The sequence below is a fragment of the Megalops cyprinoides genome, chromosome 1 (assembly GCF_013368585.1).
Source record: "Megalops cyprinoides isolate fMegCyp1 chromosome 1, fMegCyp1.pri, whole genome shotgun sequence".
NCBI lineage: Eukaryota > Metazoa > Chordata > Actinopteri > Elopiformes > Megalopidae > Megalops > Megalops cyprinoides.
Window position 1 is genome coordinate 9,910,361 of NC_050583.1, and position 72,089 is coordinate 9,982,449.

A 72,089-nucleotide genomic window follows, 5' to 3' on the forward strand; every position below is an offset into this window, starting at 1 on the left:
CACGAATCAGCAGCGAGGGATTGCAGAGACGCTTGACGGCTAAAAACCATGCGTCAGTGTGCTTAACCATAAAGAGCTTTACATTTAAACTCTTCATTATTCATGAGACATTGCGTTGCATTTTATATTAGCTGTGTCGTAGAGGTTCATTCTTGGACATGAAACACGGTGTGCAAGTTTGATTCACAGATATGTTTATATCTTTGAGCTTAATCTGAAATTTTACAAGACAAGAGCAATAATGGATGTCGTTAAAAAATTAAGATGCGATCAAATAAGTAACTACTTATAAAACGTTTTCCCCCCTGGGGGTACTATATGTGCACACTGTAACTATATGGATTCATACATTTAAAATAGTGTTTTTTCAGGCACCCACAGCTTCATACATTTGATACTGCAAAACAGCAGTAAGCATTTCATAGTAAACTGTTAGGTGTCATTGTGTTTGCGTTTGTCCTCGGAAATTCTAACCTGAAGCCCGGCATCTTTTTTTCCTCTTGCCGCGAGGAACTCCTAGGGTGAGGGCAGTTACCAAGGGCAACTGCCTCTGTGGCAACTGAGTTATTTAGGACAACTTTGAAGGCCCGCCTTTCCGCGCTCAGATTGGCTCAAATTCTTCTCGTTGCTTCAGCCTGCTTCCGTATTACAGTGCGGGAGTGGCTAGTGCACTTGTCCGTCAATAATATATTCGCAGATACCTTTCCTAGATTCCTGAAGCGCGGTGAAGGTGAGCGCAAAAGTCGGGTCGGAGGTGAACTTGTTGGGGTCGTTCTAGTACATCGAATGACGGTGGCAGGATTATAACCCGTTCTTTCACGTAAGTGCTGTCTTTTACAAACGCATTTTATCTCGGCAGGACAGAATAGAAGACACAGAGAATAACAAGGCTTAGTGCTTCAGGCATGTGATACTTTGCGTTGTTAAATGCAATATGAATTATGAGGAAGTTTGTCTTAACATAAACTACATCATTTATTCCCGAGTTATAATAAAATGCACTCTACAAGTGCTATGCAGATGTGAAACTCAATGTTTATTGACTTACTTTTTCATTGCACTAGTCATGCCTTTATTGATTCTTTTCAAAGTATTTATTTTACTGCAAAATAGTGTCAGTGTTTAATTTTACAGCTTAGCAAAAGTAGAAATTTCCATTCCTTTGAAATACTGACATTTTATATTACGTAATATCTTAAAGCATTTAACACCTTTATTGCGCTGGCAAAAGTTACAATTCAGCAAAAGCCTAGGGCCAAAATTCAGACCATAATTTTCCGTGTTTTCTTCCCTTACTAACAAAAAACATATTTGGAATTTCATATTATTTCAACATGTGGAACAGTTCTTCCATGTTCGTTGAAATTTTGGACAATAAGCAATTCCAAATCATTCTGTATGCCTTTTAAGGTAAGAGGCAATTCTTTTTAGAACTTTGGAAGCATACATTATTGTTGTGATGCGGTGTTCTGTAATAAAGGGTTGATTTCCCAGGTGCATTGCTTGCCCATAGGAATGAGATCTGCTCTGCTGTCTGTCGTGCAAACGCTGCGTGCAATTGCACAAACCCCCCACGCGCTCACTTTCTCTCGCACACACTGTTTGGCTGGCAAATGAAAAAAGCAATGGAACATGTCTTTCGCCTCTTTCGACTATAATGAGCACAGGCTCATTGGGACCAGATGACATATGTCCAAGCCAGGCTCCCTCTGAGTCCCCTCCCTCTCCAGCTTTTCAGGACGCTGGTAGGATTCTGGGAGCTGGGCGCCATGGAGCTGATTGGGTCCACCCTCACGGCGACGTACGCCCGGCCCAAAACCAGCAGCTTCCTGCCCGCCATCTCCACCATGGCCTCTAGCTACAAGAGCCACACCCCTCACTTCGCCCTGAACACGAGTGCCAGCCAGCCCTGGAGGACCGGCGGCTACTACAAGACGGCCAGCGTCGTGCCCACCCTGGTGTCCCTCCAGAGGGCCTCCCCGGACCTGGTGCGGGCCAAGACCATGTTCTACCCCTCCAACAGGACGGCCCTGTCCACCCGCTACACCCCGGACGACTGGCACAAGTCCAACCAGAGCAACTACCGGGAGTCAGAGTCGACGCGGAACAGCGCCGAGCGGCTGAGGAGGGACACGGTCCGGCTGATCCAGGACAAGGAGCAGCTGACCCGCCGGACGCAGGAGAGCACCAGCAAGAACATCGGGGAGCGCATCAACGACATCAGCTTCTGGAGGTCGGAGCTCAACCACGAGATCGAGAACATGGTGGGGGAGATCAACGCGTTGTCGGAGGTGAAGAGGAGGCTGGAGCGCGCCCTGGCCGAGACCGAGGGTCCCCTGCAGGTACAGGAGAGGGCGTGCGCGCGTGTGTGTGTGTGTGTGTGTGGGCACACACAAGCATGTCTGTGTGTGTTAAACAGACACACCCCTTGAGATAGCATTACAAACTCACAAACAGCACTTTTTTCCAGAAAACGTCCAATTAAATTTTGTGATAAACATTGCATGTTCAGGAATTTCACCAATGCAGTGATGCAGTGCTAGATATATGCTGCAGTTGATCTGTGGTATGAGACACTAACAGAACATGGGGATGGATGAATGCACTTTAATAATGAACAAAACTCAATTGCTCCAAAGTGACACAAGGCTCTCAATTAACTCCCTGTTCTCATATCTGTTTACAAGACGCTTTTATGCGTGGTTTTAGACGTGGTTTCTTGATGATCAGATCTCAATAATTGCTTGTAAACTTTATGAATGCCAGCTTCCATACAAAGTGCCCTTCAAGACACAATTCGTTTTCAGTAACCAAGGTGATACGGTCTTGATCATGTGGTCCGGACAGCTCATAGCTGATGACATGATGGAGGGGACAGCGTCCCCCGAAGGTCTTATTTAGGTCACACGTATCCTGTGATGGTAACCTGGTAACCACTGTCACACAGAGTGAGGGTGGTCATTTGTCTTACCCAGAGTGCCTTGGGGCATGCAGTGTCACGTTGATCTACAGTAATTGAAGAGCTAGTGACGTGGGGGGTCTAATGAGATGGCATCAGGTGACAGAATGTTCTCTTATGGACAGCCAGGAAAGTGACACCTTTGATTTATAGTCGTAATAATTATTAGGACTACAAGACAGTGTGAACTGTTACCAATATTGTCTCATCCACTGAGTTATAAATCCTCCTGCCCCCCCCACCAAAATAATTTTTTTTTATTGGATGATCTCCACAAAAGCTATTCCAGTGAAGCTGGGCATGGGACCTTGCTGAGAAAGGTGAATTGTGCATATCTGTAGTGTGAATAGTTAGTTACATTACATTACATTATTGTCATTTAGCAGATGCTCTTATCCAGGGCAACTTATATCGGTGACAGTTACAGACATGTTATCCTTTTATGCAGCTGGATATTTACAGAGGCAATTCTGGGTTAAGTACCTTGCGCAAGGGTACAATGGCAGTGCCCCAGTTGGAAATCAAACCAGCAACCTTTCGTTTTTAAGCCTTTCTCCTTACTGCACTACCTCATCACTCGTGTAGTAATGCTGCACTACCACAATAGTTCTCTGCAGTTCATTAGCTGTACTCTGTGAACGGATTATTTTACCTGTCAACTTCCTCTTTCATTGGTAGGTTTCTCAAGAATGCTTGTATCACAGAGAGAAGAGGATGTCCATTGACCTGGTGCACGACGACGTGGAAAAAGACCTCATAAAGGTAAGCCGCATGGAGCTCGCGTGCAGATGAGGGTTGTGGTATTTGTGCCTCGGGTCCACGTGCAAGAGCTGCCACTGTCACTGTGGTTTCCACAGGAAGTTGAAGTCATCAAGTCCTGTCAGGCACGGATGAGGCGACACTTGGACAGAGCCATCGCCCAGCTTGCGTGAGTGGGAACTGGTATAGAAGAGAAGAGAAGAGAATTCGAGAATTAGAATTAGAAGAGAAGAGCACAATCCCTAAAGAATAGTGGTGTAATGGGCTGAAAACAGTGGAGTGTTCTAGAAAATGATTTCAGAGTGTAATGTCATTCCAGGCCCAACAGTACCATAAGACCAGTTTGTGTGCTACCCTTTGGGATCTACCAGGCCCAACAGTATTGTAACACCAGTTTGTCTGCTGTCCTTTGGGATCTACCAGGCCCAACAGTACTTTAAGACCAGTCTGTGTGCTGTTCTTTGGGCTACAGGAGGCCCACAGTACTTTAAGACCAGTATGTGTGCTGCTCTTTTGGCTTTGCCAGGTCCAACAGAGCAGCCCAGCACGAGCTGGAGAAAGACATCAACGACAAGGTGAGCGCCCACCGCATCGACGACAGGTGTCACCAGCTCCGGAACACGTCTGACGGAATCAGTTACTACCGAGGGATCGAACGCCTGGACCCTTCGTGAGTCCTAGACCTGGACACATGTGTGGCCTACTGTATTGAACTGAGCATAGTCCATTAAATTCAAAAGGAAAAAAAATGCCATTTAGGAGGTTAAATATTGTGTTGCATATCACTTCAGTCACATTAGAGCTGAGTGACAGTCTGGTTAGCTAAGCCTGTCTGAAATGAAAATATGGCAGTGAGTACATATGTGGAATTACTTTGCCTCTTATATGGGTATTGGTAGTCTTCACACCAAACAAATGTTGATATTACATCATTTGGTTCTTTAAAACAGATTCAGGAGCTGGATTCATATGTAAATCAAAGAGTACTCCAGAGATAGGCTCTGTATCTTAGGCCTGTGTTTCTTCATATGGGTGCTATGGAAGTGTGAAAGGTTTTGTCTATTTCAAAATATTTTGATTGAACGCCTCCCCAGAGGCAGTGTTTTTCTGCCAGATATGTTTAATTTGCCTAATTTGTCGCATACATTAACAGAACTTAACTGTGGAAATTTGTTTTGGGGAAATAAATGTTATTGATTGAAACAATCCTTCTTACACAGTACAAATCTGGAAATTGTTTTGTATTGCAATATGACTTCTCTTAGCTTTAAACCACCATTTCCTGATTAAAAAAAAAACAGAACCATGAAATATTGTGACTATGGCCTTTACAATGTATGCTGAAGATAGCTAGTAACAAATGTTTTTTTTGTCTGCAATGACGCCTCTTGCGTTATTGTGTGTTGTGTCCTCCTGTGTGTAGGGTCTCTCTTCCCGAGTCGTGGTCCAGATTCACGGACAGCAACATCCTGCACTCCCAGAGCGAGCGCGCAGCGTCCCAGAAGCTCCGCGAGGAGATCGAGATCCTCCTCAACGCCACCTCCAACGAGATGTGGAACCAGTTCAACGCCGTCAACGTGGCCTTCACCAACCGCATGTCTGAGACCGCCGACGCCAAGAACAACCTGCAGACCCACCTGGCCAAGGTGAGACATGTGTTAGGTCACTGAATGACTCGCAGCGGGGGATGCGGTAAGTAGTCCAAGGGTCAAATTGTGAAAACTAGTTGTCACTCAGAGAAAAAAAAATGAAAAAAAAATGAACACCATTCAAATACAGAATACATTCAAATACAGAACACAGAAATACAGCAACAGCAGCAAAAAAGATGTAATGCACCACCAATCATTCTCACTCAGGAAGAAGTGAAGTGCTGTTGTCTACGTTGGAGTAGTTGGTTATAAATGACCTGTGCATTGATTGGCTATTTAAACATCATGACAGCAGGGGTGGATAGGAAGGGAGGTTCAAAACAGCACTGCGCAAATCTGTGAGATTAAGCTGGGTTTAACAATCTTGGCGTCAGGATTCAATCAATACTCTAATCTTCAACTAATCATTCCTTATGAAGCGGGTGAAGCAAACATGTCTACACAAAACCTAAACCGCTAATGGTATTGGGTTTGTAATGTATTATTAATGGCTGTGTCAACACTGAGATTGACTGCAGCCTCGAGCCCACTCTGAAGGGAAATGGATATTGTTCCTCCCTAAGAATGTAACAGCAGACAGCGCACAGCGTTGAACACCCTACAGGGCAATGCACTGTGGGATACAGCTAATTTGCTGTCTGTTTCTTTTATTTTAACCGGCGATATGAAAACACACCAAGAGAGATCGCAACTGCAGCAATTTTCTTGAGTGGCTGTAATGTGAAATGTAAGTCTGGTCTGGAGCAGCTCTTATGAAGGATATCGCATACTGAAGCTTTAATGGGAAAGAGAAGGACCCTCGTTCTCCTCTCATCCGGGAATACGACTAACGAGGTTTTGGGTTTAATGAGAGGGGCCGGGGCGTTAAAGAGCATGTGAGCGTGGAGCCGTCTCACCCACCCCGGGCGTGGCCGCGGCCTCTCGCGCCGTCCTCAACGCAAAGGGTAAACGCGAGTCCTCCTTTCGATTTACGCCGTAATTGCGTAAATCGAAAGGCACGCAAACTCGCAAACCGAATTTGCAGGCAAATGGCCCGAGAATTGGCCCCGCCGGCAAGAAAGGTGGCCAGAAATAGAGCAGGCCTTTCATTCCTGAGGGGCTGGCATTCCCCCCCTCCCCTCACATTCACACGCAGGGAAGACTGGACCCTTGTCCTTGCGTAATTGGAGGCCGCGGCGTGTGCCGCCGAGGCCAGCTGTTCCGATATCGCTGGGCTGGATCGCTTATGCGCCGCGCCCCATTTCCAATAAACGGCCACTGTGCGGATGTGTGAGAAATTATCATTCTGGGGAACGTGATTATATCACGTGCGCTTTCGGGGGGAAGGCAGAGTTAAACTGGTTTATGTGTTCCATTACTCTGTTTGTTTGTAGTTTAGGAGAAGGTCGCATTTCTCGGCTGGCTGGCAGTTCTGCACCATACACATTGGTTCTCACGTTAATGAAGCTTTAACAGTGTTGCCAAAGTAAGTATTTGTCCCACACAGCGTTGCAGAGCCTGTACCATTTTTTCATATGGTGCTAGCTGTGATTCACCAGAAGTATGTCAGCCCTAATGTTAGATGACTGTAAAACATCTCAGCTTACGTCACTGGGAAAAATGTCCTCCAGGGTAAGAATTATACAGTCTTTATAAACTTAATGTCACATGGAATAGTGAGAAAATTGAATTAATTTCGCACATAGGCTCTCATGAGGAGGTAGAAAATTCTACACACACATACATAATCTACGGATGGTAAGACAGTGTAGTGCACTGCGAATGAAAGCTGATTAACAAAGAAGATATGCTGCGAACCTTGTGATAATTTACATAGGACAAAAAAAACCAAGAACATTTATTTGCGAGTAGATGGATTGCAAAACAACCAGAAAGGGCTAAGAGCTATGAGCTGTGGGTCCACATCTTGTTTCCGTTTGTTTGTTGAATTATTGGCTGTGAAATGAACAGCACTGCAATGGGTTTTTCTTTGGTTGTTGCTTTTTTTGCTTTCTTTTCATTTGCGGTCAATTTCGTTATCATTTGCTGGAAATTTAAAAACAGAGAAAAAAAAACTATTGTAGTCACCAGTGAGTTGCTCTTAAGGTTCCTTTTTTTTTTGCTTAAAATAGCCGTGACGTAATAAAAGTATTTAAAATAAACTGCAGCACCGCAGCCAGTTAGACAGAATTACACTGAATTACACTGTGGCTAAAAATACTTCCTGTGACCTTGCAGCGACTGTCAAAACACCCCAGCTTCTTCTCGTCCCTCTGAACCTTGTTCTCCATGCTGTCCTCGATCTTCAGACCCTGCAGGAGATCTTCCAAACCGAGATGCTTATCGAATCCCTAAAGAAGGCTATCCGGGACAAGGAGAACCCGCTGAAGGTGGCCCAGACCCGGCTGGAGGAAAGAACTCGCAGGCCCAATGTGGAGCTGTGCCGTGACAACCCCCACCACAGGTAGGACCCATCAAGGACCCCCCCCACGTGGTGCCACGAGAGAGCCTGAATGATATCTCCTGCTAATACTCCACTGAGTGTACATACATTGTACCTCACAGACTTGTTTCTGCCAGACTAACATCAGTCTGGACGAATGAAAGTTTGGCGTTTATTCTCCCAATAGTGCTATTGAAATCTACCACAAATCCATCCGTCCTCAAGCATCTTTTGTGGGCCCTGGAGTCTTAATTAGAGTTTTCCCTGAACCGAGATGACACATGCAGTTATGTTCTCACAGAGTTGTGAACATTGTGGCGTGACTGCTGGAATGCTGCAACCACATTTAGAGAACCCTGCCATATGGAACACAGCGTGACCTTCACATCAGGCTTTCAGTGCTCGACTTAATCATTCGGGTCACTTGCTAAAGTTCTGAATGTGATAAAAAAAAAAAAAACATTTAGTTCAGGGATTCAAACGGCAGTAGAAAGTCCTAGCCTGGAGGTGACCAGCCTCACCACTGTCCTCCCGTTGGTGCAGTCATTCTGTGTGTGCCCCCCCCCCTCCCCCTCCCTCTCCCTCTCCCTCTCCCTGCAGGCTCATCAGCGAGGTCAGGGAGATCGAGGACACCATCCAGAAGCTGAGGGAGAGGCTGCTGGAGGCGGAGAGCGCCCTGCAGACTCTGGTCAAGACCAAGGTGACCCTGGAGCACGACCTGTCCGTCAAGGCCAACTCCCTGTTCCTGGATCAGGAGAAATGCATGGGCATGAGGAGGAGTTTCCCCAGTGCCCCCCGCCTGGTGGGGTACACGTAGACGAGGGGTACACGTGTGGGGGCTGCTACAGGGTGGGGTACACTTTGAGGGGTAGTAACACATGGGGGCTACTACCGGGGTGGTGTACAAATAGAGGTGAAGTTAACAAATGGGGGCGATTGCTACTGGGTGGGCTATTTGTAGAACTGCGCTAATTCATGATGCCCTAATACAAGGTGGTATGCATAGAGGAAGAGTAATGCTTGAAGAGCTACTACAGGTTGGGGTACACGTATAGCTGGAGTAACCCAGTGAGGCCTAATGCAGGATGGGGGCATGATTAGCAGGAGTAACATGAGGAGCTAACATAAGGGTAGAGGGTACAGAAAGAGCTGGAGTAACACACAATGATCTTATGCAGGGTGAGAGATACATAAAGCTTGAGTAACTCACAATGGCTCAATGTTGCGGGTTGGAAATGTAAAGGAGACACACATAGAAGCCATAGGTGCACATAAAGTTGGTGTAACTCATGGGTGGAAATACAAGGCAGGGTATGAGCAGAGCAGGGTAAAACACAGAAGCCTAATGCAGGTTGGGAGACATGTACAGGTGGAGTAACACAGGAGAGCTAGTATAAGGCAGGGTCATATGGAACTGTCTGCTTACTGTTTGATACTCCTAGACTTCTTCTTCAGCCAAACAATAGACAAGACAACGTTTCCTGATGGACAACAGTTAGGATATTGGCTTGTCTGTCCTTCAAGAGAATTGTGCACTTGGGAGCATTAGACAGTGTGAAGGCATTCCAGCATGTTGAGTTCATTCTTTGCCTGGCACCTTAGGTTGTGAATGGATGTACAGTTGCATTTGAACTCAGACCTGGGGAAGACATTTCCTGGCCCCCCTACCCCAAACCCTCCCCTTCCCCTTCAAATAGTAATGTAGAAGTAAGAAGTACTTAATTACAGTTATAATAAGAATAATAAGAATTTCTTATTACGGTTGTGTGTCTGAACTACTTCTAAGACTAGAATCTAGAAATAGCAGATGGAACTTTGCTTTTGTTCTAACAACATAAAATCTAGCCGCATGTAATTTTTCATATAAAGGGTTTTGCAGGTTTGTGAACAGCTCTGAAAAAGATTTAGCCGGCTGAGCATTGGTGGGAGTTCACACAGAAGGTCCATGCCTCGCCTGCTCACCTCGAAGAACAAAAGGGGTCTCTAACCTTTGACCTCAGGTTGTAATCCACAGAAGTAAAAACTGTCCATCCCATTGATTCATTCAAAGAATTTAATTGAAATGATTCCGTCTGCATTGATGTCTGTTAACTATTGTAAAACAATAATAATAATAAAATGCATTTATGAGTCATCTGCTTCAAAAGAAAACAAAAAACACATTTGTCATCATAGATGGCAACGGTAACCCGATTACGTTTGCTAAACAGGCCGTGATTTGTGGAGGCACAAAAGTTGTGCCAGAAAGTGATTTCTCAACACTGAGTGTTGAGTTGCATTCCATTTTCTCTTGGGTGGGATTGCATTGGTGAAAAAGGAACATTCAGCCGGGGTCAAAGACTACATAGGCAAGCACTGCATACATAGCATAAAAGAGAAAAACAAGTAGAATATATAAGTATGAAGAATAATCATAAATCATAAGTATAATAATACTTATAACGTAACCTATAATATATTAGGGCTTCAATATATACAAGTGTATATAACTTATGTATAATACTTATATACTTATTAATATGTTTGATTAATTAATACTATAATAGTAAGTATATAAGCATGAGATACAATAAGTATATGTATAAAGTATACATAATGCTTATTACACAGATTTTAATTTGGGTTTAGTGTACTTTTTTGGTGATGCTTTCCAGTGTGAGGCCAGCTCACTCATTTCCCCCCATTTCTAACAGTTACATGCTGATGTCGTTAACACCGGTGTGACATTTGTTTGGCTTGTGGCTACAATGGGTCAAACATCTGAACCATCAGTTTGTGTTTGCCTCTGGTAGGACCAGCCTTTCGCAGCTCTCTGAGACGCAAACATTAGCGGGGAGCAGATGTGTCCCCAAGGGCAAGGATCAGCTGGTCCTCATAGAAGATGAGAATGCTGACTGCTCCTTAAGCTCAGAAACATCCTGGCAAATGCTTCATATTACTACTGACAGTTTATTGAGTATCTGATCAGAGATTGAAATGATCTGCATGCATGCAGTGGAAAAAGTGACTCAGCATTTTTGTTTTTTTAAAGAGAAGTAAATCTCAATCAGAATGTTTCATTGTACGTACCCCGCACGCACACACAAAGTAACCAGCCCTTCTGCACTCAGCTGGAATGAATCTGCGGAGGCCTGGGCAGGGAATGAGACATATGGGGGCTTTCTCGCAAAAAAAAAGGAGAAACAACTTCTGAATTCCAAAGAGTGGAAATTTTCTTAGGTTTACATTTTTCTAGAGATCGTGATGGCAAGCCAAGTGACACAGTTATAATAACAGCATCACCGTTATCATTATTATTACATTTTTTTAGTTTATGATATTTTAGGTCTGAAAGTAAAGAGTTGAATGATGTGAAAAGACATAGAAGATATATGCTTCAAAGACACATAAGCTGAGCCGCTGCGCCAGTTAAAATGATGTAATGTCCTACTTTCCCCAAAGATTTACTGCTCCATACATTTACACTGATACACTTTACCACTTTCTTTATTACAACCATACTTTAAGTGTTTCCCTAGGTCTGAGGGCATGCATATGGATCATATATATCATAGACACGACTTCCTACTTTAAAAAATGTGCATAGTACCATGACCTTCTCAGCAAGCCCTTTGTAATATTGAATGCAGTTGTATTCTTTTCTTTTCACGTCCTTAAATGTGCTTTTGGGTTTGGGTGCTTCAGATGGGACCACCCACAGGTTAACACTGAGAAGAATGATGATGGAATTGTCCCTCAGCTGATAGCACTTTCTGGTATCAACTATGTGATTAGGTTTACAATAATTTTACTTCTGAGTATAAAGGACAAGCTACTGTAGACCGCACCTGTATACAGAGCGGTTAAGATAAGAGTTACTCACAGCCCTCCCCACCCACCTCTGTGAGCTCTTTATGGGGCCACGGTGGGCACAGCTGTCCTGTGATTGGTGCTCTCTCGGCATGCTGAAGTCCAGGCTCTTGCAAGGTGCAGGGAGTGTTGGTTTTAAATCAACGCCCACACTGTTTATGCCAGAGAATACTCGCCCCAGCTCCACCACTCCCCATCTTGACCTTGTGTTTACCACGGTAGTCTAGCTTAGCTCAGGTCACTTGCGCTGCCTGATTGTTTTAAAGAGACTTGGAGTGAAGTCAAAGCACATTATGACATTGTGCAGCTTTTGTTGGTGTCTGGTCTCGTCATGGCAACCCCCACCCTCCCATGCCTCGCCCCACCTCTCCCCCAGAACCGGGTAAAGTAGTTGATTCGGGGTGATCTTTTGCCTGTGAGTGGAACTCAACCCCCCCACCCCAAAAGGTATCTCTTGAATAAATTTCTGGTGTTAAAGAGTCATTTTAAAATAAAACCAGGTGAAACTGCTTGTGCGAGCCTTGTTTTTTTACAATGAGGTCTTTTCCTGGAAGCCGGGCCAGGTCTCACACCTCTTTGTTTCACTCCTCTCCAAAACCCAAAGCGCGCCGTCTTCCAGGAATTCCTCCCTGATAACCGCTGGCAGGCTGTGTCTGATTTGGGCTTAGCCGTACAGCCGTCCTGTCCAAATAAAGAATCTCTGACACAAACTCCGAGCTCAGCGGGCAGGGGTTTGCCCATAATCCATTGAAAAAACCTGTTCCGCCGCCTCTCCTAATTCCTTGAGATTTCACGCTGCATTTTCTTGCCAGAGCAAATGAGGACCAGGGAGCGGTTCCCCCCTCCACCCCGGAGGGGCGGGGTGGGGTGTGGGGGTTCTCTTTCAGGAGATAAGGAATTTATGGTGCGGCAGTACCTGTGTGCCGCACACGCTGTCACCCAGGTGTGTGCGTTTTATAACCGCTGCAACATCTGCCCAAAGCCGCGAGTGCCAGCAAGATGCTCCACAGTCCAGTTTGCTTTTTAAACGGCGTTGCGCTTGGCTGCGACCATCAGGAGTTAAGAGGGGAGGGTCCACCGCAGCCTTGCCTCCCCACCCCCAGACCGGAGCCCCTCTCCCAAACCCAGGACACATTCCCCCGGCCTCTTCGTTAAAGAGACAGGCCCCCATTGTTTTCCCTCAGTCACGGGACCCGGACCATCTTTCGTCACTAGATAATCAGGCTTACTGAGGGACATCACAGAGTCAGGGGTTTTCTCTCTGTCTCTGTATCTCTCTCTAACCCCTTAAATTCAACTATGTATGACTTGCATGACAAGAAAACATATCGCTGAAGCAGTAACACTTAAATGATGGCCGAGAGCATAAAATAATGTGAAAACAAGAGTCTGAACAAATAGTCCCAGTCCAAGAATGCATGGATGCCATGACCTTAAAGCTTAATGTGTAAACAGAAGTCCATTTTCTCCCTCAGGGTATGGCAAGCACAGAGATATTGAACTACCGACACTATAGAGTGTTAGCCTTTCAACCTAAAAGCATTTTTATGTATTTGGAATCTGATAGATGTAGAAATGGATTCCCCTCCGCAGTGAAATTAGGGAAGTGTCTGTGCCTGATGAAGAGATTTGAGGTACAAGAAAAGAAGTAAGGTCTCAGCTTTCTTTCCCTCCCTCTGTATCTCTCCCTCCCTCTGTTGTGTTTGCCCCTCTCTCTCTCTCCCTCTCTCTCTTTCTCCCTCTCTCTCTCTATCTCTCTCCCTCTCTTTCTCCCTCTCTCTCTCTATCTCTCTCCCTCTCTTTCTCTCTCTCTCTCTCTATCTCTCTCTCTCTCTCTTTCTCCCTCTCTCTCTCTCTATCCCGCTCCCTCTCTTATACCGAACAAGAACGATGCACTGGACAGGAATAGACACCAACCCCCCCACCATCTCCACTGGGAATGCACTCAGGAATGCTCCACACAGCCCTCACATATTGACAGTTTATTTTTGTCATCAGCTCTCATTATATCAGATGGCATTCAGCTTTAATTTATGAACACGCCCCTGGGGATCTGAGAATATATCAAGGACACACCCAGCAGGGGGGGACAACATTGTCCAGGAGCCGTCTGTGCTACACTGCAGCACTTCATCACACTTACGTGCAGCACGTTACTGTTGTTATATTTCCTCGTTTTGAATCAATACTCCATTTAGCCATTCCACCATTCTGTCAGCCCTGATAGCGGTACCGGTGGAAAGTACTTCACTTAGCATCATGTCAAGTTATATCCTTTCTCTCATAAGACACACCGGATAAGTCCACACAAATATGTTCCCCCAGGGTTTCTGATTGTTGAAATCCAATCAACCTCTGCACTGCCTGGGACTAAGAGGCACTTGCTGGGAAAATTGTAAAAACTCACCCCAAGATAGTGTCTGCTTTGAAGGATTTGAGTGCCCTGAACACTGTCTTTAAGACTCGGAAACTGTCAGAGCATTGTCTGTAAGTCTGTCTTGGAAAAAAATCCAGTACCAGCACGCAGTCAAGCCATAAAAGTTGAATGAAGATGAAGATCGTGAGGCTGATGATGAGGGTGATAACGATGATCACTGATCATGGTGGCTGCGACTGCTATGCAGTTAAGCCTTAACGCAGATGAGAACGAGGATGGTCAGGATGATGATAACGATTGTAATGGCGATAATAGCATAGGGGTGGCAGTGTAGCATAGTGCTAAGGAGCAAGGCTCATAACCAAAAGGTTGCTGGGTCGACTGTCTGCTGGGGCACTGCAGCTGTACCCTTGGGCAAGGTACTTAGCCCAGTGTAAATACCCAGTGGTATAAATTATCCACATGTAAAAATTGCAACCTATGTAAGTTGCTCTGGATAACAGCGTCTACTAAATGGTAATAATGTAATTTAATATTGCTACAGGTGATTGCTAGGCTACACTCCAGGCCTAGCACCAGGCCTTCCTTGTAATGTAATAATATTGATAAAAAACGATCATGATGGTGGCGACTGGTATGCAGTCCAGCTATAAAAAACAAGACGAAGATGATGATGGTTAGGATGATGACGAGGATCACGATGACAACATCAAACAAGGCGGTCGCGATGGCGGCGACGAAGCGGGCGGCGCACTCCAGACGGCTTCGCCTGGACAAAGAGGGGATTACCGGGTAAGAGCGTGTCCGACATGCCAAGACAATGCAAGAAAACGCCGCTCTCCAGTCAGGAGAATGGAGGAGTGAAAGAAGAGCCGTCCAGACCTCCCTCCCCGCTAAGCAGCCCTCCTTTGATCCGCCTCTCACAGGGGGTCTATTGTGGCAAACCACGAAACGAGCACAGAGGGACATTCGCCGAGCCTCCAGAGCCCAGCACCCCCCCCCCCCCCCACCCCCCGCCTCAGCCTAGCCCCACCCAAAGGCAAAGAGAAGGGACGTGCCTGCAGCCAGTCAACTTACAACAGCGCAGTCAGTCAGGAGGGCAGTGCCTGACAGCTCTCGCTGAGACTATACATAAAAAGCCTAGTCAAATACCTGGTCAAACAGTTCACTACCAGCTCTGTCAAATCACAGCCTGTTAGTGAAAACCCTGGGAACCAGTTCCCCTGGTGATGAAGACACAGCAAAGTAAAAAAATGGTATTATTAATATTACTGTAACAACAATAACAATAATAACAATGTTATTATAGATGACCATAGAGCATAACTGTGATGTTCCTTACATTCTTGCATCTCCCTAATGCGGTGTCCTCTGCCCTTACGCCCTGACACACAGCGAACTCAAAACTGGAGCAGAAAGGAAATCTGTCCGTGCGCGATAAGGCATCTCTCCTCCGCGGCCCGTTTCCCATTGCAACGGTCTCTGGGGAGACGGCCGCACGAGACCGTCCCATGCGGTGTCTCACCTCACTGCCGCCCCCGCCCCCCCCCCCCGAATAAGTGTGACACAAGTGCGAGAGGAAAAAGGTCTCGCTGAAAAAACCTCCTATGATCCGCTGACCGCTGAGTCACTCCTGACCAAGTGCAGGAATCTCATGGGGGGGGGGGGGGGGGGGGGGCGTTAAATGGAGCTTTGGAGGGGGACGCCCCCGACATGGTCCATCCATCCAGCCTGCGCCAGTCAGAGGCTTTGCAGGACCACAGCCAGCTCATGTCTTCCTGCTGATTCACAGTGTGGGACGACTCGAGAGCTTACTCTTCTGCATTTTTCTCATTTATTTATGAAACGGTCTCCAGGGAAACAACAGGAAGCTCAGCGCTTATAAAAAAAAAAGGAATGGGTGGAGAGAGATAAGGGGGGCAGGGTTTCGATCGATCACGCAATGAGATCCAGATGACAAAATACCTCTGGACTTTACTACATTACACCGTTTATTTGCTCAGCAGATATCTTTTCTTTCAGGATGACTGACGCAGCTCACATCCTTAATTCCCACCGCTGTATGGGCATTGAAGAAATTCAGGTTTAGACACTGGTTCAAGGACAAAACACCATTCCCATAACCGGGATTGGAACTGGCAACCTTCTGGTCACAGGTCAAGAGCCCCACCCACCACACCACACCGCCACTCCTATTGGAAGACACCTGTGTGCAACTCCGAACAGCACTGAATTTTCTACTGAAAAGTTGAATAAAGGGAACCAATGACAGAATTTATACTACGCTGGCATTATTTCCAGCATCAGAATTAAACCGAAAAGCCACCTGAAACAATTTCTTGCAAGTCTGTTTGACAAGGTATCTCAGAGCGTGACTCAGCTCTGCTCACCGGTATGCCTTCATTTGTTTTCAGGAATAACCGTGGCTTAGGAGCCTCTCTTATTGACGCTCTTTTAAGGAGGTAAGATGATCTGAGCACGCAGGGAATGACAGTGCATTTCCTGTCTGGCCCTGTGCTCTTATTATACTGAAGCAGACGGGGATGGGCAGTGTTTGTTTGGCAGCTTGTCATTGTGTTACTCTCTGTCTCTGTCTGAGCGCTGAAAGTGATTAAAGCGTGACGACAAGCTTTTTGCACACGCACGAAACGCGCGCGCATGCGTGGATTCATGCACACGTGCACGTACATGCGCACAGGTACGTACGCGAGAGCACACGCAAACATATACGGATACACAGATACACACATGCATGCACACACGCACACAAAGATACACATACGTGCATACACTTGCTCTCACAAATGTGCAAAATGCACACATACACAGACACACAAATACGCACACACACACTTACACACAGACACACACAGACACACACAGACACACACACACACACACACACTTACACACAGACACACACACACACACACTTACACACAGACACACACACACACACACACACACACACACACACACACACTTACACACAGACACACACACACACACACACATACAAAAACACAGCTTGCGCTGTGTTTCCGCTCAGTCATCATTCCGCTCAGTCAGAGTTACCCGCTGCCAATGTCCTTCTTGTGGTACATCGTACACGGCTGTTGATCCCAAATAAACACCCTCTCTACCCTGCACTTCCCCCTTACACTTAGCTCTAAACTAAGCCTAACCTTAAACCTTTTGCCTCTCTTGGGGCGACTGTGTTTTCGGCATGGAGGGAGCCCTGGGTGGGACCTGAGTGGACCACAGTGACACGTCTTAGCAGCAGAGGGGCTGAATTGGGTGATGGGGCCGTTCACATTCAGACAGCTTGGCACAGTCACAGGGGATACACCTCTTCTCTCTCTCCTTTATCCCAGCCCAGCCCCTTCTCCACTTAGGAACTCCAAAGGGGATTACAGCCAAGCTGACCTTCAGCAGCTCAACTGTAAGTGTTATATTCATTCTTTAAAGGACTTCTGTCAGGCAAAAGCTGACTCCATTCAGGCCATATGTCGCGTGTTGTATGTACCACAGCGCAGGACTTCACACGCCAGAGAAACACATATATAGCTTCCTTTTGTGCGTTTTGGACTGTCCAGCACTGATAAAATGCAATCCAGCAAAATGTTGCTTAACCAGTTTGTGTCCAAGGCAACACGTTTTATGGCAACAACAGTCCACGACAGGGTGGAAAAGCTGCAGTCTGGACATGGCGTGCTGCAGTTTTACACTGTGGAAATTTATCGGCGGTGTGGAAATTTCGAATTGCGGTGAAAGAGCACCATTGATGAGGCTCTTGCGCAAAGCAATAATTGCAGTTTCACGCCGTGTTGTTTTGGCCGTGCTGTACCCTAAGACTGTGACATTGAAAATGTGTGGAGCAGTCTAAACGTTGTCAGGATTTATGAAAAGGAATGCCCTCGATGAGTTCTGCAAACGGTAGCAAGCATGCCGCTATTGCGACATTATGACCACGTTGCACCATGCAATCAATGTGACGATGCCTTGGAATCCTGTGGTAGTGTTCTAATCGCTGTCACAAGATAACAACGCAACAATTCTGACTGTCACGTAATGAAACACTATGCGTATTTATATTGTCATGGATACAGTCACTACCGTTTTTTTAAGTCTCTCACCACATGGTGAAAGGACATGATGCTACTTTCACTAATGCTTACAGACATATATTTAAAGACTTATTTATGTACTTTTGGAATGCGGACACCATAAGACTAGGGCGAAGATTCACTTTAGGCTCGGGGACAGATGTACTGTTCTATGCTCTAATATTAATCTTGTTTGAAGTGTATGGACCATCTTACGAGTGGCATGACATGCAGCTCAAGAATGTTCAGATGTGTGAGGTTGTTGTGCGTAAAACACATACAATGTTTTTTTTTTTTAACATGTATTTGCGTTTGGCTGTGGAATGTAGAGGAGGAATGCAGGACCGAAAAAGGACTCCAGGACAGCAGTGCTTATTTCTTTCTTCCTCAGCTAACGATTGTGATACAGCTTAAATTAGTGGGTTCCCTGCTCATGACAGACACTGGGTTTTATAGGCATGGAATTATCTTCACTTGGTTCAAGACAGCTGTAATTACAGAACACACTCAAAAGAGAGTCAAATGAATCTAAAAAAGGAATGATAGTTTGCCCATAAAAAATATTGATTGGCTTCTGAGCATTGTAAAAAAAAAAAAAAAATTCAGACAAATCTTTCCAAACATTCCAATCTTAATTGATTAAATCCTGCTGCTGTATAGGTGGGGCCAAAGCGGAAAAAGTAAAATCGCAATGTAAATGTAACGTTGCGGAAATGTTGCACTTAGCACCATCATAATGTCATTGTAGCAGCATATTGTTATCATTTAATAGAAAATTAATGGTAATGGTAAGAGGCATAATCTCACAATTTTTTGCAAGACACAAGACCAAGATATAAGTGACAGAAGACCTGTAAATTTAAGGTCTGCTTTCAATAGATAATAGATGTTACAGTGAAAAAAGACATTTTACTGATTAATGCTGCAGAGTGGAGCTTGTTCATTGGCTGGAGAACGCCACTCACATTTCTGTGGCTTTGAGAAGAAAGTGGTGTATACCGTACACCAGGCAGATGTGGATGCTGATTCATTTCCAGACTTCCAAAGGAAGTTCCATGAGCTCATTCATGGGTCTTGTGCCTATGTAACAGCCATCGCTGACACAGCTGTCTAACGCTCACTCTCAAGTGAAAGCCAGTGGTGGGTGAGTTTTGATTGATGGGGGCAAGGGGACGTAGTAGTACATTTTAAACACATGAACTTGCTCATTTGGGATGGAGAAGAGACAGACAAACTAACGTTACCCAGAGGTGTTACAGAGGCTCCCACAGAACAGTAATCAGAAACAGACATAATTCATTCTGATTGGCTGGTGACAGTGTAGCATAGTGGTTAAGGAGTAGGACTTGTAACTGTAAAGTTGCTGGTTTGATGCCCAGCTGGGGCACTGCTGCTGTACCTTTGGGCAAGGTTCTTAGCCCACAGTTGTATACCCACAGCCTCAGTAAATATCCAAAAAAAAAACTGTAACTGATGTAAGTTGCTCTGGATAAGAGCGTCTGCTAAAACCCTGTAATGTAATGTTTTGCACTGTGGTGGGCCCTACAGATGCAGACACATTGTCCTAATCCTGTTTCTCCCTCTCGTGCCGCCTGTGCGCTAACTGACAGACATAAATCACATGACATTAATGACCGGAGTGCAATGTAAGGCCAGGAGGGTTGGGTGGCGTTTCAAACCCCGCTCTCAGCTGGTCTGCCCCCCCACCCCCCCTCAGATAGAGTAAATTTAACACTCTCGTGCCGGCGGAATGCCCCCCACCCTAGCCCCCCTCCCGGTGGGGTCTTTCACAAACATTGGCATATAAGGGGCTGCCGTGGCCGCCCCTCTCCAAATACACCGAGGCCTCTCACGTGCCCCTGGGCCTTTGAGCCGTGGGGTGTCTATACTATGCTTTCTACTCCCTCTCTACCTATCTACCATTCTCTCTCACCTCATCTCTCCTTATTTCTCTCTCTCTCTCTCATCTGTATCTCTATCCCATACCTCAATCTGTTTTGCTTCCTTTGTCTATCCCTCTCTCTACCTATCTACCCCTCTCTCCCCAGCTTTTCCTATTTCTCTCTCTCTACATGCCTCTCAGCCACACCTCTATCTGTCTCTCTTTCCATCAGTCTCCGTTTCCCTCTCTATCTACGACTCTTTCTCCACATCTCTCTCTTTCTCTCTGCCTCTCTCTCTCCCATATCTCCCTGTGTGTTTCTCTATCCACCTGTTGGTATGTATTGGTCCCTGTCTCACTGACACTACCAGGCAGCACAATTGCTTTGTCCATGAAAGTAGATCCCTGCTCAGGCTGTTGGAATCTGTCACTTTTGTTGAGTATCTTGGTTTTGTTTCATTATTATTATTATTATTTCTTACCACATCGATATTGTCTTTGCAACCCCATATTTCATCATTTAAAACAAAACACACTGACACTCATCCTTATCAGCCATTATATCGAAATGATTCACGCTGTTATGTCTGTGTTTCACTCTGGCTACAGAGCAGATGACCCACACGATCTGCCAATCACAACCTCGAGCTGTAGCTCTAGAGGGAGGTCTGCCTCCAGACATTGGAAGCTGCATGCTAGAGGGTTTATGTGCTTTGCTTTGTACCGTGAAGAAAAGTATCATTGTGTGCATCATTTCGTGACATTCACCATGTCATGACAGGCATCACACAGTGGCTCTTTTATCGTGATATGCATGGTATGCAGATACACACAAGGTATGCAGATACACACAAGCCCTAATCCACACTGGTGAGTACGCCATCATCACCTATGAACGACCCATGAAAGGAAGACAAACAGTGTCCTCTGGATGATAAGATAAAGGAATCATGTAACATACATATATGTTTTGCACCAGTATTTTTCTCCATGTAACTGCTGATCTATTAGTGATCACTGTCTAAACTGACAATGGAAGCACGAAATAGTTATGTGATTGATTTTTTTGAGTGTTAGCTCTTATTGAACTCCATTATTCTGATCTCATTCTGAGTGGCAAGGGTTTTCAAATTCTGCTCAGCACTCTCTGAATATTTGGGTTAAATATTAATATCCATCCCCCCTCTGTTTTAATGGAGGCACTTTACAAAATACATAAATCAGACATAGCATCTCCAGTCATTTTGAATTTGATGTAAATCCTTTATGACATCATTAGGTCAAATTCCAGAATGCATTCCAACGCGTGCAGGATACTTGCAGTGAGACAGGGATGTCATAACGCGCATAATGCAGAAAATGCATCGCTGTATCAGAGTAGTTTCGAAACCAACCCATGAATACCGCATGGAAACTCATGCAGTCAATTCAGAAACATGCTCGGAGCTGACATACCTCCAGATAGTGTCTGAGACTCATTGAATGTTCTGCATTCACTCACGCACTGAAACTCCATTCTGATTATTCACTTTACTATAATGTGGCTCAGAGGTTAGGAAATTTGACTTGTGCAATGCATGTGACCTGAATTGCCTCAGTGCACCTCCTGCTATATAAGTGGAGTATGTAGCACCTGTTACACAAACACACTATGCCAACAATAATAATTTAAGTGCTTATGCATCACCAGGGGATGTGTCTTTTTCAATGCCTATCTCAACAGGACACCCTGAGGCCAGATTTCTTACATGCATAAATTTATTTTCATTTGAGGGCAAATCCGGTCACTGCCAGTAAATCTGTGCTTTAATGGGTTAAAGGTCTAAGCGGTTCTCATTCTCCCGGTGGACGGCTTCACGTTAGACAGACCTGCAGTAAACTGAGATGACCTGGAGCAGACCGAGTCTCACTCCAGGGAGCGGTGGCCTCCTCCTTCTCCTCCTCCTACACACTTAGCTCGGCAATCCGGGGGAGCGGGGCGGGGTCAGAGGGCCCGCGCCCGAGGCCAATCGCGTCAGGGCATTCTCCACAGTTCCCCGCAGGGACAGACGGAGTCCGTTCAAAGGCTGCCAGATGTGTAAAGAGAGATCGGTTTTCACAGCTGGGACGTGAGCTGTTGTGACAACTTCAGAACTCCGTAAGGAAAAAAAATAACTACAACAACTCAACATGACTACAACCCCAAAATGATATGTGCAGGCCTCCATGGCTAGCCTAGGATAGGCCTATTTTTATACATATATATATATTTATGTGTACATGTATATCTGTATGTATATGTACACTGTATGTATATGTATACGTATACAGTATGTACACGTACACACACACACACACGTACACACACACACACACCACACCCAGTCTGGATCTGGCTCTGATACAGAGCCACAGTAAGTGGGTAAATACACGGTATATTCCAGCAGACTAATTCACAAAGTCGATAACGTCATCTCTGTAATGAGTTAAAAGGCCGGCTTATTCTGACACCGCAGTGCGCCTTCTCGGCGTCGCGTGACTCAGCGCGACGCGGGGGACATTCCCTCGTCCTCGGAGTCCGCGCCGATAAGCAGCGGCGGCAAGCCCGTGGAAACGCTGTCCGTTCTCACAGATGCATTCTGGGAAGCGTGAGCCGTGTGAGAACAGGGGGGAACAGAGGCTGACCAGGGGTTATCTGGCCATGCCAGCCGTGAGGCTGTTCCAGATTAGAAACATGCACCAGAACAGAGCTTTCAGCTTTCTATGGTCAATGTCCCAGACCTCCTTCCAAAATGTGGGCTTATGCCCCTCCTGTGTAGCCATGCCTGAGTACACTGGTAAGGCCAAATGCATTACTTGCTTTTCAATGATTTTCCAAACACGTTCTTCACCTGATCTTGTTGAATGGGCTCAGCCCCCCCAGGATAAAGTCAACACTGGAAATAATTAGAGGCTGAAAGTGGATGAAAATAGGCAGTAGTGTAGCATATTGGTAAGGGGCAGGGCTTATAACCAAAAGGTTGTGGGTCTGATTCCCCACAAGGGCACTGCTGCTGTACCCTTGGGCAAGGTTAACCAGCAATTGCCTCAGTAAATATCCATGCAAAAAAACAATAGCCTATGTAAGCCGATTGCCAATAATATAATGCAATGTAAAGAGAGGCCTGTGATTTGTTTTGAAGGGTCAAGTGATTTGTTCTGACCCTTCAAGCTCAGACCTGCATGTTGACTGTGATCTGCACACACGCACCACTGCACACATAAGAAGACTTCATCATTTCATCTCACCTGAACAGGAATAGGTATGCAAGGGATAGGAACAGGGAGCGCAGCTTCACAGTAACACAATGTCCTGGAAGCGAACCAGACATTTCAGGCTTCAGGTCGGACGTGCGGGGAACAGCGGGGCGAGGCCGCTCCAGTGACAGACTGCACTGCGAAGTGTCACCGATCTTCCTCTAACGACCAACCAAGTGACAGCCCTTTCCCACCACTGGACTGCTCGTTCCTGGGAATGGCCACGAGGAAACCGGGGAGCCAAACGAGACCGACCAAGCCAAACAAAGTGTGGCTTTAACTAAACGGCTAAATTTATTAGCCTATCAGTGTGACCTCGTGTCTCAGGACACGGGGGACGCATAAATCATAATCAATTTGCGTGATTGAGCCGCTTGGGTGTCAAGGGTCTCGAGACGTCCTTACAACGTGCCGCCGCTCTTGGCTTTGTGCGTTTAGCTGCCAGAACGTTCCCACATTTAAGGGGTGTTGGCAAGCAGGCCCAGGCTTCAGCTGTGCAAGGATTGTCCAAAAACAATACAGATAAGAGTGTTCATTTTGAAAGGGATTCATGGAACTTGTGCAGCGTAAGAGGTTCGGTCAAAGAGTCGACTTTCTGGTCTATGTCAAAAAAGCTGGAAGGAATTCAGTTCAGAACGGTACAAGAATTGCTAACTGATGTGTACTAGGTGTTTCATACAAATAACAGTGTGAAAATGGTTTACTGTATGAGCAACCATTGCAATGGTTTGGCAGGTACAGAGATTTCTTTTATTAATGTAGTCTACATTGATTTGCCTGCATTTTTTTTTATCACATTATGTTAACCATACTGCCATCACTAAAAACTGTAAACATTTCATTAAAAAGCAATAAGTAAAAACTATCAGTATAGTTTGTTCTGTGTTTTTCAAGAGGGAATTTCCACAGTTGTTTAAACTACACATCTGACTAATCCTTTAACATTCAAAAACTGCATTTCCGCAGAACTTAACCACTGTCACAGAGGCAACGCGATAACGCAGGAGCTGGTGTGCGCCCTCGGATTCTGGTGCCAGATGAGGTATTCTGTACGTAGCGAAAGGAAGCTGCAGTCTGTGATACGGATGTGAGTGACATCGACGTGACTTCCCGCTGTGCGCTCTGACACTCCCTCCCCTCTCCCACCCTGCCTTTATTTGACATCCTCTCTTGACATGAGTAAAAAAGGGGTGTTTCTTTATCCTGTGGCATTCTGCGCATACCAGGGGGCCTCCCAGAGGCTCGGCGCCGGGCATTCCCGTCCACACTTTCACACATGTGGTGAGTCAGGCGGACCGCAGCGGCGGAAAGAGAACCCGGGGCCCACGTGTTTACGTGCTTCATTCCCAGGGCAACGCCAGGGCGGATAACGGTGCGGACAGAGACATCCATGCAGTTATTCAGCCGGCTCGGAACAATGTAGCGGTGGACGTTACGGATGTGACTTAATTCTGATCCCAGACCTCCACCGTGGTGTCTGAGTTTCTAGAATATATTTGGGTAAGATGGATCAAAATGCCTACAGAACGCCATCTACGGACACTGCCCAGCTGTCAAAAATGAAAAAAAAAAAAAAAAAAAAAATCCACGACATGCAAATTGCCGCAAACCGTTACAACGTAAAAATCAGTGAATAATAAAAAATAATAGAGTTAAGCTCTGTTCTGTTGAAAATGTATATTTAACAAATAATTGTTGTGGGCTGAAGAATCACTAATAATACACGAGCCAAATTAAATTAAATTAATTTTCCCTTCTCTTCACAGTTTACAAAACTTGGCAAATAGGCACCAGTTTTTTTTAAAAAGCAAATGGAAACAAACAGAGACAAATGATAAACTCTTCAAGTGCAAAGGTTCTTTGTGTTTTCTGGTTACCATGAGAACCAAACAACGTTCTATAAATGAACTAGTATACACGCTGTGTGTGAGTAACTTCCAAGCGGTTTTCCTGCGCTATTACGCATTGTGTTCTGTGGGATATACTGGGAACCAAGCTGTCAGAGAAGGGCGCGCCCTGACGTAAGGACGTACGCGGGGCGTTGTTTTGCCATAATGAGACACTTTATAACTGCGGCTGTACTTCTGGCATCAATCTAGTCAGAGGACTGTGGACTGAGGGACTACCGTTTTACCGGACTTTGGGGGAAGGTTGCACTGCATCTGGCTTCTTCTGCTGCCCAATTTTTTGTGGAATTGTTTCACCTGGCTTTGAGTAAGTTGGACATGCGGTCCGTTATTTGTAAATTTTTGTCACTGCGCTAAAACTAATATAATACAACACCTCTAACTTGTTATTGACTATGAAAACCTGAGAGCGGCATTTTCGCCTTCGCTTGAAGCAGTTAACTAGTTTATAAACGCACAGGGGCATCAGCAGAGAGCTATCGTATCGATACTCATGGGCTTTTAAATTTTTAAATCTGAAGATGCAAATTTACATCATTTTGCGTATAAATAGCTTTCACTGAAGCAACGAAAATCTTGTCTACAATTAGGCTAACGAAGGATTAATTTTAGTTCTTGCTATTAAAACAATGAGCAAATATGTTTTGTGATGCACCATTTCTCTTATGTTAGCTTTCTTAACGTAGGTTATAATTCTGATTTTACCTCTGAAATCGCGTTAGTAGATAAGTTATGTGCATCTTGCGTAACAATAAGGTTTGTGCATGGTTTAGTTTTGGTTAATCAAATAATTGCTTACAACGCAGTCGTACGGGTCTGGTGGAGCTTAAAAGTTTTAAAAGTCATTGCAGTCTTGGCTGAATGGCTGCTTTGTGACAGAGTAACGGTCAGCGCTCTGACTACGCAGAGGTGGATTTTTCCATTGGTCTGCTTAATTTGTTTTTGATTTATTCGCACTGATATCTTACGTCTAGATATGAATACGTGACTGTTTTAACGAAATCTTTCAGACCTATTATTTATGTTTTTCGTTGAATAAAATTGCAACAAAAAATAATAAAACAGTATAATGGTTGCACTTTAAATATGAAATTATTGAGTTTGGGAAAACAGTCATAACCATTGTAACAGTAATAACCATTCGCATTTTTAGAAGTTAATTAGCATTTGACGAATATGTTTTGCATATTGAAAACATTTTCAAACCTGTGTAGTCTGTCTAGACAGGAGCTGAAAGAAAGGGTAGAACACAAACTTTAACGTGAGCATTTTCGCCCCTTAAACAGAAATAAACATTCCACGGTAAAAATAAAGTTCGGAAAGGGCGCGGCCCCGCGTTCGGACCTGGTACTGCAGACGCGGAGCGACACACCCATTCTATTCGCATCTAGCTCGCTGGAAACTCAGCCGAGCCGCACTGACAGCGCAACTGGCTCTGAGGCTGAACGTGTATATTTCTCCTCACCTGTTTAGATCTGCCTGAAAAATGCTGCTCCTACTACTTGGAATCATTATCCTGCACCTTGCTGCTCTGGTTCTCCTCTTTGTATCAACTATTGTCAGCGTGAGTATATATATATATATGTATATATATTTTTTGCCATTTAGTTTAACGTTTTATATTCATATGTGGGAAGCACTGTCTTACGGTTCCAGCTTTTACAGCAACATGTTGAATCTGTTGTCTAACAACAAGAGGTCTGAACCACAGTTAAGCCTTGTATTTTTTTTCTCATTTGGTCAGAAACAATTGTGTCTTGCCTTTGTATTTTTTAGTCACTGTTTTCTAAAAACAGTTTTCCGAAGTAGAGGCATGTAAGGCATAAAGCTGGTTTGCAGCTGCTGGTGTTAAAAGTGTTTGCTGTGTGTTCTCACAGGCCTGGACAGTAGGGTCGACCAGCAGCTCAGATCTGTGGTCGAACTGCTCCACAACCAACGGAGGGTATCACTGCGACCCTGCCTTCGCTGGAGGTGAGTCAGCTCTGTCGCTGTGCGTTGCCTGTAACACCCATTACATAACACCGTTTCCCCACTATCGGTCTTCATACGCTCCAGTCCCCTATGACACAATACTGCAGGCGCTGCTTAAAGCTGATTTAACCCATACAGTCACAACATTACACTCACAACCTGTTTGCTGCTAACTGCGCCCCCTTGGAAAGGTAATCGTCCTGGTTTATTGTGGCGTGCTGTGGTTTAGCTCTGCAGGGTTGTGAGTCAGAATGCAAGTGCTGTCGCTGCATACCATACGGAGAATTAGCGCGTGGCTTCAACTTCGCATAACTGGTGAGGCACAGCACTCCGTGAGGCGTTCGACAGTGGGCGTGCCAGGTCTCCGCTGTGACTCTGTGCTGCCATCTAGGGGTGAGGGCGTGGAACTGCGATTCCCCCTGACTCAAGGACTCCTCACTGTATAAATAGTTCTGGTGTTATGTCCATATTCAGCCTCCCGTGTGGTGAGCAGAGAGCAGACCCTGGAAGGTGGGGGGCGAGGGGGGGGGTGGGGCTATTTAAAGTCCGTGTCCAGGCGCTGATGCTTGCGCTCAAAGGTCTTTGGACTCCTTGAGTGGAACATGTTGTGCCGCCCTGGTATCAGGTGGTGAACCCCGTGAGGTCATTAAGAAAATGAGAGCCTCAGCAGCTGGGGGCTACACTTAGGACAAGCCGCCTGTACCACAGGAGAGCACAGGCACACGGTACTAAGTGGCCTGGATTATTTTGATTACTGGGCACATTCTAAAGGCAAGTGTTAAAGGTATGTCACCTGGCCACCCACAGAAACAGAATTGTGGAATACCCCAAAGAAACACTCTTTTAAACGTTTCACGTCTCCTGAGTATCAGTGACCCCCCCCCCAATTATCCAAAATAATAGCGTGCAAAGAGAAGATTCCAGAAACTGTCAGTAGCCTTAGTTCATGGCTGTCTGGCTCCTAAGCTGCTCATTGCTGCAAGGGTGATTTGCATGGTCTGAGTTCTCCTCAGTGAGGTCTTTTGTCAGCTGAAAAGGTCACACGTGCATCGCCTGTTCGCTCCACCGCAAACGCCTTGTGACGGTGGGACTCGCATCCTGCAGCTCTGTCTGGCGTGGAGCGTTTGATCGACAGCGCTTGCGTTAGTCGTTGGAGAAGAAAACAGGGCCTACCCCCCCCCCCCCCAGAGCCTTGCCGCAGTCTGAAAGGAGAGCCTTTCTGAGGGCCCGGCGCCGAGCTCTCTTTCATCCGAGCGGCTGACAGAAACACAGACGCGCCTCTGACAGGCGTCCCCGCGGAGCAGAGGCGAGCGCGCGGATCGATAAACAGGGCGTAGCCGCCGTTCCTGGGCAGATTCGGCGTCACAGCGCCTCCCTCTGCGAGGTGGAGCGCAAGCGCGTCCCCTTTTTGGCAGGCGGATCAGACCTTTAATGAGTGTCGTTCAGCTGATAATGAGAAGACACAGAGCAACTGAATGAGTCAGAGGGACTCTGGAATGACAGTCATCAGCACGCCCTGAAATGGACCACAGCTACAGGATCTTAAGACCCTGAAGAGTAGCCTCTGTCTGAACAGCTTAGCGTGGGGGACCCCAAAACTCTCTGAACCCCAAACCCACTTAAATGCATTCCCTGTGACCCACGCTTTATTAAAATGCTGCATGACATAGGTTCAAATATGGAGTTACAAAATGGTTGAAATTTCAAAAGGATGACATGGCATTAAGCATGCATATTTGTGTAGGTTTAGTTTTATTAATGTGAAGGTTTATGATTGGGGTAGGACATATTTTTCATATATTCCTCTTCACTCACCTCAAACCCCTCTTGTGACCCACCAGTGGGTCCCGACATATTATTCGGGAACCTGAGGCTTAGACAACTTATAGTTAGCTGGAATGACCTTCAAACTGGAATGAATACTTACATGCATGCACATACACACACATGCACATATACACACACACACAAGGGTCCCGATGCTGTAAACCTCGGCCACGCCCGGTAAAAAGAGGGTAAAAACTGGCAGCGGATGCACCCCCTCGCCCGCCTGCTCTGCTCCCTCTCTCAAAATAGAGCCGGGACTCGGCAGAGAGGAAGCCGAGAGACAAGGACACAATCCGCCCGTGTTCCTGTTAGATTTTATTTTTCCTGGACAGATCCGACCTGCTAGTGTTCCTGCTGGAGATGAACAATGACCGTGCAGACTCGAGCGCTGCGATCTTATCTGAGCCCGACCAGGCCCAGAGCCACTCCCCACGAGGGGAGGAATACTACTGTCAGGTCCAGCAGTACCGGCATGACTCAGGAAGGAAGAGGTGAAAGGCCTGTTTACTTCACAGAGCCATAAATATATGTATTTTTAGAATCGGTTTATGGAACTCTTTGTTTGTTGATAACGGCCTCTTTATCTTAAGGCAGCATTTAATGTCTTAAGTGCCCGATTAGCCTTGGCAATTGTGCGCATTCTCCCTAAGAGTTATGCGAGTGCTGTTTTGTTTCGGTTGTTAAAACCCCTTGGACGCCATGCAAAAAACGGCAAAAGGGCAGATCTAGAAGGAGGCGTGATCATCATCGGATTACTTTAACCAGATTGTGGCTGCTTGTTACGTTTGTTATTATTGTTCTGACTGTTGTGAAAACAGAGTAAGCTGCTCTGTGAATGCAGTGATCTGGGCCTTGTGATAGTATTTCATTCCGCCAGTAAGCAGGAGTTCACCTCCTTCAATACTCTAAGGTGCAAAGTTTTCTACTTAGTCAATCAGTTGGTATCGTTTATGTTTGTCCTTTTCCTGTTCACTCCTGAAACGTTGGATACACTAACATGAGGAAAGCCAAATACACACCAAACCTGAGACAATGGCACAGTGATTTAGGCATACCTCAATACAGAGCTTCCACAACAGTGGGTGATTGTTGCTGTTTTTTTAGTTAATGTATACCATGTTTGTGGTAGTCATTATATGGTCATTTATTTTGAACTACCTATGAATTCAGCAGAGTTTAAGATACTGGTGAGTGTCTGAAATAATGGTAAGAGCAACACCTGCCTAAAAATCTCTCACACCAATAAAGCACTGAAGAAAACAAGCATTCCCACACACATGCACATATCCCCACACACAGACACACACATATTCAGTTTGGTCATGAGTTATGACTCCAGAAATGGTCAGACAGACCGTTTTTGGTAAAGGAAAAAAAAGGTCCTTTTTTGAAACATGGCGGTAATAAGATACCTCGACATAAAGGTGAGAAGTGGTTTTCAGGCTAAACCCGACAGTGTGATCATGCTTTTAGCAACAGGCGATGCCCTACATCCAGGGGAATTTCAATAGGGAGTGATATCAGGGTGCTTATGATAGGGAACACTTGGAAGTCACCCGGTAATGTCACATATGTGTAGTGTAATAGTAAGCTAACATGGGAATGTTCACATGTACGACTGCATTTTTAAGTTATAACCAGTACGTTTCTGGCAAAAGAAAACTGGCACAAGCAGCACAAATGCCTGATATCCATACCAAACATGAACACATCATAATACGGTCTTGTTTTTATGCAAATACCTGCCATACGAGTTGTATGGGGGGGTTGTTGTGCGCTAATGTACTTTGTTACATAATCCCTCATTTCCTTTTGTTCAGATGAGATTTTTCCCTTGGGCGGCATGTACCACGCTTGTTAACCCCCGAATTCCTGTGCTGCGTCACACCTAAATCTGATACACGTTTGGGAAATTATAAAATCCTGAAACCTCAAATGTCAGGAATAGAAAAGAAACACACTGTAACCTAATTTACTCCAATCTCTACGCGCGCATGGTGTATGAGAATTCCGCTTTGATTTTTTTCGCAGCCAGGAGGTCGAACATTTCTGCTTTCAGGTTTCGTGCTCTTATGCTTTCATGGGATCACGGAATGTTTTTATGAATGAAACTGAACATCTTACACATACGTGGCTGTGTTCAGGAACCAGTGAATCGGCCGTAGTTCATCACTGGGTATTCACCGGCGGGTGGGACGACTGACCGTTACTCCGCCTGTGGAGTGTGGACCGCAGAGGAACTCTGGGAAGGCGTTCTGTGGCACAGAGGCCCGGGCTAAAACGGTCTCGCAGACACAGCTGAACATGAGAGCAGGGAGGTGGCAGGACTTGTGCCGCGAGGAGATAAGGAGCTCCTGTAGGAAACCTGAGCACGTAGGTGGCCTGCACGCAGGAGACCCCGCCCCCCTCGGCAAGAAACGGACACTCCACACAGACCCTGCGTACCAGATACAGCAATGCAGTTGTGCCAATCGGGGGGGGGGGGGAGGAAGGAGGGAGAGAGGTAGAGTGAGGAGTGTCTGCCGTAAACTGTGGAGTCCTTCACGCCCTTTTTTTGGGCAAGGGGTAATGTTAGCTGTGAGGTGCAATATAAATTAAAATAAATTCCCAAAACTCTGGAATGACAGTGGGCAGGGCATTATCGATGCTGTATTATTGCCCCTACATGGGGCTTTGGGTTCTGAAAGCACTGTATTTACATCTGGCACTGGCAGGAGTGGACTTATAGTCCAAACATTGCAGCTTTGTCCATACCTACTAAATTTAGGTAAGTGTTATTTGTTATTATTATCCTCTGACGCTTCCAAAACCTAAAAAAAAAAAGTAGAACTTGTTTAAATTCGTTAATCAAACTTTGAGACAAAGTGCTTTGGTTTTAGGTTGAATCCGAGCCTGGGGATTGCTACACCGGCCCCTCGTAATGTTTTAATAAGAAGCAGCTTCCATCATATGGGGCTGGAGTGAGAGAAACATGCTATAGCTGCACAATATCCTGAATGTAAACCACTTAACGTCCAAAGTACACAGTAAGTCACTCTCTTGCCATTTGAGAAACTAAATTCAGAGCGTAGCCATAGGAACAGTAACCGGACGTCATTAGCTCTGCCCTCATTGTTGCCCCTCAAAGTTTCCTTAAGAATGGACGTCTGCATTCGATTGTGCCACACACACATCATTCAGGAAGGAAAACTCCAATATTCGGCACTGTTTTGGAAGCATTCGGGTTTGCCAGCTCACGGGCATGCTGTGAATTGCAGGAAACATCGAAGAATGCCCATTTAAACACACACGCCCCCAGTTCCCGAGTGTGTTATCTCGGCTAACTGTAACGCAGGAAGGCAGACAGCACAAACATGGCGCAGGCGATGAAGGGGTTAAGGAGCGGTGCTCTGCCCGTCTTTGTTTGTCTTGGGAGTGAGGAGGTTTCCTGATGGATCGATCCGGCGGGCTGGTGCTCCACTGTTTGTGAGGGGGAGGAAGGTATCGAATGCAGTGCTTTTAGGAACAGGAAACCCATTACCGTGGAGACGTGAGCGATTCCGGGCAGCGGGTGAGATACGGCCTCTCCCCATGTGCCATATCGATGCTGCGTTTCGTTTTAGGCTGTTCCCTAAGGTCGGATATTAGCATTAGCACTGGCCGTTTGCATCTGCCGCGCGACCTTGGACCTGATGGTCAAGGTTAAAAGTGTGTGCTTGCTTGTTTGCACCTCAGGGGAGACTGATCTGTGTACATAACAGTAGTTGAGCAGAATCTTGGGTTAGTTATTTGCTTTGGCTCCATCGTTTGATTACAGCAGAATTGCTTCATGGTTCTTCTTTTCCTGGGGTACCTATATGACATTTGTACAGCTGAATGATAACTGTGTTTAGCTGTGACTAACTGTGAAAGTACCTTTGTCAATGGGAATCCAACACAAGATTTTTACCCACAGTCCACATCTAATGAGTCCAGCAGTTCTTACCCACCACTCCACACTACAGCTCATTGTCATTGCGTTCACTGTCATGCTAACTTTCTGCTCCCCTCCCCCATTCTCTCTCCATTACAGAGTGGATCCAGGCAGTCCAAGCCCTGATGATCCTGTCCATCATCTTCAGCTTCCTCTCCCTCTTCCTGTTCTTCTGCCAGCTCTTCACCCTCCAGAAGGGCGGACGCTTCTTCCTCACCGGCATCTTCCAGATTCTGGCCAGTAAGTATAACCGTCCTCCATAAACCCCCCCACCCACTGTCTGTCATGAGAGCCCTATGTCACATGTAAGCATATTCACAGAACGGATCTACACCTCAGAAAAAACTGAGGGAGGGGACCGATGTAGCCCAGTGCATGGAGCTGTGGGGCCTTGTGGAACAGGCTTTACCTGGAACCTTTCTTAAAATATGAACTGAAATGTAACTCTACGCAAGGGTACAACAGCAGTGGCCCAGCAGAGGGTGGAGCCAGCAACTTTTGGTTACTAGCCGTGGTCCTGGGACACTGCTGCCCCAGATTACAGACAGACAGACAGGTTTCAGACAAACTAGAGATTATGTGTCCATGATCACAATCCCTCTTATTCGCCACGCGTGTGTCTTGTAAAGAGATCTTTTCTGAACAGAGTTCAAACAGGCCGCACCTGTAGCAGCTCCCAAAGCCCTGAGGAAACACACACACACACTCCACTTCCTGCCTGTCACTCTCTACTGATTCCACAGATAAAAAGCGCAGATCAGACAACTGGCTGTTTTCTCGCTGTGTTAAACAGCTCTGAGGACACAAGGCCTTGACGTTGTTGAGTCACAGAGTCCCGCCCCTTTCTGTGGCAGTCAGGAGCGGCATGAAAACACACCTCTTAAATTATAAACAAGAGTCCCGGGTCCAGCTCTTTGTTTGGTTCAAATGCTCTTCCATCTGTTCTGTTCAGTCGCACTTGCAGGGCAAAGCTTTAAAACATGGCCTCACAAACAGAGACAGACAGGTGTAAACAAAGACGATCTCTCCTCTTAGACAGAGCAAACCACAGGCCAGAGAGAAACCCGCCCACGTTCTTTGTAAAGAGGGAAAGCTTTGAGTGCGCACCGAGTTTCATTTGCCAAGCGGGCCCAGAGACAGAATGTGCATAGTTTTTTTCCTGGCGCTTTGTGTGTGTATGGTTAAGTCTGTTAGTCTTTGTATTGTACTGTATGCGTATGGATAAATATGTCCACGTCACTGAGTTTTTTCTGTTCTTTTGTGTCTGTCTGCGTGTGCGTACGTGTGGGTGTGCGAGTTGCAGATGGTTGTTGTGTATGTGTTTGGTGAAGACTTTACTTGTATTGGTGTATTGTATGTGTGTGTGTGGGCAGATTCACCTTTGGTCCAAAGGCCTGGTTCCGGGTGAGTGTGTGTGTGTGTGTGTATGTCGGCAGACTCATCTCTGGTCCAAAGGCCTGGTTCCGGTCCTGTATGTGCATATATATGTATGTGTGTGTGTGTGTGTCTGTGTGTGTGTGTGTGTGTGTCTATGGGCTGGGGCAGTATTGTGTCCCGGAAGCCAGAAGGCAGAGGGCAGCAGCAGCAGAGCTCAGGGCATCAGAGAGGCAGGTGCCCACGCTCCCAGGGCTTGGCAGCAGGGACAGAGCTCTGACACAAGCCGAAATGTCAGCACCGCCGAGCCCGTAGGCGGCCTGCCTTCAGCCCAGCCGATACCAGCGTCTAAACAGTCCAGTCACGCCGGTGCAGTGGGCCGGGTTCCGAGCAGCCCAGAGAGGCCGCCAGCACACCAGCCGCATGACCGGAACCGCACAATATGACCTCTGTCCAGTTCAATCCAGAACCTTGTCCGGCTCAAACTGGACCTCTGTCCAGCTCAAACCGGACCTCCATCCAGCTCAATCCAGAAATCTGTCCACCTCAATCCAGAACTCAATCACATGACTGCCCGGTTCAGTTACACACACTACCAGAGCTCAGTCTAGGACATGTGTCATGGACCGGACACTCATGGCCATCTCTCTCTCCCCCCAACACCCCTCTCTTTCCCTGCAGGTCTGTTCGTGATGAGCGGTGCCATCATCTACACAGTTATGAGCCCCACCTGGGTGCCGGAGACTGAGTCCTTCGGCTTCGCCTACATCCTGGCCTGGGTGGCCTTCCCCCTGGCGTTGATCAGCGGACTGATCTACGTCATCTTGAGAAAGCGTGAATGAGGGGGGCCGCGTTCAAGCTGCAGGGCTTTCCGTTGCTACCATACCATACCGCGTCCATAGCCAAGTTCAGTGACATCAGTGTGTGGGTGTGGCAGGGGGGGTGGGGCTGGGGGCGGGGTCAGTTGGGCGTGTGGGAGGGGGACACCAACACAAAACAACAAATACTGTTATAATTGAAGATGTATATAGTATCTATGGTTTAAAACCTATTTATAACACTTTTTACATATATGTACATAGTATTGTTGTGTTGCTTTGTTGACAAAGATTCTCCTATGAGCTTTGTTTAGCTAATTAAGTGCCTAAAAAAATGTTGTCATGGTGACATAACCAGTCTTTGTTTTATTTTTTTCGTGTGAATAGTTTTCTTTAAATCACCAAAAAAAAAATAGAAAAGAAGAAAAAAAAGTTTTTTTGAAGCATTTTAACCAAAGCGCATGTATAAACTAGAACGCAAGAGGGAAATTTGTGTTTTAACTGTGCTTGTTTTAGGGGTAAAAAGAGGCAAAAACCAAATGAGACTGCTAGGATAAACCATTAAAAAAGGTAGCTTGACAAAATATTTTTTTTCTGTATGATAAGCCAATTTTTTTTTCATTTTTTTATTTTAAAATTTATTTTTCAACAAAAATGGTGCTATATATTTACCATTCCTATTATCGATAGCCATTTAGCCTTATTTAGAGTGAAATAACTTGATTTAAACAGGCAGTAGGTGAAAGGTCTGACAGCCATTGACTTCAGTGTAATGTACTCGTGCCTAACTGCTTATGTACATAGAGGGTTTTACTAAATTTTCTTTTTTTAGTTTGTCTTTTTTTTAATAAAAGCATTAAAAGAATGTTGGCCTGATGTTCAAGTTCAGCTACATGTTTAGGTCAGGGGATGGGGCTTTGTAATTTGTCAATTTTTATTTGCCATCCCCTCCTTCGATTTTTTTTTGTTTTGTTTTTCTTATTTCACTTAAAAATTTAAAATCAAATGTCAGTATTAAAAGATCTGCAATGTTTCACTGATTTTACTGTATGGCTGCAGTGTTTTCAGGAAAGAGCAGTCGAAGGGCTTAAATCTACAGTAGTGTTCGTTTAGATTAATGTTTCGTTCTTTCTCTCATAAAGTAATGTTTTTTTGTGGGATTATTTTACATGACCAGCAAATCAGATGCCAGCCCGCGTAAAAGGGCTGAGTTCCAACGACGAGGGCATTAAACCAAACTAAAACTTACCTGTCTGAACATGGTGGAAGGCAAATTTTACTCAGATTGGGAGACTGGGAAAAAATATTTTACAGTACAGTACATCTGAAGGAGGAAAAAAGTAAACCCTTTCTTTCTGTTCTGATGTGAATGTCTGTTTCTCATACTTGAAGTGTAACTGTCAGTTCTAGAACCTTAGCCCACTGGAATTATGGGATTTCGCTGTTCTGCTTGGGGAAAGATGCAATGCCAATGTCAATCATCTGTAAACCTGTAAAGACAGAAACAAACCAAATTGGCTAAATAAAACATCTGATAGGTAGAGCTAAGTATGAGTTGCTGTGTATTCCTTTGCAGCAGGAAGAAAAAGAACAAAAAACAAAATCCACAAGAAGCAGGAGGCGCCGTCGTGTTGAACGAGCTGCCTGTGTCCGTGGTCAGAGTGCTGTTAAAATGGTCCAGTGGGAGTGCTTGTGTCTGGAGGACCTTTGCAAGAGCAGGAATTGAACTGTAACGAGAGCGTTTGGATCCCTCCCGATGTAAACTACACCTGGTTGGTCTTAGATAACTGTGTGCTATTAAAGTGAATGCAAATTATCTATCTGTGTGGCCAAATGTAGTCTGTGCCCTGTACGTAATGTGTGTCCACGAACATGCTAAGTTTGAATCGATCTATTCAAAGCACGTGTGTGTATGTAAATGTACATGTAGAGTTGGACAGTGCTTCTCTTCTAGGGTGTGTTCTCCTGGCTGCCACCATATTGTGTCAGTATTCGTCGGAATTGGGGGGTGGTGTGTTCAGATACGCGGACGTGACTCCCAGCCTTACTCCTGCACCCGGGAGCTGGAGAGAGCCTATCACCTTTTGGGGTCCCCAAGTGCCAGGGATGGTAAATACCAGTGTGGCATTGGCTCGTATTACGTGTGGGGTGTCATGGGCAGGGAGAAACGAGAGCAAGTGTATTCCAGGCGCGCGGGTCGAGTTTCTCCCCCAACGACCGCAGTGTAGACACGGCTGCTCGGGCTGGAACGGCCAAGGCAGATTTCTGCCTGAATCTGCACAGTCACTGAAGACTTCACAAAGTCCTGTTAAATATCAGCAGGCTGGAAGAAAGGGATTGTGGGAGATCCTTAGCCCAGCTCCGTGACGCCTGCCAAACACAGATTTGGCAGCGCCGTCAGGGGACGAAACCAAAAAAATCGGAAAAAATCAGTTTAGACACAAGGCGGGGGCAGGGACTGGATGTCTGTGGTCGGGTGCTTCCCCGTACCCCGAGTCACGTCCAAGCGGTCGTTTTTTGGAGCGGGGCTTTTAGGAGATCCCTCCGGCTTGACTCACTCAGTCCCACGGCTGTGGCGTGACTCTGGGAAAACCCGCCCACAGAGGGCCGATCCCGCCCCCCCCTCTCCCAGCTGGCAGGGTAGGCCCGCCGCCCCCACGGCGAATCACACCGCAGCGCCAAAAGCCCAAAAGCACTGAGAAGGGAGGCCAGGGTCACCTCTCACTGCATAGCTGCGAAACTCTGCATCTGTGCTGAGTCATGCACAGCGAAAGCCTTCAGACAGCAGGCTGGTGCTTTGTCTAATTTACCCGCTTAATGACAGAGTAAGGGGTCCTTGCTAGTGCAATAACCTCTGGTCGGAAGGGAATCCACATCTCTGATGATGACTGTCTGTTTTTGTCTGTCTGTCCAGCTGCAAGCTCTGTCAGGACTGACAGCCCCCACTGAGAAATGCTTGTCTTCACATCACATGGCAATTTCAATAAATAACAATAAAGGACTTTCCTTACAACCACAACGCATCCATGTGCTTCATTTAAGTGGCTGGTTATTGTTTGGACAATGTAAATGTAAGGCACTCTACCTCTTCTGTTCAAATGAAAGGATACAGTATAAGCACTTGACTGTGCGAAAATGCATTTGTGTTGCCTGATAAATTGTTCGTTAATCCTCCCCATGCAACAGAGAAACTGAAGATATGAACAGTGATTTCAACTGACTTGACAGATATTTGAACAAAAGCGATGTCTAGTGTTAATTTAAATGAATTAAGAAAATAGTAAAGTTTCATCTTGAGAGCACAATGTGCTGTGAAATTTCCATTGCTTTATTGTTTCATTGCAATATAACATATGCAAAAATGTTTGAAAACTGAAATTATGCAATGTATTTAGAGTCATTTTCATATATTTACTTAATCTACTGCAGTCTGTGCAAAGAATAACTGAAATCATACTCATATTTGTCAGAAGGCTGCGACCACAGATAATGGGTAAAAATAAACAGTCTCAGAAAAGAGCACGAATAATAACAGTACGTGATCTTTCAAACAGACCTGGATAACGTACAGTGTGATACCCTTTTTTAAGAAGTGGGACATTGTACAGCATCTCTGGATCCTGGGAATAAGTTTCCACACAAGGCAGCTGAGCAGAAAGCGTTTGGCGCACTAGGAAGGCTTATCTCCTGAGCCTGTGCTTTGCTCAACAGTCCTAAAGCGCCTTGAGAGACTGTTTGAAGCTGTGAATCCAACGGACCGACTGTGTCCTTTGTTACAACCTTACATTACATTATTGGCATTTTATCAGATGCTCTTATCCAGAACTTACATCAGTTACAGTTTTTTTTTTTTTCTACAATGACATCCATTTATACGCTGAGGCAACTGTGGGTTACCTAAGAGTACAACAGCAGTACCCCAGCAGGGAATCGAACTGGCAACCTTTTGGTCACAAGTCCTGCTCCTTAACCACTATGCTACACTGCCGCCCCACTGTCACCTGTCTGGCGATGTGTGGTGTTTCTTTCATTTCACCGCATCTCTGGCACATTCTGCTGTGTGTGTGTTTAGCATGTAACAGTTTGCCATGTGTTTTTTTTTCTTTTCCTCTGAAGGGAGTCATTTAAAAAATTTTAAGTTTAAAAGACTTAAAGTGCACGAGTGCATGAAGCCCATCTTTCCCGGGATAGCATCTTGCTTTACTCTTACTGCCCTGGGGAGATTTCTTATGCTTGACTCTGGCTGATCTGGTTTTCACAGCCCTCTCTTTGACACCACAGTGACCGTGTCGGACCAGCCATTTCCTCCGCTGTCTGGGCGCGACGTTTCTGTAGCTCCTTATATAATTCTATGGCATGGACGCAAACTGCTGCGTGACTGTGCAGTCTGCTTCAGTGGCCACAGATTTTGTGCAAAAGTCAGAATTCAGGGTGTGTTGCTGAAACTGAGATGCACCTCTGTCACAAAAACAAAGACATAACAATGATAAAAGCCTGTCCTTCTGCCACCCCCCCGAACCCCCCCCCCCCCCCCCCCGCCAGACTCTCACCTTCATGCTGCTCATCCATCGTTTTGCTGCACTGTACATTGTACCCTGGCATGTGACAAATAAAACTTTGAACTTTGATCTTTGAACATTACAGTGGATGCCAGATTTTTAGAAGATTCAAGCTGCCCATCCGCTTTGTGATCTAAAACAGACAAGTACAAGAAATACGATTAAAGGATGTCCGTAATACATACACATATCAGGGAAAAAATGCTTTTGAAACTTGCTTTTTTTATTGAGGCCTGATATCCTCAGTAAAGCACATTTCTATATTGCAGCTCAGCCACCTGAAGAGGCTTTACAATACAATATTAGAGGGAGTCCTATGAGCCTCCCTGTTCACAGTAATAATTTTAAAAGGCTCACAGTGAGCACCGTCCTCCAGGCGAAAGCTAATGTGGTGAGCATTTGCATGGCAGCGCTTAGGAACACAGCCTTCCCATATAATCTGAATCCTGTATGCAATTTCTCAGGAAAGCTGATTTTCAGTTTAACAAAATCCGCCCAAACCCACTTCAGGGTAAAACACCTGCTCTCCGGGGCTGCAGCGGGCCAAATGACCCCATGGCACAAAAGAAACATTATAATAATAATAACGTCTGGTATGTTGATATTTGTTGGTTCGAAATTATCCACTTGCTAACCAAAATGCTGACTCAACAGGCAAAACGGAAATCTCATTACTGTGAGGTAATTCGCACCTGCTAGCTATTATCATTATTGATTCTTACTTAGTTCAGAAGTACGAATGTGTTTATTTGATGCTTTGTAACCTTGTGCTGATATTTTTCTATGTATTGTACACAGTGCTTAGATTACTGTATAACGCGATCTACAGGCGGAATGGCTTGATTTCGCAGAAGCGTCAAAATGAAGCTCTCGCGCTTGACCGTTTCCATTAAAGTGTCAGGACCGATGACTCGGTGAATTTCCTATCATGAGAGAAGGCTTCGGGAGCGCATGATATTCTCATTACGGGCTGGAAAGGTCACATCGTCCTACGGCCTCTCCTCCATTCATACTTGAAATAGCACTGGGTAAAACAAGGACGCTGCACTTGGGCTGCGCAACACTCCGGCAGAACTATCCATTTGATAACGCTTGTCTCGAAAAATAAAATCCATAGACGAGGAAATGGCGCCATCCAGTGGTATTCAAAAACAACAACATCGACTTCATTAGATACAATATGCGGACAATATCACTGCGAGCAGGGATCGTGTCTCCCTCTTGTGGTGACATTAGAGCATGAACAGTCCTCTGGGAAACCCTTGTCAATTAAAAACGAAGGGAGCATTGCAATCAATCCATAGCTCGCCGTTTAACGCACAAAAATGAATAAAGATCGAAATCAAAGGATGGTCATAAATTAACGAGTCTGTCCAACCCACATCACGCTGCTGCACTAAAGACCTTGGAAAACTTCCAAAATGTCCAAGATTCAAATTAGACTTATTTCAAAACCAAATACGAAATACATGCCAAACACATAACGCAATCTGCATACTGCAATCTAATTTCGAATAAAATGTTTGCTTCTTAGTAGTACATTTACATTATATTATGTTTATTGGATGAGAGCAAATGGTGAAGATATCGTGCTTTGGAAACCACATTCCATTTAATAACGTTACACTGGCAATCTCAATCCTTTCTTCCATCTCTCACAATAACAGACTTTTTGCCATGCGTTTAAAAGAGCAAGCTGAAGCCAGGACCACAAGGAGTCAGTGAAAAGTTGCAGGTGTGCAGTAAATGATGGGAAAAAAACACAGTCCTTCCCAGGAGCTTCACAGCTCATTTTGTCTTATTAAAACGCTCCCCATAAGATCATTAATGGTGCGTTTGCCCATTAAGCTTTATTGATGTTGTGTGGCCTGGCCCGGGTATGCAAGAGAAGGGGGGGGGGGGGGGGGGGTAGCGTATGTGTGTGTGTGTGTGTGTGTGTGTGTGCGTGTCTGCACATGTAGATGCCTGCAGGTTTGTATGCGTTTGTGAATATGTGTCTGTGTCTTGGACTGCGGTGTGAGTGTACCTGACTTAAAACATTAACTGACATTCATTAACATTTCTTCCAGCTGAAATAAACCATCACAGAGGTTAAACATGTCTCTTCTCAATGTCTGATGTTGAAGTAATCTTGAGGCAGTGTAGCATGGTGGTAAGGAGCAGGGCTCGTACCCAAAAGGATGGTTCAATTCCCTGCTAGGGTGCTGCTGTTGTACCCTTGGCCAAGGTCCTTAACCCACAATTGCCTCAGTAAATATCCAGCTGTATAAATGGATAAAATTGTAACCTACTGAATGTAAGTCGCTCTGTATGAGAGTGTCTGCTAAATGACAATTATGCAATGTAATGTATTTGTGTATTTGTGCACATGCACATGTGTGTGTGAGCATTTGTGTGTTTGTGAGTCTTTGTCATTGTGTGTGTTCTGTCAGTGCTTGAATATCTGTGTAGACGTGTGGGTGCACACTTGTGCACTCGATTGCACGTGTGAACACATGTACGTGTGTGCGCACGGTCTGCAGTGATTTAAGAGCTGACGTTTAGACTTCCTCCGCTGGTCCCTAAAATGAAGCTGGGAAAGCGATGCCTTCCATTCGGAGAACATAGCACGGCGATGTGTGCAGATAGCTATGGAGAGCAGCCTGGGCTGAAACTGGTGACAATAACCTCAAAGACCCATTTCTGACAGAACTGCCATGCAAACTTGAGCATGAATCTGTCCGTGGGTTCATATTCAGCACCTCAATCTGAACAATCAACAGCAGATCTACAAGTTTACAACCTAATATTTACAGAATGACAGATGAGTGGACTATCAGTACACTATAAAACTCAGTACTGGATATCTGAAGTGCTGTTGTGATAGGCACAGTTCCAGAGATATGAGGAAGTCATAGCCAGACGTAACAATGCCCAGGATTCACATAACCTTGTGATTGTTTCATTCAGTGAGACAGAGAATCTGGCCCTTCATTATGCGCATACAAGGACTTTTCTCTCCTCAGAGACACCACGGGGTAAGGAGGTTCATCGGAACATGGGGTACACGCCCTCTTTCACCTCTAGGAGTGGGGGGAAATTAGTAATGCCCCAAATCCCTGCCCCCAGTCCCTGTAATGTGATCTGCCCCGCCTTGCCTTCATTGCCCCTGCCCGCTCCACAATGCGGGGTGACTTCATTGCGTGTACCTCCGGGGTACCCCGAGGGACAGGCGCCCCGATCCCCATCTGGGTCCCTGAGTGAACCCCACACCCCATGTCCCAAAGTGTCCTCACCCTCACTCATCGTTCATACCCTGAGACACTTATTTATGGGGTTAGGTACAATCCTCCCAGCTCAGGCAGTGAGACAGTGCCTCAGACAGTGGGGTTTCAGTCATAGCACAGACACACATACACGCACACACTACATGCAAATACATTCACATACACAAACGCACATAAACGCACACATATATACACGCACATGCACACAAGCAATCAAACACACATGCAAATATACACATGTGCACAAACACGCTCAAATGCATCCATGCACGCAAACACACACACACACACACAAACGCAAACACACACATGCATGTGCGCGCACAAGAGAGATATTTTTTGAACTGATGCTTATACATGCTTTGCATGCTTATGCATGTGTCAGTTGTCTTTTTGGTACATATACTCATAAGTATTTTGTTTATACTTCAGAAACATATTAGTTATGGGCCATTCATTGTTCCTACAGTAGACGGTTTCGCTAAATGGTAAAGAGTTGCTCTAAAAGTGCCTCTAAAAACAGAACTAGCACGACGCGGAACGTCCAGTTTCCCATTTCTTTTCCGAGATTTCGCACGGATTCCTTGAGAGACTGGCCCGTTCCTTCACAACAAGCCTTCGCTGGGGCCGCAGCAGTCTGGGGCGAAGGTCTGCAGGACTTTCCACCCAAAGACTAAGTGCAGCGATCGTCTTGTCATGTCTGACCCCGGGGTCTCGCCATCCAAACAGCCGGAGCATCAATCCCCACTTCAGACATCACAATGCGAGAGCGGCTCTATTCACGCGGACACACATCTTCACAAACACAGGCGGCATTCATCGGCAGCAGAGAGCCCCCCCCCCCCCCTCTCAACCCCCAGCAACTACACCCAACAAAGCCCAGATAGACTCATTCAATGGAATTAATCGTGTATGTCTTATGTTCTTGTGTTCAGCCTCTTACAGCCTGTTTACCTCTCCGACGGGGCTGGGAAAGATGGAATGGCCGCCGTTATCTCCTTTACTGATAATTCAAAGCACCTCGTTTCAGTAGGTTAATGGTCGGTTTTTAGTGCTGGGTGCAGGGTGCTGAATTCTTGCCTGTTTAAGGAAAAAAAAAAAAAACGGTAATTTAAGATAACATTAACAACACACACCAAGTCCTGCTGCTAAACGAGACACAAAGCTACGCTTGGTCACACATGGTCATAACTTCATCCTTCTTAATGGGGTTTTGCCCTTCAGTCTTTGGGTACCAGTGATTCTCCCCAAGACTGCGGCTGTTCACAACAGTGGGTTCAAGGACAAAAAAAACGCGAAAGAATCTTTTTTCCATGCTTTTCCATGCCCCCCATCCCCACCCTGCCTTCCCCCCGGGGTTGGGGGGGTTTTGCCATTATCACCCCCAACCTGCCCTTTTTTATTTTTTGAAGTCTTTAGGGAGATAATATTTTTTAATTTCGGCAACACAATGAAGGGGGTCCCAAGCAGAAGGTCCACCTTAATCTATCACCTCTCCTTCAGAGGGCCCGGGTGGTTCCTGACAGCCACAACATCACGGGGCAAGGGGAAAACAGACATAATTAAGGCTCATGAAATGCAAATGCCCCCCTTTTTATTGGAGGAGGCCCCCGTCTCCGGTGCTCCGCCATCTGCTTGCCATCACCGCTCGAAGATGCTCGGGCCGGAGTAATTTGTAGCCCTAATAATATTCGCTCTTAATTAAAACGGAGAGAGGGGCGAAGGAGTCAGGGAGGAGGGGGAAGTGCAGCTGGCACAGATTAGACCTTCGTTTCGGCGCTCTGACCCCCTCGGAGAGATGCGCCCGCCTCCTGCAACCCCACCTCTTCAAAGGCGACCCCCGGGGGCGAGGTGCAACCTTCCCCACAAAGAGTTCATACGGGAAAAAAAAAAATTAAATAAAAAGGAGCCAGGGCACCTCGCAGGCCGAACAGGCACCCAAAACCAGAGGACACATTTTGGCACAGGTTTTTCTTCATAGCGTTGGATCAAAGGGTCATCCCTGACCTGACATTTAGTCTGCCCCTTTTCTTCCACAGTGAATACGAGTTCATTCTCCTTGTAGAAGAAGGGCCCCACCACTGAAGCCTCGCAACGGCCCCGGGGCGGCACGCACCGTCTCCAAGGTCAACATTCGGCTCAAGGTCATCCACACGCTGATCTGCCCTCTGTCCCTGCGGGGGGCGGGGCGGGGGCGATCGTATGAGGCTAATAAAGGGGGGGGGGGGGGGGGGGGGGGGGTCATCAGTCACAGGAGGCCCCGACTGCACATCCATCAACTTCACTTACTCAAACACAGCTTCACCCGGCTGTCTGTCTGTGCGCCCACTCTTTTTTGCGATCGAGAGCTGCGAAGATTCGAAACAAAGTTCCACAGCAACAGCTTAAACACCGCGTTTCCGCTTAGATTTCATTCAAAACCCGGTAGGTACAGGGCAACAAAAGTGTACAGCAAATTTCAAAGATCAAAACCACGACATTGCTATTTATGTTCAAAGCATTTAGACTGTGTAAAACAGCTGGACAAAACCTAAACTATCTGAGGCCCCAACTGGCTAAAACCTGTGTGATTCTATTGCTCATTTAACTTGTATGGATACACTTATGTTCACTCCTCTGCTGGAAGTCGCTCTGGATAAGAGTGTTTGCTAAATGAAGGCAATGTAATGACAATGTGCTTTGATCGCACGTGGACCCACACACACACACGTTAACGACAACATCACAAAAAGGAGCAGTACCCTTATCTGGCGTTTCAAACATGAGGATTGCTTTACGTATTCAAGCCCGACAAAACAGCCTGCAAGCGCAAACGTAGTTCGGTGCACGGCGTGCCCACATAGCTGAAAGGTTATAAATAATGACAAATTGAATACGGGGGGCATGTGAGTGCATGCCACACAAGGGGTCAGAGCACGTCTCAACCCCAATTTTAGATTTCAATAGGCCCTGGTTTCTGCGTGGGAAGATAAGGATCTGTCAGGTCTATATGGGGCTAATAACGCTGGCTTAGAGCCAGTGTGATTATAGATGACAACAGTCAGACGCACACAAACAGCTGACTGCGAGACTTCCCAATACACACACTTACACGCACAACAGAGCCAAAAACAGACGGAGAAACAAACATCTGAAAACACACATGCTCACAGACCCACACACGCGCGCAGCCAAAAATACACAGAGAAATGGACGGCTGGCAACACGTACACACACACACACAAACACACACACACTGTTCTACAAACATTCATTATTTTGTCTCATATATGCACATCTGGGGTAATGTGTCATTATGTTTAGAGCTGAAAGCTCTGATAGCTTTGAACTGAGGTGTATAACATTGACATGAATCGATTACCATCAATTTACTACCATTATCAACAATGGCAAAAAAAATTCAGCCTAATTTTCTAGTCCTGCATGCAGGTGGCCCTCTTTGTGCTAATAAAGGCATGCATGTTGGATGGCTCCTCCACCTTTGTGGAGCAGTCAGTCACTCTTACAGGCTGTCAGTGATTCAGGGTCAGCCTCTCTCCCTCTTGTCCTTTTCTCTCTCAGGTATCAAGTGGATGTGTTTCAACTCAAGTGCGTCTGGGGGCTGACCCATGATGGAAAAAAAGAATAAACAGGGACTGTGAGAAAATTCTAATTAGTTAATGGCTGGAAGGTGAGACAAGGGGCTCCTTTGAGAGGGTGAGGGGCCAGGGGAACCCGGGCAGGACGACAGAGGTGGCATTGAGGGTGCCGAACAGGCCCAAGCTTCAGTCCCCGGGCCTGTAAACCCTGATCCAGGCTGTAAACCCCCCTGAAAGCTTGCCTGCGATTCCTCATAAATTCTCCGGCAATAACGGAGACCGCGTGGGGAAGAACAGGCGTTCGGTGGCGCTTTAAACAGAACGATCTGAACACGCGGTACATGAGGTACGGGGACACGCTGAGCCCTGTGCACCTCACCACTGTGCGCGGGCACGCACACATATACACACACACACACACACACACACACACACACACACACACACACACACACACACACACTCGCACTCGCACGCGCACGCGCACGCACATACATACAAACACACACACCAACACATGCAGACACACACATACACCCCCCCAACACATAAAGACACATACATACAAACATACACACACACACTCACTCATACACACACAGACAAAGACACACACACAAACTCTCACAAACACACGCAGGACTCCGTTAGGTAAACCACAACCATGGACTGATCTGAGTACAATCCTCCTGTCGCCCCCAACAAGGACACTAAATCACACCGGTGAGGGGAGGAGAGGAGCATGAGACTGTCCTGGGATCAAGAGTGATAAGAGGATCAAATTTAAGTGCAGTGCAGATCCCCACCCTCTAAACTGGCATCCTGGTTTCGCACGCACCCCGGCACGGCCTTCTGGGCATCGGTGCTGGTCTGTTTGAGCTGGGGGGGGGATGCATCCAGAGACCAGGACTGGGTTCAGTTCCAGACGCGCTGATGTAATTGATCATTAAGCAGATCGAGCCTCGTGCCAGCCGGCTTCAGTGAGGCAATTTCTCCTGATGGCAATGCCCGCTGCCCCCCCATCTATCCCTCTCAATGTCGAAGCGACGAACACCAGGTACATATTTCCACGGTACTTAAGGGGGGTGACAGGCAGGCCGCTGCAGCTCTCCAAGGTAAAGGAGACTGCCAGGAAACGATGCAGTTCACCAACAGCATTAATACTTCCCCAGTGCCCAGTGAGAGGAGTCATTAGAGACCGAGTCCAGGTATACTGCCACCTGGTGTCGGGATGGTGAAACAGCACCAGTCAGATCGCGACTGCAATTACACGCAATGTTAAAAACTGAATGAGGACGACTCAATCCCAGCATTCGAACGAGGACGTTTCAATTCAGCAGAAGCAATTTCCCCCTGCATTTAAACACCGCTCTAAGCCTCCAGCAGTGTATGAAGCATTTAATTGCATTCACGTTTGACGGATGCGCGATCTCAAACGCCTATATATAACCGTCATTATAAGATCATTCTCGTTTGAACAAACGGGAGCTAAATATGTTGATGGGAGACGTGACAGATACTCCAAATCCGCTCTGCGACAGGGGAAACAGAAACAAAGATATAAGAGTAATGAGGCCCTGATTACTAAACCTAATTATCAGAACTACTTCCAAGCTCTCCGATGCCCCGGTGAAGAAAAAAAAAAAAAAACAGAGCCAATCACCATTAATTTACGCGCTGTAAACAGTGATTACGGGGAACAAAGACTGACGCGGTAATCTCGCCGCTTTGCTCTCTTTCCGGTTCCATTACGGCATCGCTGGCCTCCGCCGATATCGCCGCAGGCAAAGGTTAATATGACAGGGGCGATCAACGCTTATCCGAGTGTTAAATCCTCGGCCTCCGCTTTGCCGGAGCGCTGGAGAGCGGTAGAGTCCTTCGCATTTAGTGACTGATGTGTGGTAGTATACTTGGCTTCCCTTGTCTAGCCAGGTTAAAAAAGTATCTTGTGGTACTGAATAGTGTTATGCTCACACTTACTGGTCTGGGAGTGTTGCTAGCCTGGTCTGACACTGGTGCTTATGCAACTTGCATGGACACACTTATGTTCTATTGTGGTGAAAGTCACTCTGGATATGTAATGTAATGTAATGTAGCATACTTACCTTCACTGTGGTTGGGGCAACAACACCACTTTGACCTGTTCACAGAAGAAATGACTCACCCATACTGTACCAACAGCTGGGATAATCTGGGAATGTTCAGATATGCCAGTATGAAGTAAGTGGCTGTGGTTTGAGACAGAGGTCAGCTGCTTCAGGACCCAGAGTTCAGCAGGTTCTGGGTCTGGAGCACTAAGCCCATCACCACTGTTGCAGCTCTCAGCAAGGGCACTCAAATTGCTCCAGTTAATGTCCAGCTGTATACTGGACACTGGAGGTGCGAAATTATAAACACACACTTTAGTGTGCCATTACTTATTATTTATTTCATCTGGGTAAAAAGTAGACTGCTAAAGGTATATGAGTGGGTAAATGAAGATGTGCAGTCGACTCCAAATAATGTCCAAATAATGACTCCATTTAAATAATGGACAACTAAAGTACTGCTGTTTATTTACTTATGAAATACATACATCTGTTTTGTTGTATTATAGTTTATTTGGTGTACCGTTGTGGTATTTTCACCCTGGTCGACTGGTTAATTTTTTTGTTTTTTTATTTTCTCACAGTTTTTTAATTTAGTTTGACAGTCGCCCACGAAACAGAGTGAAATCCAGCCAGTCCTATGACTGAGCACTAGAGATGTTACTGAGTGTTAAGATAATGTAAAAAAAATTATTAGTAAAGGAAGCAGAATGGGTATATCATAAACTACAAATCAGACGTGTGACTGATGTGATGTAGAGATGGACCCTAGGGTGCCCCTGTCTGCCCAGGCCAGGGTAATAACTCTGTTATTACCGCTGCTGTGGGGAGCTGCTGATTCATGCCGCCCTCTTGGCCCAGGGGAATGCAGGAGATTAAATAAAACACTGCTATTCATCACAGGGCGCTACGGGAACGGGTCAGTGCACCAGATCAGACATCGCACACATACACGCGCGCACGCACACACACTCACACACGCATGCACGCGTGCACACACACACACACGCACGCACACGTGCACACACACTCACACATTCACACACGCACGCACGCACGCACACACACACACACACACTCACGCACGCACACATACACACGCATACATATATACTGGCATATTCGTACATACACACACACATATACACAGACACTGTCTTACTTATAAACACAGGCGCACACACATGCACACAGACACACAAACGCACACAGAAACACATACACGTGTGCACACACACATACACACGGGCGATATTCGTGCACGCACACACACACGCACAGAAACACAACCCCTTTCACAGCATTTCTTCCTTTAACAATCAAAGGCCATATGGCAAACATATTGCTACGGTTCATTTGCTTTTATGGCTGTTTCTTAAAGGCCGCGGGAGGGTGGGGCGGGACGGTGGGGAAGGTAAATAATACAGTCCACAGGCCGTCCATTCAAGGGTTTTTATTTCTATTAGTGCAGCCGCTCGGCGCTCGGGGACCATTCAGGACCAGACCCGCAATTACGGAGTGAAAACACGACCGCGCTCCACCTCTTTAAGGCTCTGCCTCCGAGGCCCACCTGTCCGCTCACAAACCATTCAATCTTGACTTGACTGCATTGGTCACGTTGCTTTTACTGATCGCTGGTAGGCCCAATGTTCAGAGCAGTCTACGCACATGAGCCTGTATCTTACAGATGGTTAGTCAGGTGGTGTGTTTTTACATACACACATACACATAGACACTGACTTACTCATAAACATAGGCACGCACACACACACACACACACACACACACACACACACACACACACACACACACACACACATACACACACATAAACACAGGTATATTCACACACTCACACACACGCATAAACACTGGCATATTCACATACGCACACACACACACACACACACACACACACACACACACACACACACATAAACACAGGTATATTCACACACTCACACACACGCATAAACACTGGCATATTCACATACACACACACACACACACACACACACACACACACATAAACACAGGTATATTCACACACACACACACACGTATAAACACTGGCATATTCACACACACACACACACACACACACACACGTTTACTTGTGTACAGATGTTTAGTCAGGTGGTGTGTTTTTTACTATCACACTTTTCTTTTACCACTGTTTTTCAGCTATATGCCTGTTTAATGTGATTATGGCTCTTCCATTACCAACACACGCAATTAAAGTGTCATCAGTTGATATTGCCTCACAAATTAAACACAGTGCTTAATTGAGTCATTTATGTCATTGTTAAAAAAATGTGTGACACAAATAGCTATCATTTCTTCATGGTGAGGATAATAATTGCTTAACTATTCAAATACGATTTGGACAAATATAATTTTGCTCATAACAATTTACCAAACTCATATCAATCAGGACAATGAAAAAGACAAGTAAGCTAATTGTGTATGTTTAGTATATTCATGCATTTGCTCACAATGGTAAAGTGGAAATATTAAGGGCTCAGATTACCGCCATATATAAAATTTGTTCATGAATCATAGTAGGATTGGAAAGGATCGGACATATTATTTTTCTCCTACTGAGACAGAGGCCTATATCCTGATAAACAAATAAAACTCATGAATACTAATGAACAACAATAAACCAAAAATACCCCCCTTTGTTATGCCTTTGGCATTCACAAATAGGCAGATCCTTCTTATCAACCTACCTGATTAGTGAATATTCTCTTCTAAAGTGTGTTATACAGTTGCTTGATCACTGTGAGCAAAAGAACGAACAGCCTAAATGTACTTCTGGGGTGTTTAAGAGAGCTTACGTTTTACTTTATATGATTTGAGTCATTCATAATGACCAAGTCATATGACCCTATTTCCATTCAAATAAGCACTTTTCTTATTTTCTTATTTTTTCCATGAGGAAATTGTTTTTTTTTGTTGTTTAGTACACAGAAAGTAAATAAAAACATAAATGACTCAGGTAAGCATTGTTTATATGTGCATATCATCAGGTGACACCAAAATCACTCTCATCAGTATTGGAAAAGGAGCCAATTCATGCTGAATATTAAGTGCCCCACCCTCACAAAGGCACCGTTTAAGCTGAAATGATGCAGTTTCAGTTCATCCACAAGAGGAGGAATTTGGGGTTTTATCCAGAGCGACTTGAACAGGTTTGGTTTACACGTTATCCATTTACAGCTGGATAACTCCTTCCTTTCCTCTTGGACAGACCGAGCAGTCAGGCCAGACAGTCACCCTCTGCACACAGCCCCCCCCAACCCCACCCCACCCCCCCACTCCCCCCTCCACCACCACCACATGTGCCCCTGCCACCCTACTCCACAGTACCAGCCACTCACACCAGACCAGTAATGAAACTTTGACCCGGAAGATCAGGAGTTTGAATCTCAAACAGCCTGCTGTTGCTACATTACATTACAAGCATTTAGCAGACGTTCTTTTCCAGAAACTTCAATCGCAACAGAACATAACTGTATCCATTCAATTTAAACAAGCAAAAGTGTCAGACCAGGCTCACAACACTCCCAGACCAGTGAGTGTGGGAGAACGACACTATTCAAGCCCTACCACAAGTTAACTTGTGCACTCGGACAAAAAGCCAAAAAGTATACTATGACACAACAGTCCCTAGAACACAAATTCATAACACATAAAATTAACATCAAATGCAAGAAGTAGCAGGTGTTAGGGGGCGGAGACAGAAGGGGAGGTAGGAGCTCCACCTTCATGTCCGACCGGTTTGTTTTGCTGGTTGCTGCGCCAGTCTGTGGTGCAGTCTGTGCTGGGTCAAGAGCACACTGAGGAACACAGGGTGCTGTGCCGTTTTCATGAAGGGAACGAGCGTATAGGAAGCCCGTGTCTGGATGGGCAGTGAATGTACGCCACACACGGTGACGATGAGCTCTGAAACGTTCCCTTTCCCAGCTGCAACCCTGCCCTTACTTTCCCTTTTAACCGGCAAAACGTGTTAGCGCAGCACATAAAAAAACCCGCTGTAAGTGCGTTTCAGATTCCGATCAGTGGACAGGTAGGAGGTTTGATTTAAGGTAGCCCTTGCTCTGTCATAGTGCTCCCTGACCCCTCCTCCTTCCTGTCGATCCCCTGCGTGCTGCATCCTAAGGGCAGGGCCCTGTAAGATCACACCGCTCGGAACAACGTGTCGAGTTTACCGTCGTGGTCTTAAAGAAGGGGGCCGCCAACCTGAGGGTTGGGGCGCGGGCGCACGGCATGCCCGGGTCCGCCCGGGTTTTTAATGGCACGCGACTAGACCCGGTTAGATGCAGAGTCGGGTTAACCCGTCCTTCGACATTCTTTTACAGCGGCGGTAAGTCACTGTGGCAGGTCCGGCCTTTTCGGCCTGCTGACCTGCATCTGGATGACATCTGGGGGCCCGGGGATGGGGGGGTGGGGGGGGTCAGTCAGCCCCACGATGACAGAACCATCTGGAGGCTTCCTCAGGGAGGCTCCAGGGAGGCGGGGGGAGGAAAATGAGAAAACGTGAATGAAAAGGGCTGTGAGGTGGCGTGTGTGAGCCGTGACGGCCAAACGCCAATGCAGGGCTGAAAATACTGACGTCAAGCCCTTCCTCCACGGGTTGTTCGTTTCGATATATCTGTAATATACCCTCCTTCACAGTACCAGCCATGTGCACTGAAGTGGTGGTGAAACTGGACATTGACTTTTATCCTGAAGGTCAGGGGTTTGAATCAAAGGGCCCGCTGTTGCTCCACCCTTGTGTCCAACAGGAAGAGAACAATCCCACTGTGTCTGTTGGGTATTTGCTGTGTTTCCAGAGCTGTCGTACTGTCACACCAGTATGCTCCTTTTCCTCTGTAGCAGAGAAGAAAATAATATAACAATAATAACATGACGGTCTGATGAATGACGGTTATCATGTGTCGCACCCAGATCGCCCGATCTGACCGCGCCGAAATCTGGCAGCCCCGAGCAACCGCACACCGCGGCACACAGGGAGCATTCTGAACTCCTGAACCCCCGTGACATCATCGCCGCCCTCATTTTACGCGAACGCAAGCTGCCGTGGCAGGTAAATGCAATGGTCTGATGAGCTGGACTGCGCTTCAAAGGTTCGGGTTGCCTATTAAGGCCGAAATCCATCACACGCTGTCGCTTTGATGTAGAGACCACCCTCCATTATACACACACTGCACGTATGGACATCCCTAATCTGTCTCTGAAAAGCTAATAAATTAGATAAACAGATATCCGTTACCGCCATACATCACGGTAGTTGCAAAGGGTGTTGACTCAACCATCAAGTCGTTCCTGAGTAGGAAATGCACCGCTGGCTGTAGGAAACACACCCTCCAACATAAAGCTGAGCCCTCTCAGCTTTAAGGCAGGGGAGTACCCATACAAAAAAATGTATTTAATTAGAACACATTTCAGAGAATATATATTTAAGCTCAATTAATATATTGAAAATATGTAAATTATTGTAATTTTGGTATATTGCAATATATTTCTGATTTGTGCGAATATATTCTTGGGCTGAATAACATATTTGATATTTGATAAGAGCAATCTTGCTCATACAGAGCCAAGCCGGCCAGAGCTACATGGTCAGTGGCTGAGGCAAAGGTCTGTACCCCCTCACCCCCAAAACAGAGGGGTGAGAAGGACTAATCAGTGTTGCCTCTTATAAGGATACCCTGAAGTGAATCGCCACACAGAGCCCAGTGAAGACATCACCTGTGGAGAAGTGTAGCATAGTGGTTAAGGAGCAGGACTCGTAACCAAAAGGTTGCCAGTCTGATTCCCCATGGGGGCATTGCTGCTGTACCCTTGGGCAAGGTACTTAACCCACAATTATCTCAGTAAATATCCAACTGTATAAAAGAATAGCATTGTAAAAAAAAAACTGTAATCGATGTAAGCGCTTCCGCTAAATGCCAGTAATGTAATGCAAAGTGTCAGGCCTTTGTACTTATGCTCTCGTTGCTTTGGTGCGCAAAACACCCGTTTCCTGTTACGGGGGTCACCCCAAAGCAACATAAAACTGAGGAAAGAACAGAGCAGATATTCCATGTACATATTTATTTTGTACTTCACATTGAAATCAAGCACGCAGACCCAAAATATGACCTTCAAAACTTCTTCAAAAACTTCTGTCCCATTCCGGCTCTCTCACCACTCAAAGTAAACCCCAGGACAGAGGAAACTTGCTTCTTCGGCAGTCTGAGTACGAGAGTCAAGAAAAAAACTGAACTGAAAGTGCTCCGACATGCCTGCATCGCAGTAGGGTTTCGGGGAGGGCTGGAGAGTCAGGGAAAACACGGAAAGCACTCTGGAGAGAGGAAAAGGAGGCCTGGGGGAGCTGGCTGTTCTGGGGTCCCCCAGACATGAAAGGGCTCATCCCTGTAAAGAGGCGTGCCGGCCCGGGACGGGGGCGATCCGGACAGGAAGCAAACAACGGCGTGCGGGCACACGGGGAAGTGTTTACACTCCAGCAGGATGATGAAAGAGAGACCGGGGCCCTGAGGTCACGAGACGGGGCGGGGGGGGGGGGGGGGGGGGGGAACCGAGGTGTTAATCCAGAAATGGGGAAGCTGTAGAGGCTGCTGAAGGGAGGAGGAGGAGGAAGAGGAGGTAGAGAGGATGTGAAACGATCAGGGCAGATAATTGACACCAGATAACAGAATACATGGGGTGGCAGCGCAGCATAGTGGTAAGGAGAAGGGCTTGTAACCAAAAGCTGCTGTTTCAAATTCCCTGCTGGGGCACTGCTGCTGTACTCTTGGGCAAAGTACTTATCCCACAGTTGCCTCAGTAAATATCCAGCTGTATAAATGGATAACATGTAAAACAACTGTAACCTATGTATGTCACTCTGGATAACTCTTTTGCTAAATGGCCATAATGTGATGTAATGCAATGACCATAAGTCTTAGGTGTGGCTCAAAGCCTGTAGGACTGTAAACCTGCCGATAACTGCGCTGGAGTTGAACAAGTCTGGGTCTAATAGCCAGTTGAAAGCTCAAATCTCCAGGCAGACTGTAATTAGAATGGTAATTATGTTATAATGGCAGAGAGAAGCAACGAGGGCTTCACAAACTGTGTTCTTTTGACTTGTCAAAGTCCATTGGAGAAATGAATGTACTGTAAATCCCCAGTGAAGTTAATGCGGCCAGAAAGCTGTAATGATGGGGTTGCATTGGACCAGCGCGTCTAAAGCAATGAAAAGAACACTGTGAGAGCTAATAAGCCCAGAGCGTTAGCAGGGATCACAGCTCCTGTGTTTGGGCTTAAGGAGGAAAGAGTGTTTCTCCATGCATTTTAAACAGGGGCAAGATTATTCACCCCCGTCACTGGATCTGCAGAGGGCATCTGAGGCTTGTCTGGGCTTGCTATTCACCGATACACACACATATGAACACACGCCACGCGCACACACACACACATGTTCATACACAGACACATATACATATGCACTCACATACACAGACACAAACACATGTACACGCACACACACACCCACTCATGTCCATGTCCACACAAACATACACACACGCACCACACGCACGTTCATACACAGACACATATACATATGCACTCACATACACAGACACAAACACATGTACACGCACACACACACCCACTCATGTCCATGTCCACACAAACATACACACACGCGCGCCCGCGCACACACACGCACGCACACACACACACACACACGCACGCGCACGCACACACACATAGACACAGGCATGCATACAAACACACAGACACATGCATGCACACCACCACATGCATGGGCACACACACACACCCTCATACACACAGACAGACACACAGAGACGCATGTACAAACACATGCCCACACACCCACGCATACACGCGTAAATGTGCCAGCAACTGCGGCAGTGTGGACAGCCCCACCCACCACTATTAGAACAGTTAGTGAATGAGCCGCGGGAGAGTCCATCAACCTGCCACTCCATAGACCAAAATGGCTGTCCAGGGACACCCAGCATCGGCGGTAAGAGGGCGGGCAGGAGTCAGGATCAATGATGACGGTTATATCTCCTCACTGTCAGGCTCTGAATGACTGGAGGTGGTGTAGGAGTTGGGGGGGGGGGCGTGGGGGCACACTGGCTGCAGGTTAATAATTGGAACGGGACTCCATCTGACCCCAGCCTGTGCGGGGCAGTGTGGGAGGGGAGGGGCGTGGAGGGGGGGGGGGGGGGGGGGGGCACCCTGCCCTGGGACCCGCACGCAGAAAGAAGCTGGAAATGGTGGAATGAGATGCAGACCAGTCAATAAGCAGGAGCGTGTGACTGCCGAACAAGAGGAATCAATAGCCATGAGCAGGCACATTACTTTAATATACGCCTCTGAGCAGACTTTTAATGTACTCAGAGACCTGGGGCAGTATGTCTTCTTTTGTGAGAATGTCTCTCTAATGATTTTGCAGTCTTTAAGAGTCATTATTTGAATATAAATAACAAAGGAGGAGTCACTAGCCAGTCTTTCTCTCTCTCTCTCTCTCTCTACATATATATGTGTGTATATATATATATATATATATATATATATATATATATATATATATGTGTGTGTGTGTGTGTATATGTTTGTGGAGACTATTTTGTCTGCTTGCTGGTTGACTTTTGGAACTGGATACATTTAGAGCATGTCACCTCATGGTTGCTTGTAAGGGATGGTTTCGATCAGTGTCAGATTTTTGTGTGCCCCCCCCCCCCCCAACCCCCCTCCCCATCAGCTTCTTCACAGACATGAAGATGAGCCTGACAGTCTCTCTAGCCTAAGGGCCGACGGATCGCTGCTGAAACATCTATCTCTCCCGCCGCCTCAACAATGGCGAATCATAGCCCGCAGGTAGAGCTGACAAATGACTGACGGGGATATCAGACGCTCATTCCAGAAAAAAAAAGCGCACTGGGACGTCCAGTCGTCGGGCGGACGGGGTGGATTGGGGTGGGGGGGTAAAATTGAGCCATCTCCCCTCTGTGCCCCCTGCTCATCTCTTTATATGCTAATGTCCTTGTTTATGAAGTTGTCCCGGGCGTAATTTGTAACAGCTTGCTGGATCAATGGGGGGTGCTTTTGTTCACGGAGCACCACACCGCGGGACGCCTCATGTTCCGGGGGGAAGCAGGTGGATCCCTTCTTCAATTTGGGCCTCCAACCCCCCCCCCCCCCCCCGCGGCCCTGGCTACCAGCTGTTCCCTGCACCTGAGTCGTGACCCTCAGATACCTATCATGGAGAGGCAATAGGATTGAACCCGCACCTCATAAAAGTAAGGGCTCTGGGGCTCTCTGCCTCTCTGGTTACCAGAGGAACACTATGTAACGTTAAATCCCACAGCTAGAACAGGCCGGTTCTGCAGAACGTTAATGCGCAAGCTAAAATCTCCTTTCCTGCTTTTTTCAAACCTCAGAAAGTTTCAGTGAATACAGGTGCTGATGAATAATCATTTAGTGGCGTGATGGTTACTTGTTTGGCTCTGATTCTAATAACGGCCATTCCCTGAACGTTTGCAACCCACAATCATACCGAATCAGCACACAGTCCAGGCCTGCCTGCTCATGAATATTAATTAGGACAGGGGAAGAGTGCCTGCATTGGAAACTCTTAAGCTGCACTCGGAACTGCTCAGCAGAGACAGGAAGGAATTAAAGTGCCGGGTCATGTTACAGAAAATCTACAGAACCCCTGAGGGCACACAGTTGAAATAGAAAAGAAACCCCTCTTTCAATTTATGCCCAGAAATTAATACTGAGTCATAATAATAATACCTTGCATGCTCATTGTAATAATTCAGATCTTCAATATACTAACCACAATTCATGTATTTGAATTTTAAATTGAAAAATGTCCTTGGCTTATTCATCTGAACCCTCAGTTTACCCTCATCCAGAATGCTGCTGCTATGCTGGTCCACAGTCTCCCTAAATAACCCCAGGTCTTGACCCTGCAGATCTCCCTCCGCGTGCTAATGGTAATGGCTAGTGTCCATTAGCATTAGCCTACCAGGCACTGAGGGGAACAGCTCCCCCTTATCTAGTAAATCAGACTTCAGTAGGCCAGGTCACCGGGCAGGTCAATCCGACTTCAGGATGTCTTGCCGTCTCTCCCCTTCACAGCCATACATCTAGGTAATGTCCTCTGTCCGTTCTGGATCAGATGCTGTGGAATGAGCTTCCTGTAGCGACCCGGGCAGCGGAGTTCTTCTTCAGCTGAGACCCATCTCTTCAGACTGCATCTGAACTGCCCCTACTCAAACATAACTGACCTTCCCCTCAGTCCTCAATTTCATAACTTGCACCTTCAAAATAATACCTGGTATGCTCATTTTAATTAGCAGTTTGGAGTTATTAATAGCTGTTAATTTAAGAGTTTGAAATAGTTGTTTGAGGACGTTTTTTTATCAAATCTGTGTTCTCATGGGTTTGATAAAAACTCAATCACACACTCAACAGTAGTTTTAAAACATCTATCTATATCTATCCCTTTATCTATCTAAATATATCTAGGGAAGAAGAGAGAGAGGGAGAGATTAAATGGTGTGTAATGTGCATTGAGGACTTTATGTAGTACTGATTTTACTTTCCATTTTTCTTGAACCAATCTGCTTGTTTTCTTTAGTCTTGAAGGCAACATATTCATTTCAGCTTTGGGACCAGAGCCCATTTCTGACAAAGAAGTACAAGTGACTTCAAGCAGAAAAGGGAAACTCAAATGCTAATCAGCCACTCCAGTTACTACTGTAATAAAGAGCTGTGTGACATTTTAATGCAAATGTAAGAACCCAAAATGAAAGGGAAATCTCCTTTCTAAGAGAGGCTAAGAGAGCCCTAATCTTATACGACCTCTCGAGGTTGAAACAACTTTCCATTTTCGGTGGCAGCCTGACAATGGGCCAAAATCTCTCTTTGAGCCAACACAAAATCAGTCATTAACTCCGTAATTATGTGTTGTAAAAAAAACACATTGTCTTACAGAATGGGCGGGAGGGTCATTTGGGGGGGGGCGGCGAGGGCACCCAGATTCATTTCAATAGGAAGTTTTTTCTTGTGAAGAATTACCCTCACGCGGTGCGAAAAAACGCCCTCCCTCGGGCCTAAAACCTTCCACCACCGCAAGCCCGGGCCTCAATTAGCAGCCAGCATCTGAGGAGGAAAACAATCGGCCGGGTTCCCCATTAAAAGATGAAAGGGCTATTCTTTCCCCCGGACCTGGTGGCAATTTCAAGCGGTGCGAAAGCCGGCCGGGGACCTTTCATGTGGAAGTGATTGGGGGAGGGAAGACAATGGGATTAGGTAACCCCGCGCACACCAAAGTCTGAGGATTCCCCCGCTCGCTAAATTGCCAGTAAAGAGTGGATAATGGGAGATTGATTAGGGCTAATGGACTTATTCTTTCAGCTAATGGCGCTTGCCGCCTCTCCCCCTCTCTGTTCTCCTCCGGTAGAGAGAGGCTTGGCTTTGCGGGTCATAAATCAACCGTCAGAGAGGGAGTCACTCTGTTCATTTGTGCCCAAACGTGGCCCACAATTCCCTTTTGTTTCAGGCTTTTGGCTTTAAACTACTCAATCTATAATGCTCCCTCACGACATACATATGCACCCTTCACCGGAAAAGCGTTGACTTCCAGTTTTCCTGTCTCCTACACTCAATACTAACAGTATACTTCAATGACGTATCCCATGAGAATGGACAGAATTCTCACCGATAACGTTTTCATGCACACTGGGTTTTTGAGATGGCTGCTGTCATAATCCAGAATCACAGCACAAAGCCTCAGTCTAGGTGCTGTACGTTTGCAATTTCACCGCGCCGCACAAAGACGGCTCCCTGCATCCGTCAAACTGCTGGAAACTTGGCAAGGTAATAAAACAATAACAACTTTGAGTTACGGGTATCAAAAAATGAAGGGGTAGCGGTTATAGATGCTATGGAAAAAAGTGCAGCAGTTTATAGAGAAAATTGTCTGAATGGCAGTTTCTAAAAATAAAATGTAAAAAATAAAACGTGCACACGGGCACGCAAATAAAACAACCTTTCTTTTCGGCTTTGCCCGTGAGCTAGTTAACACTGCTGCTGGAGGCTTCCGTGAGAACACGCGCGTGCTTTCAGACGGCTGATCTCAGGTCTGTCGAGAGGTCGGCGCTGGCTCCGTCTCGCCTCACCTTCGCCTTGGCTGCTGTCCCTGTGCCACTCATGATTTGTGGCCACGGAATTAGGACCCAATTAGAGCCAATTGGGCCTGCAATGTAAAATTTATTGCCATAAGGAATTGATTAAGGGTTCCAGGAGCTGATCTGATCTCACTCCCAACAGCTCTGACTCAGGGTTCCATTCTATGTTATTAACCTTTCTGGGCCAGTCATTCCCCTTGTGTCAAAAAGCCCCAGTCCTCCTACCTTTCCAACTTTTCCGACACTGTTTTTTTTTTAATATACATTTGCTCAGAGCAGGAAACAGAAATAATGTGGACTCACTACACATAACAGCTGCTTGTGAAAGCCTCCACTGAAACAGACTGTTTGTTGTGGAGGTTTTTCAAAGACTTTCAATATACCAAAAAAGAAAGCTAATTTTTTCAAAGGACAAAATATTTGTTGTCTATTGAGTGTAACCGTTGCAGAACGCCTTTTTCAGGAAATGGGTTGCAATGGCAGGTAGAAAACTGCGTTCCAGAACCACAGCTGACTACAAAGGATTCAACCATCAGCACAGAACTGTCAGACTCCGCTCTATGGAGTCTCTAGATTGCCAAACCTATCGGAGAATAATAAAAGAGATAAAAATGGTGGAATTTCAACGGATTTATGAGCAGTACCTGACCAGAGCGTTAAGTTCCAACACAGAGGTGACAGCACTGTCTGCTTTTCTGGCATGGGGAGGTCAGAGTGTTACGGATTCGGACGGCCCAGGTTGGATGAACACACCAGATATTGTGCACTCAGCCCCACCACCACCCACCCATTTTATTTCATCCCCTTAAAGCTGAAAGACCTAGGGTGTGTGCAGCCACACCCTGCTGCACATGAGAAATGTGCTTTCTTTCCCTCTGAGGTAAGCACAGCCCTTTGGGCTCTTTGAAGGCCACAATAGCATGCGTCTCTTTGCACCTATACTGCGGCGGAAAAGAGACGGACCAACAATCAGGCCCCATTTAACCCCCGGCTTGGCTTTATACCTCAGAGAATGGAGAGGTTCCACCGTCAGGACTTTTATTTTTGTTCTTTCAAAAGGTCCGCCCCACGCCCCCCACTCCCACCCGACCCCCCATTTTATGACAAGACCCCATTGTCCCATTGTGGCCTGAGTGACGGATACTAGTAAACATTTAAGGGAAAAGGGATAGAGAAGAAACACACAGGGGCCTAGGCTTGATTGACAGGTTAGCTGACCAACCTGTCACTGAGCATGAATAACAAGAGCATTACTTAGAGTTCAGGTAGAGATGGCACATTTTACCGTTGATATATAAAAACACCCACACACACACACACACACACACACACACACACACACACACACACACACACACACACAAATTCAGCGCCCTCGAGAGATACATTACATTACATTCATTTAGCAGACACTATTATCCAGAGCAACTTCCAGCACAAAACAACAGAGGTGTATCCATTCAAGCTGAATGAGCAACAGTGTCAGACCACGCTAACAACACTCCCAGACCAGTGACTGTGAGCATAACACTATTCAAACCCAACCACAAGTTAACTTGTGCTAGAGTGACTCGACTAGGGAAGCCAAGTATACTACCATACATCAATAGCTAGATCACAGAATCCAAAACACATCACGATACTACACCTAAAATAAACAGCAAGTAAGAATAAAAAGCAAGCAATAATTTGTACATATATTTAGTTCCCCAGAGAAGTAAGTGGTGATTTTTAGTTCCCCTTTGAAGGGGTTAACTGATGCAGGCTCTTTTTGATCTCTGCAGACTGAGATGGTGTAGGTGGTTCATCAGGGTCAGGCCATGGCTGAGCTTGTGCAGATAGGCGCCTGGGTGACGCCTGATCCTGATTTGTGGCCTCGTTGAAAAGGGGGGGTATTATAAAATGCTAAACACCGATCCGAGGGAGCTGATCACCCCGGCCCGCAGCGATCAATAAGTGAAAGGAGACCAGGTGGTGGCCGAGGCAGCGGACAGCACAAAGCAGGAGGCGTTAAAAAAGGGATCAAGTGAGGAACACAATGGAAAGAAAAGGAGAAGCCGGCAAACGGGCAAACCCTTTCACACCGCACTCACTCAGGAGCAAAGACCTGACTGACAGGCAGACTTTCTGTGCCACAAGAGGGTAAAAAAAAAAGAGGGCAAATCAATGTGTGCATCTGTTTGAATCCTCAGGAGTGTGAAATAACCTCCTCAGAAACAACCGGAGACTGTCCACTCACTGGATTGGCTTACGCAACCATACAGAGTCAGATCAGCTTCTTTCCTCCTTTCTCTCTCACTCTCTCTCTCCCTCCTTGATGCACGCTCTTTGTTCTTCAGAAACAAGCCCCAGTGACAAAAAAAAATAAATAAATAAATAAAAACTAAAAACCAGAAGACAAGAAAAAGAAACTCAATTAAACGGTGGCTAATTGCTAATTGTGCAGCAGCAGCCAATATTTACTTAAGCTAATGTAGGAAAATCTCACCCGCACCCCCTCATTAGATGAATCCCCCCCCCGACACGTCCCGGCGCGGCGTCCCGCCGGCGGGGCAAGAGCAAATATTTACCTCCGATTTGTCATGTCGGGGAGAGGAGAGAGGGAGCAGGGAATGGGATTAGAGCTCATTAGAGCTCTTGCGGCGAGGGGATTTTTCAAACAACACGCTGCGAACGCCCCTGAATTAGGCGGCCCTCATCAACAGTTTATGAACGTGTTGGGAGTTTTACGGGCTGTGGGGGACCCCATGGGACTCGTGCTCCCCTCCCCGCACCCCGTCGTCATCGCTACCTCCACCCTCAGCCTGGATTGTGGAATTTAACCGGACCGAAATTTAGTGTTTATTCTAGAGAAATGTATTCTTTTATGCAGGCTGTGCTTGGCTCAGTGCGTCTGAAACAGCGCGCTTGTCTGTGTTTATGAACGGGTGGTTGTTTTCACAGGACGTGGTGAGGAGTGACAGCATCTGTCCACGGCATAATTTTAATGGTTTTTTCGCAGTTTGTTCGGCTGTGATGGGCGTTACTGTGGGGCAGCGGTTAGGACAGTGGTCAGGGAAGGAGTGTGGAGCAGGGGTCAGAGCGGGAGAATGGAGCAGCTTTCAAGGCTGCAGTCTGGGGTAATCTTTTTTGCCTTTAAATGCAGTCTGAAACTCGTATGTGTGCATATGTGTATATACATATTATATATGCCATTTCATTTCTCAGGAAATGCAGGAAGACTGACACTGCACCACAGGAATACAGGCTGACATGTTTAAAATTGGAAATTGGAAAATGTAATAAGTAACCAATTGCTCCTCTGGAAGCTGGAATAAGTTGGGCCTAAATGGAAGTCAATGCATTTAAATGCAATTTCATTTTCTTTTTTTTCATACATTAGCACATTTGTAATAAATGTGCCAGTGAAGCAGGTTTGGAATATGCTATACCTATAGTATAGGTATCAAATTTCCCCACGCTGCTGTACGCGGTAAGCCGATCAACAATGTGACGGTAGAACATACAGAGAGCCTTGTATGGAAAAATGTGCAAACACATGTACGCAGACACAATGTTACTGTATTACTTTACTAAGCCTGCTCATTCGCTGTCTGTCAGTGGTGATATGCGGTCTATTTTCCCCTCTCTTTCAACCCATGCGATCAGCAGCTGTTTTCTCAGCCGTTGCTATGGCAGGTCTGCTCCAGCTATGGGTTGAGCAAGCAGTTAACACTGTTGTCGGCAACTTTTGCTTTTTGATATGCACATCGGGCAATGCAAACATCATGTACACACTTGCTGCAAAGTTTAACCCAGAACATTAAGGCTGAAAGCACATGAAAAGACAAGATGAGCATGTAAACAATTAAAGATTCATCTGGATCGGGTTTCGACCTCCTCTCTCTGTCCAACCTGAGTAACTCAAAGGGAGGAAAAAAAGACTAAAAACTCCATGATTGTTTCACTTTATATGCCACTTAGCCCAAAATTTTATGCATTTTCTTTTTCTCATTCATGATTTTTTAGGTGTTATGACTTACAGAGACCCATACACACCAGATGCTCTGTAGCTCTGGTTTGTGTTATTTAAAAAAAAAAAAAAAAAACATATGTCTCCCATTTAATATATTCCTCTTTTTCCTTACACAGTGACGGTAATCAAGTGATTAATAACAGCTTCGGTACCAATGCTCTCATAAAGCCACAGCAGCTGGGCTGAGAGCGAGAGGGAGAGGACAAGGGAGAGAGAAGGAAAGAGAGAGGGAGAGAGAGAGAGGGAGAAGGAGAGAGAGAGAGAGAGAGAGAGAGAGAGAGAGGAAGACAAGGAGAGAGAGAGAAAAAAGAGAGGGGAGAGTGAGTGAGACAGAGAAAGTTCCGGGGGTCGTGTTCTGTTCTGTAAGCATGTGTCAGCTTTCCAGGAGCGGGAGCTCTGTGACCTCACTCAACTTCGGACCTTTCAGAGACATCGAGACACATCACCGGTGCTACCCATAGTGCTCCTTCCATTCAGAGGGAACACATCTACACCACATGTGGACATGCTGTATGTACTGTATCATGTACACTGCATCTGTCATCCTGCTGTGGCAACACTGCTAAATCATGCTGACAAAGGACAATCTGAATCAGAGCTTTATGCCATGTCTCAACTCTCCTTACACAATGGTTCACTATAAAACATGAACATACACAAGAGAACATAATATGTATTTGTCCAGAGGTCTTTCACTCCACATCGGCATGTATCTGCATGGGAGAGAAGGATGCCATCCATGACAACAGAGACCCCAGCAATTAGAGATCAGGCTCTGTGCACATCCTCCATCCCGCATACCAGTCCCATGTATCAAGAACGGTTGCTTTGCCTCCAGCTAATGCATCCGTTTCCTTTTTATCACCGTCTCCACCATCTCCCTCCCAATCGCAGTTTAGCTCCATATTAATACCGAGCTCCTCTTACACAGTTTTAATGAACTAAACATCGGTAGCTGTAATTAAGGGAGTCGTTTTCCATAAATTGACATTTAATCATGTGTGTTTCACTTGCCGGCTTTAATTACCGCGGCGTAAAAATCTCGCGGCGTTTGCTGATTAATCAAACACGGTGAATTAGTATTACTCAGAACACTGTACAGATTGCCCGCTATAAACGCATAAATATGCCGCAGAAGGAGCATAACTCCTACAATGCATAAATATCCCACAGAAGGAAGGTAACTGCTTCAGAAACAACTCAACATCTCACAGAAGGAACGTAATCCCTTCCGTAATTTAAAATCCAGCAAGAGGTGCAATACAAGTTGATAACTGTCAAGACTGACATGGGGGGCATGTCAGTCTGGGGGCAGCATAGCATAGCGGCTAAGGAGCAGGACTCGAAACCGAAAGGCTACCGGTTCAATTCCCCACTGGGACACTGCTGCTGTACCCTTGGGCAAGGTACTTAGCCCACAATTGCCTCAGTAAATATCCAGCTGTGTAAGTGGATAACATTGTAAAGAGCCGTAACCTACGTAAGTTGCTCTGGGTGAGAGCACCTGCTAAATAATGTAACGAATCTACCTTTTGTGTCAGTGACCACAGCAGTCAGAGGTGGGGGGTTTAATGAGTACAGAAATGGGTATTACTAGGATAGAACCCTGGATTACTAGGATGGAATCACAGGACAGGCCAACAACACCTGGTGACGGAGCAGGAAGAAGCAATAAAAGAGCATGGGCTTGTGCTCTGGGGGGGGGGGGGGGGGGTGTGAAAAAGTTGCCACAGGCTGTCCGACATGGCAAAGACTTGTTGCCACCTTATGCTCCGCTGGGAGTGAAGAGAAGTAAGTAAGTAAGTAGGTAAGTAAACATACTCTCAAAGTAGCAAACTTTTCTGCTTAGACTGAAAAGACCAGGAGGCGGGCCATTGTTTTTGTAAGTACTGAGCAGGAATCCTTACTGTGCTGTTCATGGATGGCGCTTTGGTTGTCCTGGCTGTCCATTTTGCCCTGGTGTGACTTCACAGGCAAGGGAGGACATAAATGCATAGAGAAATGGAGGGAAGTCATACGAATAGCCAGGGTATGACCTGAGCTGATACGCTGATGTCAAGAGCCACATCCTTCACATTCATTTCCTGGGAACAATGAGGCAGATGCTGACAAGCGATCCCTAAGGCATGTGCAATTTCAGTGAGATTTATTAAAATGCTCTTCGAAAACCATTTCATTAAGCTCACCAAAACGTGTACAATTTCGTAAACATCCGAAGTAAAGCTTTCCTTTAATTAGAGTCTTCATCAGTTGGTACAACTTGTATATGCACATAGAAATTCTCAACCAAGAGCGAGCGTTGTTCACGTACTGATTAAAACATTCATTTCATAAAGGTAACATCTGTGCCACTCAAGCATCGACACAATGACGATGACAGCTCTGGATTAATCCGGGCACACCGCTGCGTCTGTAACAATTCAAATCCAAATTAAATTCACTCTCGCATGAAGCTCATGACGACGCAGGAAATCACTTTGAACACAGAAGTTGTTCAAAGTAAAAAAAAAAAAAAAAAAAAAGAAGAAGAACGGGCGCCCGTTAGCGGAGCTGATTAGCGTAGCTTCCTTGCGGGAGCGAAATTAAAACCTGCCACAATCTCCCCACGATGTGATTGTGTTTGTAGCCACATTTGAATAATTCTTTCATTTGCTTGTGAGTCGTTTGCTTTGTGTTTACCTCCATCAGAGGGGCCCTTTCATGCCGTCGTGTGGGAAAAAAAGAGCCGTAGGTTGATTGGAGAGGCCTTGTCATCTTCAGGGCCTCTTTTTGACATGATGGCATTTGCCTGAAGATTTGCATTACAGACCGCTTTCTTCGCAAAACAAAGTCATCAAAATCACAACGGCTATTTCAAAACTAACAAGAGACGCTGCGGAAAATATGTCGGGGCGTCCTCTCCCCGCTTTGTTCTGCGGATTTGGTGGTTTTTTTCCACCTTTTGTTCCTGTTCTCCAGCACTCATGAGAGGACCTCTCTCACTTCAAACGCGCCGGAGTTCGAAAAGAAAGGTGACATTTCGAGTGTCACACCAAGTCTGGAAAAGAGTCAAAAAGTCCTCCTAACTCTCAGCCTGACTTTCACTGTGCTCCTCTTCTTCTGAAGGACAGCTTCTGGAGAAACGGGCCACACCCAGCTGCTCTGACTCTGTCTCCAGCCTCCCGCTCCCAGAGCTTTTCCACGGCCATGAGTCTCAGACTGAGGTTTTCCGTGAGCCCATGCCTAAAGACACACTTGGGTGAGCGGCAGGATATTCTTCATCAGGGTTGCTAGGCGTCAGGAAGATGATGGCACTTGAAGGCCAAGCCAATATCAATTACATTACATTTGTTCACTTAGCGGGCACTCTTAACCCTTAACAATTAAGACAGTACAGCAGTGCACCTAGTCAAGCAGCAGAAACAGAGGTATATCCAGAACACAACCAATCACATCTAAATTCTATCTATCCTATCCACCCCTACTTTCTATTCAAAAAAGCACTCTACACTAGTTTAGCACCTAACTCAGTATCTTACTGACCTCTTGTAAGACTTCTCGATAACTACTCTTAGCATGGTGATGCATTTATTTGGAAGTCGTTCTGGGTAAGAGTGTCTGTTAAGTGATGCAATGTAATGTAATGTAATGTAATCTAAGGTAAGCATGTGTCTGTCCATGTCACAGTGCTGTAATTACTTGTGCTGCTGCAAAGATGCAAATCCCCAATAGTAACATACAGGTGGTAGAAAAATAACAGGGACACCAAAAAATACATTAAAATTTATTTACTGATAATAAGGAGTTGGCCAGCCTTTGCCTACATAACAGCTTTAATCCTACTTAGAATGCTACATGTTTTGACCTCTTTCTAGTGGGTATTAGATCTGTGCTGCAGAGCTTCTCATAAAGGTTCAATGATGTTTACATATGGTGACTGGGGAGGCCGTGGAAGGTGTTTGATCTCATCCCGGTGTTCATGAAACCACTCCTGAATCATATTAGCAGTCTGTATGGGGGACATTATTGTCATGGAATATGGGAGCATCTTGAGAAAACCATCTTTCTGTCATATGGTGCACCTGGTTGCCATAATTCTACCATGCAGAGTAATACTGAATGGCTCCCATGAGATGACTACCCATACCATACGCTCATTACACCGGCTTACGCTTTGCTGCACATTAGTCTTGGTTACAAGGGGCTTGTGATGGCAGTTCCAGGACTCAGTTTTTGTCAAGACTGGGTTGCACAGGTGTAGACTCACTTCTGGGGAGGGAATTTACTGGGGTGGGGGTGGGGGGGGGGGGGGGGTTTGTGCTTGTGGACAGCTTCCAGTCTGCAGTGGTGTGGCAGGAGTATCTCCAACTGTCCCTACTCTGGCTGTCTGACATTCCCCCATTTTCCATTTCACACCCCCCGCCCCCCCACTCCCCATCCCCCCTTCCAACAGTTATCTGTTGAATGTTTTTCTCATCTGCTGCCTTGTTTGAAGGGATTTTGGGGTTGGGGGGGGGGGGGGGGGGAGGACGGAGGACGGAGGACGGATTGCTAATCCCAACTTTGAACATGAATCGCCGGCCACAGAGGGCCCTCGGATCCTCGGCTCTTTCTCATGATAATGCGCCGCAGGACTGAGGCAGATGAAAATGCCACGGGCTTATCTCGGCGGGACAGCTTTTCGGGGGGCTCACAGGGGCGACTTCAACCCCAGTCCGGGATGGTGAGTCGGAGGGCAGCTCGTTACTCTTATTATTAGTGGTGGTATCCAAACCCAGTCCCCAGCCATGTGTGTATGCATGTGTATGTACTCTGTGTGTGTGTGTGTGTGTCATCCAGGAGTACTCTCAGTTGTGTTTCAGGGCATGCAGGAGTGGCACTGTCAGGTAGTGTGCATTACACTGTGTGATGTGTGTCTTGTGTGACTTTTAAAAAGTGAGCAAATTCTCCCACATAGCAAAGTGGGATGTGTGCAGGTGCTGGACCTCCTTGGCCCTGTAGGTGTGATGCATCATAGAAAGGTATACCAGCGCGCTTTGAGTGATAAACCCAGCCGACTGGTCTGTCTGGGTCGCTTACTTTAAACTAGTGTAAAAGCACGGATGCAAGTAGTGATTCCTGCGCAAGGATTCAAACCTGCAGCCTCCCCTGAACCATGTGGCATTGCTTATAATATAAGACAGCACACTGGACCAATTCCAGAGGACCCACAGAGGGGGGGAGTGAAAGATCTTCCCTTTCAGATGATCTTTGCTTATGTTCGCTGCAGACAGGGATGCTGCCACCACACTAACACGCACGCTGACCCCGGCTAAACAAGGACCTGGCAGAACTCTTCTGATTCAAGGTATCAGATAAGCACTTAAGTGACACTATGTTTTCTCAGCTGAGACCCTCATCATGCATTTTGTGTCAGAGGCAGTCATGTAGGAAGACACATTTCTCTCTCCCAGGAGGAACAGTGTCACGGTTGTCTTGGGAACTCGGCATCATTACCCTCTGATCACACATCAAGGTTTCAGCCTTTGTGGCAGACTGTTACTCTACGGTGTTGGAAAAGGAGAGAGGGTGCCATTGCTGTGAAAATTGTGTGTGTGTGTGTGTGTGTGTGCGTCACTGTGTGTCTGTGCGAACATGGACATATGTGTGTATGTAAGTGGGAGTGGCATTCACCACCATGAGCAAGATTAGAGGTACCCATGCATTGGACAGGGTTGGTGGTTGGGGGGCGGGGCCTGCAGAATCATGACCAATCCAGACCCTCCTGTGCATTTCAGTTCTCTACAAAGGCGGTATTTCATTTACCTCGTTTCCTGCCTCGTGCCTGTTGATAAACCTAATGTGGATGACAGCTTGTGAGACGGCCAAAGCCAGGGAGGGGGGGGTGTAAGGGAGAGGCATGGCCGGGGAGGGGGGGGGGGTGGAAGGGAGGGACATTGCCGGGGAGGGGAGAAGCGGGTGCGCGGAGGGGCACTGTCTGTCAGTCACACTGTCTCTGTACATGGCGGTTCGGGTTACCGCGAAGGCATTAGCCCAGATTAGAGCTAAATCAGGGGGTAGTGTCTGTCTCCCCCTGGCACTGCGAGGACGGACAGCTGCCGCTCCCTCTCCGCAGACATCGCGGCGTCCGGGTAAACTGCACGCGGTCCCGACCGCTGTCCGCGCGGGAGGTGGGGGGGTGGGAAGGACACCCCGTGGTACCTCTGCCGAATGTGCCAATCGGGACAGCGATCCAGGGTCCTTCCCACCGGCTCAGCCCTTAACGACGGTCCCGTTATCGCGACCGAGCGGGGAACAGCGGAGATGCGCGCGGAGGCCCCCACGGGGCTGCTGGGCTCCAAGAATAACCCCGGTTGTGAGAGCGCTCTCGCTAAGCTCCTCCGGGGGTGTGCGGTGGTTTGGGAAAGAGAAGGGGGGGATAAGAAAAACACGGACACAGCGATTACGTCCTCCGCCAGCCGGATCTAGAACCCCTCTCTCCCAGTCACCGGCTTGGAATGGCATGTGTTCCGGCACATTCCAGAAAGCATGCGGTCGGTTCCATTCCAATGAGTCCATACAAAACTGACCCCAGAGTCAGCTGAGCATCATGGGAAAAATGACGTAAATGATATTTACTGTAGTGTCTACTGTAAATATAGTACGCCATATTTATATCACACTTGTTAATATGTACAGCACATATAGTTAGTAACAATATTTATAGTATAGCTTCTTTGTCCTGCTCAATGCTTCTTGCCTTGCTGTGTCTAGACCAATCAGTATGCGTGGTATGTTTTAAGAACGTGTGTTCATGAAACGTAAATGAGAAGTATTTCTGATAAGCATGCCATAAGTGTAACTGCACTTTGGGGAAATTCAATACACAGATGCCACACCTGGGTGTTTTGGGTGGATAACCGCGTGGAAACCCTTCCCTGTGGAAGAATGTAAGACACACACAGCGCGGAGGGGACTGGTGCCTGGGCCACTCCCTTGATTTAAAGAGCAAAAGGGTCTCGTTAGCAGACCTGGCTGCTCCGGATAGGAAGCCGAGGCCTTGCTCTGTTCTGCTTCATCAAGTGGCTTAATCCTCGCCGCGTCTGTAATTGCATGCTTCCAAACATCTCCCCCTGTGCTTTTTCCCCAACTTTAAATCCACTCCATTAACGTGGAGGAAAAAAAAAAGGGGGGGGGGGGGTGCTGGTAGGCTGCGTTTAATGACTTTCACTTGCCCTGTCAGAGGGGCATTTGCATATGCATGGGTT

At 46.3% G+C, this 72,089-nt stretch overlaps 2 protein-coding genes across 2 annotated transcripts; both read left to right on the forward strand.

The window, feature by feature from the left end:
- The first annotated feature begins 1,751 nt into the window (after positions 1-1,751).
- tekt3 (tektin 3) lies at positions 1,752-8,609 on the forward strand. Its single transcript, XM_036552335.1, has 7 exons — positions 1,752-2,342; positions 3,638-3,721; positions 3,817-3,887; positions 4,245-4,388; positions 5,142-5,364; positions 7,659-7,813; positions 8,393-8,609. The coding sequence occupies exons 1-7, from the start codon at positions 1,770-1,772 to the stop codon at positions 8,607-8,609; spliced, it is 1,467 nt and encodes a 488-aa protein (XP_036408228.1). The 5' UTR covers positions 1,752-1,769.
- Positions 8,610-25,390: 16,781 nt separating this feature from the next.
- Positions 25,391-35,221, forward strand: pmp22b (peripheral myelin protein 22b). The gene is made up of 5 exons (XM_036551878.1): positions 25,391-25,496; positions 26,663-26,753; positions 27,067-27,160; positions 33,039-33,179; positions 34,995-35,221. Exons 2-5 carry the CDS (start codon positions 26,676-26,678, stop codon positions 35,153-35,155), a joined length of 474 nt encoding a protein of 157 aa, XP_036407771.1. The 5' UTR covers positions 25,391-25,496; positions 26,663-26,675; the 3' UTR covers positions 35,156-35,221.
- Positions 35,222-72,089: the final 36,868 nt, after the last annotated feature.

What these genes read in the sequence shown, in the direction of transcription:
- tekt3 (XM_036552335.1), top strand. Translation starts at nt 1,770, where the DNA reads ATGGAGCTGATTGGGTCCACCCTCACGGCGACGTACGCCCGGCCCAAA. An exon ending in AGACCGAGGGTCCCCTGCAG is followed by an intron (nt 2,343 to 3,637) that starts GTACAGGAGAGG and finishes TTTCATTGGTAG; the next exon opens with GTTTCTCAAGAATGCTTGTA. An exon ending in TGGAAAAAGACCTCATAAAG is followed by an intron (nt 3,722 to 3,816) that starts GTAAGCCGCATG and finishes TGGTTTCCACAG; the next exon opens with GAAGTTGAAGTCATCAAGTC.
- pmp22b (XM_036551878.1), top strand. Translation starts at nt 26,676, where the DNA reads ATGCTGCTCCTACTACTTGGAATCATTATCCTGCACCTTGCTGCTCTG. An exon ending in CGACCCTGCCTTCGCTGGAG is followed by an intron (nt 27,161 to 33,038) that starts GTGAGTCAGCTC and finishes TCTCCATTACAG; the next exon opens with AGTGGATCCAGGCAGTCCAA. An exon ending in CATCTTCCAGATTCTGGCCA is followed by an intron (nt 33,180 to 34,994) that starts GTAAGTATAACC and finishes CTTTCCCTGCAG; the next exon opens with GTCTGTTCGTGATGAGCGGT.